The sequence below is a fragment of the Eptesicus fuscus genome, chromosome 7 (genome assembly GCF_027574615.1).
Source record: "Eptesicus fuscus isolate TK198812 chromosome 7, DD_ASM_mEF_20220401, whole genome shotgun sequence".
Lineage (NCBI taxonomy): Eukaryota > Metazoa > Chordata > Mammalia > Chiroptera > Vespertilionidae > Eptesicus > Eptesicus fuscus.
In genome coordinates this window covers 70435271-70505638 of record NC_072479.1, presented here as the reverse complement: position 1 = coordinate 70505638, position 70368 = coordinate 70435271, and the positions used below count along the sequence as shown (strand labels likewise).

Sequence of the window (70368 nt, the reverse complement as noted above, 5' to 3'; positions counted from 1 at the left end):
TTATAGGAAAATAAGCCTCACAGAGGTTAAATAATATCCCTATAGTCATACAGCTATTATGTGATGCCTATTGGTTTTGTTTTTTGTTTGTTTGGTGGTTGGTTTGGTTTTGGGAGGGGGGGTGTGTTTTTTTTTGTAAACATGGCTTTTAAAAAACATCTCATTCTGTCTTTGTAAATGCAACAGCTTTTTATCACTTTGAGACCACGAGTTATAGGTCTTCATTTTTCTGATTCCTCTGTCTCAGTTTCCTTCAAAGCCTCCTATCTCTGTTTTTTCCATGCCAAAGACTTTCCCCAAATGTCTGGCAAATCTTGCTTATTCATTTACATTTAAGAGTGAGGCACTGAAACCTAGTAAGAAGCCCTGCGTGTAGACTTGATTGCAGAATGATTGGGCAAGGCCCAGCCATTCATTCCCTAGGAGGCGCCTCCCACATCCCTAGGTCTGTTTTCCTGGGGTGGTCCTTTTCCCCCGGGGAGAGATCTGCCTCCCGTTCCTTGCCTGGGTGGGTGGCAACCTGGTTGCCAGCATTCTGTGAACCCCGTGAGGGAAAGCGTCTCAGGATCTCACTTGGCGAGATATCGACTTCCACTCAATCCCCCACTTTCCGCAGAGCTCCCTGCCTTCTCCCTGCGCCTGACCTCGGAGTCCCTCAATTCAACACCCTCCCATGATCTTCTGGAGTGGGTTCTTGCTGGCCTGCTGTGTGGAAAGCGATACAGGGCCCAACTTCTTCATTTACAGGGTTTCAACCCATCTTTCCGGTGTGGGGACGCCTTTAGCGATAGCTGGCACCGCAGTTCCTGAGATCTGCCAGGGCCCTAAAGCAGGGTTTCACTTCTTGGCTTCCCTCTCGGCAAGCAGCATGGTTTCAGCTTTCCCTGGTCCTCTCAATCAGTTAGCAACTGCCCATCTGCTATTTGGCTTCCAAAATTTGATTGACATCTCTCCACGGCTCTCGTACTCCCTACTGTTGTCTGCCCTCATGTTCTCTTCTTCCTCAGAGCTTTATGTTTAATCCCCGAATAAGACTCAGGGTGGAGATTCAAGAAAAAGCCGAGCTAAATGCAAGTATCCAGTCTGCCAGGTGGAGTGAGAAGCCTGTGCTTCGGCCTCGCTGCTGAGCTGCCTCTGCGCATAAGCCTGCATGCCTGTCCTCCACACATTATGATTTTCCCACGCCCCTAGGAAAATAAAAGTAAATTAAAAAGTTCCCACACTCCTCAGAAAAGATGAAATGTTCTGTAGTTATGGCAACAAGGAACCACCAGAACCAGTTCTAAACTGGTTTGATGGATCCATGACAGCTTGCCTAAGGGAACACACTTCTGAAAGTCAGCGGGAAACAGCCCCGTGCTTTCAAAAGTCAGGCAATGCACATCCTTCTCGTCTAAACAACCCGGTTTCCACAGCTGACCTCTACCCACTACTGCCTCTGAACGCCCACCAACCGCTCCCCTCAGCGCCGTACTTCCCAAACCCTAATTAATCAGCTCCTTGCTTTCCTGGGGGAGACTGTGCTCCGGCTAAGTATTAAATTCAGCTGTTTGTAGAAGTATTGAGTGCTGGTCTTTTCCTTTGACAGAGCTCAGCAACTACCACCTGTCTGGTGCATGGGAGAGACTCAGCGGGCAGATCAGGGGAGGTGCCAGGGCAACTGCGCCTGAAATAAAGGGGCCTGGGCTGTTTGCCCGAGTGAGCCTTGTGCCAAGGTGCAAAGCAGGTTCATACAACATTCACTCATCGGCCCAAATTTATGGGTACCTGAGAGATGAGGGATGTAAGTATCCGCTTGCAGAAGCATGTTCCCTGCCACTTTTGATTCTGCGTGGTTAACAGTATGTAACCTAAGCAATGACTAGGTTTTAGCCCTGGCCGGTTTGGCTCAGTGGATAGAGCGTCGGCCTAAGGACTGAAGGGTCCTGGGTTCGATTCTGGCCAGGGGGACATGCCCAGGTTGCAGGCTCAGTCCCCAGTGGGGGGCATGCAGGAGGCAGGCAATCAATGATTCTCTCTCATCATTGATGTTTCTAACTCTCTCTCCCTCTCCCTTCCTCTCTGAAATGAATAAAAATATTTTTAAGTAAAACACAAAAAACAGTGACTAGGTTTGGGGTTTTTTGTTTGTTTTACTACACTGTATTTTCAACCATATTTTCTTTATCCTAGATTAAAGAAGGAAGGGAGAATTCTCCCTCAACAGAGATCACATTTTCAGTAGCCAAACTGATTCTAACAAATGTTACACAAAGAATACCCTATGTGGAACTGAGTTTATTGCAGGTGGAAACAATCCAAATGCTCATCAATGGAAACATGCTGAAACATATTGTGGCACATACATATAATGGAATATTATCCTATCTAATAATAGAGTAACATGTAAATTACCATCACTCCGCTACGCCCACAATTGGGCGGCGGGAGGCTGGGGGGCGGGACTCGGGGTGGCCTATCCGGCCATTGAGAGGCACGAATCCACTGCCACTGAGGGGGGCTACCCTGCTGTTGAGAGGCACAGGGGGTGGGACTCCCGCCCCCTGTGCCTCTCAACGGCCAGATCCGTGGCCGCTGAGGGGGCCTGCCGCGGAGGCTTCTGAAAGGCCTGGTGCACCAGCGGACAGGCACCCAGCTCCACCACGAAAAGCAAAAGTGTGTAGGGGACCCTACACGTGCATGATTCAATCATGCACTGGGCCTCTAGTGTAATCATATTAAATCAGGGAGTACTGATGCATGCTACACCTTGGATGAAATTTGCAAACATTATGCTAAGAAAAAAGCAGACACAAAAGGTCTGCTAGAGTGAAGGATTCCTTTTTTTATGCTATATCCAGAATAGGCACACCCACAGAGGCAAAAAGCACAGTAGTGGTTATCAGGGGATGAGAGGAGGGGATGGTGAATAATTAATGATGGGTGTTTTCCTGAGGTGATAAACAAGCATTGAAGCTAGAGAGAAGTGGTAGTTAATACGACATTGTGAACACACGAAATGCCACTGACTTGTAGACTTTACAGTGATTAATTCTGTTATATGTGAATTATAAAGAATAAATACATAAAACAATACTACATATTGCCTTCTGTTTGGGAGATGAGTTGCTTTTGCAAACGTGTAAGCAGTTCGGATCTCATTTCCTTATCTTAGCAATGAAACAGGGGTTTGGGTGCAATTCACAGCCAAACTCATGGCATGAGCAAGTGTCTGTTTCAAAAGTGGAAAGGGTTCTAATTCTTTTAATGACCTCTCTTGGGGCAAAAATTATGGCTGTGGTAACACTGGGTTGTAATTCTAGTACTTGAGTTACACAGTAATAGGACTGATGGGAGGGTTTTCTTTGACAGCAACATGAAATAACAAAAAAGAATAATTTCCAGATAAAGAATGATTTCTCTTAGATTTTTGGCAAAATTTACTTTGTCCTTATCTCATTTTGCATATCTCAATATGCATGATTTGTCTTACAGAAGAATAGACCACGCACATCTCACTGGGTAAGATAACGTCAGGACTGATTTTCTGGGCTCAGTGACCTTTTTTTCCCCCAGGTGACTTTAGACCCAGCCACTGCCCTTCCGTTTCCAGCATTGCTCTTGTCTGGCACAGACACCCCCAAAGAAACCCTGCCGAAACCTTTGAGGAGAGGAAGTTGGAGATGTTTGCAGGGGTTTCCTGGTGTGTTCGTTAGCTTTTGCAGCATCCCAGACAACCCCAAAGCTCAGTGGCTTAAAATAACACCCCGTTATCCAGCTTACAATCTGTGGATCAGCAGTTTGGGCTCCGTGGGCAGTTCCTCTATGGCCCTACTCATGCATTGGCAGGCAGCTCCTGGATGTGCAGTCAGCTGGTCTGCAGGGGGGTTGGCTGGTCCTCAGTGGCCTCACTTGCATGTCTGATAGGTAGCAGCTGGCTGTGGGTTAGGGCACCTCGGTCCTTCTCCAAACGTTGCTCATCTTCCACCAGGCTAGCCCAGGCCTGCTCAGAGCTCACATGGCATCACTTCAATCACATCCTTTTCAGCAAAGAAACTCATAAGACCAGCCCATATTCAAGGGGTAGGGGAAGAGATACTACCTCTTCTTAGTGGGAGATGTGTTGTGACCATTTTTGCAACCTATTACAACTGAAGTCTCTGTTCCTGTCATAGTCCCCCAGTCCTCCCTATACTGTTGCCCCTGGGCCCTCTCCCTGCTTTGCCAGCCTCCAGGCATGAGGCCCACTTGGTTACTGGTTCTTTATGGTCACACACTTCCTTACATCAGTCATGTTCTGGGTTACTAGTTCCCTCTCCCATCAGATTCCACATGTGTTCAGTCTCAGAAAATCCTCAGTGTCTGATCCACTGAGAATTTCTTTCTTTTTCTTTTTCTTTTCTAGTTTTTTTTTAGCATGACACTGTGCACCTAGAGTAGTGTAACCATATGGTTTCTCATCTAAATTGGACCTCTGAGAATGAAATGGGGCACCATGAATAATTATGTTGGTACAGCAGCATAAACTGAGATGTCCCTATTCAAAGCCCCAGTGGTTAGAAGCACAGGCTCTTAGATCCGCCTTGCTTAGATTTGAATACCAGCTCTGACAATTATTTGTGTTACTCGCCTATTCAAAGGAGATGACAATACTACTTTATTGGGGTTTTGTGAGGTTTAAATTAGTTAACTTATATAAAATACTTAACTTATTATTATACTACTAGAGGCCCAGTACATGAAATTCGTGCACTGGTAGGGTCCCTAGCAGCTGGCAGCAGCCAGCCAGGGCCTCCCTCCCTTCCCCCGGCTGGCCCCACCCCCTGGTTGAACTCCCAGAAGAACTCCTGGTCGAGGGGACAATTTGCATACTACGCTTTTATTATATAGGATTTGTAACCTCTGCCATGGATAGAGGGATTGCCATCTTCATTTAATGTTATATTTTATGCATGTGTAATAAAATTATTTCAACATCTTTGTATCTTTCAGTGTGTGTTTTTAATTTTTCAATTGATTTTTTTTTTTAGAGAGAGAGAAACATCTATTCCTTGTTTCACTTAGTTGTGCATTCATTGGTTGATTCTTGTATGTGCCCTGACTGGGAATTGAACCAGTGACGTCTTGGTACATAACCACTGAACCACACTGGCTGGGTTGTATCTATCAGTTTTAATGGCTATAATTTCATTGATAAGTTTCTATAAGTTACCTAAAATGTCCTGTATTATTAAATATTTAGATAGTTTTTCATTTTCTGCTAATATAAATGATAAACTTTATTGTAGATAATTTGTGTAATAAATTATTTCCTTATATTAGTTCTAGAAGTAAAAATGTTATACTAAAGAATATGAGTATTTTAAGAATATATTGTCAAATTGCTTTACCAAAGAATTACATTAACACTTGCATAAGCGACATCAGGAAGTGTTCACTTTAATACAACCTTACTAACATTGAGATTGTCAGTAAAAAATAAAATCTGTAAATTTGTTGTATTTGTTATGAACATATTCTAACAACCTTGTTTTCAGTGTTCCCAGCCTTCCCAAATTAAAACAAAAAATTAGAAGCAAGGTAAGAATATTTTTTAAAAGATGCTTGGATATGTTTGAGGATAAGAGGAAAGACAAAAGTAAGTAAATACAAGAAAAAAATCCTAGACATCCCAGATTATTTATTTAATGGACAAACATGTCTTCAGACTTCAATAGTCCATGATATTATTATTTGTTGTAAGATATAACAGTTAATGTTCATTATAATAACACTAACTAATGAAGAAAAAAACAGAATGTGCTGAACAAAGTTTGTTTTTGGATTATTTCCATTAAAAAGTGAAACAAGCCCGGCCGGCAGAGCTCAGTGATTGAGCATTGACCTATGAACCAGGAGGTCAAGGTTCAATTACTGGTCAGGGTATATGGTATGCATGGGTTGTAGGCTTGATCCCCAGTGTGGGGTGTGCAGGAGGCAGCCGATCAATGATTGTCTCTCATCATTGATGCTTCTATCACTCTCTCCCTCTCCCTTCCTCTCTGAAATCAATAAAATTATATTTTAAAAAACAAAAACAGATTCCTGGGAGCCTCGTGCCAGAACCTACCAAGGAGAATCTTCAGAAGAGGAACCAAAGGAATCTGTTGGTTTATTTTATAAAACTCCCCCTGAGATCGCGGTGTTCAGCAGGTGTGCCGTCCACAGCCCCATATCACCCACAAACTTGCTGAGAACCAGTCAATGTTTCATAAGGCCTTAACTGGTAGACTGATTGAGGCCCAGAGAGCAATGTCCCCAGCTAAGTGAATCCTTTAGAATGCTGATTTTACTTGACTGGCGATGATGGTAATCTTTGGAGAATATCTGTGTTGGACCCTTAGCCACATAAAAATGAGCACTTTTGTTAAGCAAGTTTTTACAATTCTAATAGACAAATTTCTTAGATTTAGCCATGTAAATCACCAGAATATGTCCATGGCAGCAATTATGATGACATTTTTTTAATGGCCAAATGGAGCTATTGTGAGATTCTCTCAGATTTATCCCTTAGAAATAGTTGTGTGTCTGTTTTTTAATCAGAATATCCTAGCAGTTGTGGATGAAAAGAGTCCACATACTAACCCTGATAAGCTCAGGGAAGGCCTGCAAGGCGGCCTTACAAACTCGGAGACCTGAAATAGCCAGAAAGAATGGTCTGCAATAAAAACTTTTTAACTAAAAGCAGTTTATGGTGGGTAGTCACGTACTAGGCTAGAAACTTCCCTGACAAAGGTCAATTTTCACCTCACTTAAGCTTGTCTGTTATCTTTTTGCATCTAGGATAACATACCGTTGGAATGTCAAAGTAATTTCCTTCTTCCAGACCCCTCAAAACACAGGCACCACAACAGAGCAGAGACCACAAATCCTCTCATTGCTGACTGTTAACTATCCTGCACCCACCTATGTTAAAGGTGTATATGTCTATTGTTAAATCTGATCAAATAATTGGATCAGCACCCCCTCCCCTGGGAACTGACCTTTAGACCACTTCACAACCAACATTCCCTTTTGCTTAGACCACATTCCACTTGCTAAAACCACATTCCACTTGCTAAGACCATTATCTTTCCCTTCCAGACCTGCCCAGAGAACTCTCCACCCAGAAAAAGCCCACTTAGAGTCCTTTAAAATCTCTGACTCTCCACCCCGGTGCTGGTGCCATTTGGGGGCTCAGCCCATCTGGTATCCAGATGACCTAATAAATGTATCATTCCTTTTGGCCTCGTGTGTTCCTCCTTAGGTGACCCTACCATCTATCATTTTACTTTCTATCCAATCCCCATCTTTGCTTTCTCTCGCCTCCCTAATCTATCAATCTATCACCAATGGGTTTCCTGTAACCCACTTACATCTTCTCTTTTTATTGTAATGCATAAAATAAGGTGCAAAACTGCCATTTTCTGGAGCATTGGCTCAAATAAACTCACAAAAATTCTCTACAGGTTTGAATGTTTCTTACGTTGACACAGTATAACAAAATTGGTAGCTCATATTGGAATTAAAATCGTAATAGGTTAGATTTTCCCAGGTAGCTCTTTCTTCCTTGATATTCACCATAGGCTGGTTTTTACAAAATATTTTTCTTGGTAATAGTCTAAATATTCAGCAGAAAGCAGCACAATTATTTTCCCATTGCTTTTAAGTCTTTTATTAAGTAAAAAGCAGGGTTGCCACTTCAATTATCTCCAACTATAAATTGGAGATTGGATAATGTTGGTTTAAACTGGGCAATTTCACCCTAGCTGGTTTGGCTCAGTGGATAGAGCGTTGGCCTGCAGACCAAAGGGTCCCGGGTTCAATTCCGGTCAAGGGCACGGTCAAGGGCATGTACCTTGGTTGCAGGCTCCTCCCTGGCCCAGGCCAACCAATTGATGTGTTTTTTTCACATCTATGTTTCTCTCTGTCTTTCCCTCTCTTTTCCACTCTCTTTAAAAGATCAATGGAAAAATATCCTTGGGTGAGGATTAACAAAAAAGTAATAATCCTATATAATAAAAGCCTAACATGCTAAGTGTCTGGTCGTCTGGTTGGCCATTCAACCAATCAAAGCGTAATATGCTAATGATATGCTAAGGCCGCTCAACCACTCGCTATGATGTGCACTGATCACCAGGAAGCAGACAGACGATTGGTTGACCAGTCACTATGACATGCACTGACCACCAGGGGGCAGATGCTCTGACAGGTAGGTTAGCTTGCTGCTGGGGTCCAGCCAATCAGGACTGAGTGAGACATGCCCTGGAGCCCTCCCGAGGTCCCTCCCCAGCTGGCCAACTTCCCACGTCCCTCCCTGGCCCCCATCGTGTACCAGTGGGGTTCCTTGGCCTGGCCTGTGCTCTCTCGCAATCTGGGACTCCTCAGGGGATGTCAGAGAGCCGGTTTCAGCCTGATCCCTCAGGCTAGGCTGAGGGACCCCACTGATGCATGAATTCGTGCACCTGGCCTCTAGTAATAAAATAAAAATAAGCTGTGCAATTTCACCTCTTCTTCATTTCTGTGATGGCCTATCTTGGTTACGGGTCAAACTTCTTGCTAATGAGCTTCTAAATTCTGTCCAATCTATTTAGTTGAAGTTTTGGCTTGTTTGGGATTGCTACAAATGTAGAAAAATTGGCATGTGGGCTTTAACTCTGAATTGTGGTTGATTTGGAGAAGTTGGTTACTTTATAATTTGTAGATTGAGTATTGAACTCATTTCTGAAATTGGATAATAGTGAGCTATTAGTGACCTAAATGGAAAAGCACACCCCATATTCATTAATAATATGTAAAACAGAATCTTATCATTCTACACGCGATGACAAAGAACACAAAAGCAATGTGAAAATTAACTTAATTGGAAATATTGTAAAATTATTTTCAACATCATATGTTAAATTAAGGATTTGCTTAATAATAGAGGAAGCCAAAGTAGCAAGCCCAGTTAGAATCTGTGTAAGTGCTTTACAAATGGCTTATTTTCTAGTCCTGTCACAACACTTAATGATGCTACATTTCACAGGAAGACATTTCAAGTTGAAGTAGATGACAGTTCAGTTAGATGATTTCAGGAAAAACTACAGTTGTTTAAAAATGTCTCAAAATGATACATCTTTTGTATCCAGAGAGCTAAAAATATATTCTCCAGGATCTAGTACTTTCCCCAGCACACAGTTGGCAGTCAGAATTTATGGAAGGAGGGAAGGGAAGGAGGGAGGGAGAAAGGAAGGAAGGAAGGAAGGAAGGAAGGAAGGAAGGAAGGAAGGAAGGAAGGAAGGAAGGGAGGGAGGGAGGGAGGAAAGTAGGAAGGGAAGAAGGAAGGAAGGGAAGTAGGAAGGGAGGAAAGGAGAGAGGGAGAAAGATAAGGAGGGAGGGAGGGAGGGAGGAGTAACGGGAGAAAAGCTTTAAATCTATTTTTTCTTACCTCCTTGGCACTGGAGGAGTCTGGGTGCCAGAGAGAAAAAAACTGGAAATCAGATGCAATTCTTATTTTAGGATTAGTTCATTCATCTTTCCATCTCTTTGGCCAACCCAATCCTCCCCCAAGAAGTCTAGACTCCAGCTCATGACACCTCCACTTCAGACAGAGCCGACGAGTTAAGACAGATGCTGAAATCAGACAGCCTAGGTTCAAATCTCTGTCCCCGATTGACTTCAGCTGTGTGACCTCAGGCAACTCACTTTACTTACTGGCACCTCATCTGTGAAATGGAGACAATAATAGCATGTCTATCGTAAGGTGTGTTGTAAGGACTAAATTAAAACGTGCAGGGCATTTAGAATAGTACCTGTAGTAGGCAGCTTCTGACATAGCTCCCAGTGATCCCCAACTCTTGCTATTTAGGTCTGTGGTAATTCCTTCCCCTTGAGTGTGGGCTGGATCTAAAGACTTGTTTCTTGAAACAAATAAAATATGGCCAAAGTGGTTGACTATAACTTCTGTGATTAGGTTACAAAAGATGGACTCCTCTCTAGCCAGCACCCTCTAAAGCCAGCTCCTGTGCTGTGAGATGCTCCGTGGAGAGGCCCAGCGGCAGGGAACTGAGAGACACCTCTGGCTAAGAGTTTGTGAGGAAATAAAGCCCCAGTCAAACAACCTGCAAGAAAATGGATTTTGCCAGCAAGCACCAGAATCAGCTGGGAAGAGGATCCTTCCCCGGTGAGTCCTCAGACACCTGTAGCTGTGTGAGAGCCCCAGAGCTGGAGGGCTCAGCTAAGCAGCAACCAGATTCCTGACCTACAGATACTGTGAGAACATAAACATTCATTGTTTTAAGCCACCACGTGCGAGGATAATTTGTTATGCAGCAATAGCTAACGAATACAGCCCTCAAGCACTCTATTAATGTAAGCTAATAATAGACACCTCAAATCTCCTCTCTCCTCCCTCAGTCCACCCATCCAAGCTGATCAAACCAAAATCCTACCCCCAAAAAACCATCTTAATTCTTCTCTTTTTCTCAACTCCTCCTCCCTAAATAAACTAGCTTTATGAATATCTGAGTAAGAGTATCTTAGGAATAGAAAGTTCAAGGGTCTTAAGACAAAAATAAGCTTCTATTATTTTAAAACAAGGGAGTGGGAAGTGAGAAAACCTATATGGCTAGAGCTACCAAGCAAGGGAGAGAATGATATGAAATACAACTCGAGCAGAAAGCAAGGGGCCAGATCACTTAGGGAACTGAAGATAGAAAGAAGGTTGGGTTTTTCTTTCGAGTGTAATTGGAAGGAAATAAAAGGTAGTAGGCAGAGCTATGACAGTCTCACCGTTTAGTCCTAGTCTTAGTCCGGGTAAAACTCGTTGGTGGCTGTGTGGAATAACGATTGTGAGAAGGCAAAAGGGAAGCGCAAAGACAAATTAGCGAAATACTCTTGTATTCTAGGTGAAGGATGATGATAAACCTTTAGACAAGGTTGTGAAAGCACCGACGATGAAGAGCAGTAAAGGAACAGGGATACATTTGGGAGGTAGGGACTATAGAACTGACTGAATAATTGGATGAAGAAAACAGAGCTACCAAGGATGGCTCATAGTTGTTTAGCTTGACCCACTGAGGAAGACGGGAGGAGGAAAATGTCTAAGGTTAAACATCAAGATTTCTCTTTTGAAGAGTAAGCTTGAGATGAAATTAGACATCTAGGTGGAAATGTCAAGATATACCCAACTGGAGTTCTGGGGAGAAGTTTCCCCTGAAGATTGGGGGGGAAATCAACATAAAGATAATACTTAGCATTGCAGAGGAGGGCAAAATATTTTTCATTCTTCCCAAGTTCTCAGCTGTGGCCTCTGTAACAAAAGACAGATTAACAGAAGTTTAATCGAATGTATATCTCAGAAACAGGGAGACAAGTGAAGTAACTCAAAGAGGTAGCTTAGAACTCTGACTCACAGACATCTTCAACAAAGAGCAAACACTTTGTAGAGAAATGACAGGACAAAGGAGGGTGATTTTAGGCTTCCAAGGGCAGCGTACGGGAGGAAACTGATGGAGGAAGGTTTGCTTGCGATCCCTCTGCTGCTTCTCTGGCTGTGAGTCTAGACTAATCGTCTCCAATGAAGGAAAACGTACATCCTGCCTGTAGGCAGAGAGAAGGAGGATAGAGAGCTTTTCCTGCATTTGCCAATTCTTAATTGCCTTTACTTCAAAACAATTCTTATGTCAAAGAGGCATATTTTAAGGTGACATATTCTGGTTTCCTTCAGCATCCAAGAATTGCACGAGATTATCTAGGGAGAGAGCGTACATGGGGAAGAGAGCCCTGGGATAGGCCCAAAATGTAGGGTCCAGCAAAGGAAGCTGAGAAGCAGTGTCCAGAGAAACCAGATGGGTAACCCCCACCCTGGGAAATGAACTTGAACAAACCCCCATGGCGGTGGGAGCAGTAGCAAGGCCTGGAGATGACTGAAATTGAGCTTCAGACTTGGGCAGAATTAGAGCTTGAAGTCAGGAGTTTTCCTTTTATAGAAAAAAAAATTTTTTTTAACTTTTACTTCTTGTATACCTGAGCTTGGGGACTGAGATTCATACTCACTAATAATAATAATTACATACAGTTTTATATTGACATAATTAACTAGATTATTTACATGTGTTTACATAAATATGACAAAATAATTAGTGCTCTGAAGGCGAAGAAAAGACTGGGAAAGAGAAAGAGAAGGGGATCCCTGGAGATGGGCCTGCAGGCGGAGCCTCTGCAAAGAGAAGTTCCAAGAGTGGGTTCTAGTGATGGGAAAGGAAGGAACAATTTTTGCTGAAGGGTGAGAAAATAGAGATGAAAGCTACTGAAAGGATAACAGCCAGTTCAAAGCTTGAGAAACAGAAGGCATGTGAGAATGGCCAAAAGCCCCTTGGTGAATTCATCATTGTTTGAAACGGTGAAGAGACCCCAGCCCCTGCAAGCTCAGTTGGTTAGAGCATCATCCTGAGGTTTCAGGTTCAGTCTGTGGTAAGGGCACATACAAGAATCTCTCTCTCTCTCTCTCTCTCTCTCCTCTCTCTCTCCCTCTCTCTCTCTCTCTCATCAATCAATAAATTTAAAAAAAGAAAAGGTGAAAAAAAGTCAAAGGTATAGGTAGACTTCGGCTTTTCTCACCTGGAGTTCTTCTCCTGAACCTCAGAGCACATCACCTGATCTGAGGGGCTGCGCCTCAGTTCTCACCCGAAGGGTAACAGGCGTCCTCAAACTACGGCCCGCGGGCCACATGCGGGTGTTTTTGCCGTTTTGTTTTTTTACTTCAAAATAAGATATGTGCAGTGTGCATGGGAATTTGTTCATAGTTTTTTTTTAAACTATAGTCCGGCCCTCCAACGGTCTGAGGGACAGTGAACTGGCCCCCTGTTTAAAAAGTTTGAGGACCCCTGATAGAATCTGGAGTGGGTGGCGCTGTTCTGGATGCAGGGGTGGGGGTGCGGGGGGGTGGTGGGGGGAGAAGTTAGTGAGTTCCATAGGGCTCTGGACCTTAATTGCTCTTAGAATCCTGGTGGAGAAGGGCCTCCAACAGGTAAAGGCATGTGTTTGAAAGAAACCCAGTGACAGGAACAGAAAACAAGAATGAGAGCCTAACAGTTAAAAGTGGAGACATCCCTGAGCGGAACCTCAGGCCTCGCTGAGCCTACGAGCTGTCATTCTGCAGCCAGGTGTGAGAGCCGTTCCTCACCCTGTCCTTCTGTCCTGACAGCCAATGGGCTCTCAGCTGCTCCTTCCGATCATTGCACCCACCTTGCCTAGAGCAGTTGAGGTCAGCCACCCCGCCTCTGTTATTTCAGAACTCCCTGCTCCCGGTGACTCTCAGTCTGTAACAGCACCCCCCACCAGCAGCCCAGGCCTTCCGAGCTCCGGGCAGAAGCGGCCAGAGCGACACCGCCCCCTTCTCACAGGCCATAATGACCACCAGGGCACATGGAGAGCCCTCTGTGTTGCGTGGGTTTTCTGGCCTGCGGACGTGTTCACTCGGGCACGCCCCCTTCTCTGGACGTTTCCATTCCTTCTTTCACCGTTCGCCACGCAGTGTTTCCAGTTCTGCCTCTCTTTAAGGTGAGCTGATACGTCTTCCAAGCGTCTAGGAGGCCACGTCCCAGTGTACTGGCGTCATCGCCTGGGCTGTTTGCCAAGGTGTAAGTCCTGCACCATGAGATAATGCTCTCACCTGAACAAACTCTCCCTTCCCCCGTGTTATCTTCTGTGCCCCCTGACTCGGCACCCTCAGGATCCTGTCCCAAACACACCATACACTCGCAGCTCCTGACCGACTGGGTCCCACAATTGCCTCTTGGCATAGTCCCTTTCTGCCTCAGCCAGCCCAGCACATCTCTGGCCGGCTTATGTCATGACCTGACCCTAGTGGTGGGTCTGATGGCCCGGAGCGGAGGTGGGAATGCATCTGAGCAGGGCACGGGTTATCTTGCGTCAGCTGCAGATGAACAAGAGGCACTCACCTTTAACAGGGAGGGTGGGTCCCTTCCGCAGGCCCCGGGGGCCCTTGGGAATCTGAGATTCCAGACTCCTTAGTGCATCGACCAAGATGTCCCCATCCAAAGTCTTAGATTCTGGCTGCTTCCAAATCAGAGTCCTGACCTGGACACAAAGGACCAGCCAGAGTGGCTGAGCCAATGTTCTCTGGAACCCCGCTGTGGTGCAATGTATAGATCTCCAGCTTTACTGCCACCAGGCTCCAGGGGACGGGATCTATTTATACACAGCCCCGGGGAGCTCATTTCCCATCCTATCGGTGAGTAATCATCCTCAGCCTCTTATCGCCTCTCTCCAAAGCACCCAGGGCCGCAGCAGCAGCCAGCTCATTCCAAAAGTCTTACATTATTAGTGTCTCCCCAAACTCTCAGCCGCTGAGATGCTGCACCTGCCCATGCATTGCCTGCCATCAATAGCCCATCCCGGTTAGCCACCTGCGGAAGTTTTGACGGCGGCTCTGGCCCGGCATGCCTGGGGCTACCAGTGTTCCCTGCCACCAGCCAGAGGGTCTGCTTCCCATCAGCCAGGATGGGCAACAAAACCCCATTTCAGAGATGGTTCCTCGGGCCACCTGCCGGACCCGCTGTCGTCAGTTGGGGTCACCGGGAAACAGACCCTGAGACCCTGAGGTTTCCGTGCAGAGGTTCCTGGGGAATCCTTGCAGAAGGAGAACCTGCGAGTGGTGAAGGCAGGGAAGACAAGTGCAGGTGCAGGTCTCGGGAGATCGCTCGGGGAGCTCTGGCCGTGGGATGGCCCTTCCGAGATACCCCAAATGGAGTCTTTGTCCCTCAGACGAAGCAGTGCTTGGATACGCACTGTCCTGGGAAGGGAACATAACCTGGGCGAGGTTCTTCCTTTGGTGGAGGACAATTCCGAGGAGCAGCGCAGCCGAGGCCTCAGCCAACAGCTGCCCTGAGCTGGAGGGACAAGGAGCTCCTCAGTCCTGAGAGGGCCCCGGGCAGCACACCCCAGCACCCACATGCTCTCAGCTCTGGGCACGTCACTTGCTTTGCTGACACTGCTTCCTGACCCGCAACATAAAGGAATAGCACCTACCTCATGGGGCACCCAAAAGAGCAAATGAAAAAACAACAAAAGGAGTGCAAGCAGTTTGTGAACTGTTAACAAGGTTAATCTTTTCAGCCTGAATTCTGGAGCATCTCAGCACCATCTTTCATGCCCCACACCCACTTCCCACCTCAAGAACAATCAATATTTTACTTTTCTACCAAAATCTATCTTTAAATCCCTTTTTATTGTTTCTCCAAAATGTTGCAATGATGGTGTTGAGATAGGGCTAATTTGTGTCTGAATTTTTTTAAGTATATATATTTTTTATTTTGAAGAGGAAGGGAGAGGAAGAGAGAGAGAGAAACATCAATGGTGAGAGAGAATCATTGATTGCTGCCTTCTGCATGTCCCATACTGGGGACCAAGCTCGCAACCCGGGCACGTGCCCTGACCAAGAATTGAACCTCAGCCTCCGGTTTCATAGGTCAATGTGCAACCACTGAGGCATGCAGGCTGGGCTCTTTGAATTGTTTTTAATCATAAATTAATTTCTAAAATAAGCCCAATAACCAAAAAAAAATCCATCAGTCTCTAATCTGGGACTCTGTAAAGAATAAAATTCAAAGATTTGTGATTTTAAAATTAAAAATTGTTCTCAAAAATTTCTACTATGTCAGCCCAGCCAGCATGGTTCAGTGGTTGAGCATCAAACCTACCAACCAGGAGGTCATGGTTCAATTCCTGGTCAGGGCACATGCCTGGGTTGTGGGCTCTATCCCCAGTGGGGGACATGCAGAAAGCAGCCGATCAATGATTCTCTCTCATCATTGATGTTTCTCTCTCTCTCTCTTTTCCTCTCTGAAATCAATAATATATATATATATATTAATTTTTTTACCAGTGCAAAGGAGATTCAGAAATGAACCATGCAGTTTTAAATAATTTTCACTAGAGGGAGCTAGTTACAAATAAATACTTTTACACGACCTCAGACACTGTGTATACTAATTGTGTCTAAATCTGTCTGGTTGATATGAGCATATTTTTTAAACTCAGAAATACTTTCAATAGACGATTAGACAAACAAAACCTAAAGTGAGCTTAAGAATATCTTTCTTAGCTCTTTCCCAATATTTTCACATATATACATATATAGAGAGATTTTTAGGGAAAGGGAAAGAGAAAGAGAAACGTCTATGTGAGAGTGAAACATCAGTTGACTGCCTCCTGCATGCCCCCCACCAGGGACAGGACCCACAACCCGCACATGTGCCCTGATCGGGAATCAAACTGGCAACCTTTCCATGCACAGGACGACACCCAACCAACTGAGCCACACTGGCCAGGGCTAATCAAATAATATTAAATGCAGACAAAACTTGATGCATGAAGATATTCATCCAGATAATATTAATAATAGTAACACTTTGGAAACACAATAATCAGCAATGGAGCAGGTAAAGTGAATTATGGCATAGCTATACAATGGAATGTCCTCCATTGTGCTCAATTTTTCTGGTCATATGTTCATTAAGTGTTTTATATTATTTTGGAAGTGCTTATGCCCTGGTGTTATGTGATAAGTAAAAATCTATACTAATAAAAGGGTAATACGCTAATTAGAGTGGTTGTCTTCCGGACATCTTTCCAGACAAAGCCGCAGTGGCTACAAAGGCCAAGGCTCAGGCAGCCATAACCAGCTGCAGTGGCAGCAGCATTGGGGTTATGGGGGTGGTGCCTCCAGAGGGAGGCCAGACGGGGGGCCAAGGCACAGGCAGTTTGGGGTGATCAGGCTGATAGGGGAGGGCAAGGTAGGGGCAATCAGGCTGGCAGGAGATCAAGGTAGGGGCGAGCAGGCAGGCAGGCAGTGGGGTTAGGGACAATCAGGCAGGCAGGCAGGTGAGTGGTTAGGAGCCAGCGGTTCCGGATTGTGAGAGGGATGTCCGACTGCTGGAAGTTGGACATCCCCTGAGGGGTCCCAGATTGAAGAGGGTGCAGATTGGGCTGAGGGGCACACCCCCCCTACCACCCCGCCCACCAGTGCATGAATTTCGTGCACCGGGCCTCTAGTTATTTATAATTATAATATTGAACATTTATAATGCACTAGGAGCTGTTCTAAGTGCTTTATAATTATTAACTAACTTAATCCACAAAATAACCCTATAAAGTAGATCACTAATATTACTCCATACTACAGCTAAGGGAACTGAGTTACAGAGATAGGAAGCAAACTGCCCAGGTCACCACAATCAAGAAGTGGAGGAGCCAGGATTCAAATCTAAATTATCTGACATTGTTAAACACTATGCCATATGGCCTCTTACATGTTGTATCACAGTATCATGTAATATACATATATATAATTTTCATATTTCTGTATATATTTATATGTATGGAAAGAAGAGAATAAAGCAAACTAAAATATTAATGATGTTACCTCTGGATAATGGGATTATAAGTAATTATTTCTTTTTCATGCTTTTGTCTATTTTCAAATTTTCTAAAATGGGTATGTATATAAGTAGCACATCAGAAATAATCCTCTCCCCTGGCCAGTGTGGCTCAGTTGTTTGGAGCGTTGTTCCATACACCAGAAGGTGACAGGTTCGATTCCCAGTCATGGCACATAATCAGATTTCAGGTTCAATCCCCAATCGGGGCATGTGTGGGAGGCAACTGATCGATATTTCTCTCTTACATAAATGTTTCTCTCTCTCCCTCTCCCTCCCTTCCTCTCTCTTTAAAAAGAAGGAAGGAAAAAAAAAAAAAGAAGGAAAAAAAAAAGAAGGAAGGAAGGAAGGAAGGAAGGAAGGAAGGAAGGAAGGAAGGGAAGGGAAGAAAAGGGAAGGGAAGGGAAGGGAAGGGATAATTCTATCAAGGAACTATTGGGTCATGCTTCAATTCTAGTGGCAAGAAAGAAAAACATAAGAACTCATTGATCTTGGAAGAACATTATCAAAATTACTCCCTTTCAGTCTAAACACACTGCAAGATTATTTTGTGGAAGATAGAATATTCTAGCCTGGTGCATGCATTATATGCACAGTATAACAAGATATTCACTTAATAAGCCAGCGTATTTCTGCAATTAGCACCCTTCCCAGCTATTTAGATCACTCTTGAGACTTCTGAAAAATGCCCTTTGTTAACTGGAACTGAACACAAAGAAATCCTTCCCGGACATGTGGTTGTACAACATTCACTGAGGAAAGCGACCAACTGTGTGTGTGTGTGTGTGTGTGTGTGTGTGTGTGTGTGTGTGTGTACACCCCAGGCAGAACATGTTTAACAGAACTGAAATGTTTGAGTTGACTCTTTTCTCTCACTAGTAGTTATATAAACTGGGTTCTTTTCAAGCTTTATTACACAGCCATGAAAACACTGAGCTTAATAAACTACTATGGCTCACTCCACAGTTTACACACACACACACACACACACACACACACACACACACACACACACACACACATTTTAACACATCCCCTGTATTTACTTTCAGAAACTATAATATGCACATCACTAATGCTAAGTATTGTGGGAAATAAGACTACATAGACAGTAACTGCCCTCAAGTAGAGCACTGTGCCTTTCCTGTAGACTCATGGTCACTTTTACTCTGCCCATCACTGAGAAGTAAACTAGCTGACTTTCCTTTTCTGCCCAGGACCATTGTGGCAAGGAAAAAACCAGCATCTTACAGAAAAAAAAAACAAATGCAGCCAAGAGTAGAACACCTGATACTCTATCTAGATAGACTTGGTATTAGCCACAAAGACTCGAGGAGTCAAATTGTACCTGATGGTCCTGAGGGTTACATTTTTGGAGAGAATATTTGTGACAAAGTTGCATTTCTTACATTCCAACAAATACCAAGGATGTTCAAGGCAAAAACCTGCCTGACCAGCTTCTCTGGTGAATCTTAGTCATAAAGTGTGTCCCCCGTCTAAATGGGACATACTCCAGTGTACACACTCATGGTAAACAAGCAGCGGATATTTGCATTGCTTATTTTGTGTTGCATTTACCAAAAAGCATAAAAGATTTCTAAAATCTCTGCTGTCCAGCTGCACCCATCAATATCCAATAGGTGCTTCCAGTTAGGAAAATGGTGGGAATCACATCACAGAAAATATTTTTTAAATGACTTCAAATAAATGACCAATAAGCTTGGGAATGACAGAAAAAGTCTAGCCAATCTAATCTCTTAACAAACTATAAAAGCTGCCAGGCCGGTGTGCTCAGTGGTTGAGCATTGACCTATGAATCAGGAGGTCACAGTTTGATTCCCAGTCAGGGCACATGTCCAGGTTGCAGGTTCCATCCCCAGTGGTGGGCGTGCAGGAGGCAGCCGATCATGATTCTCTCTCCTCATTGATGTTTCTATCTCTCTCTCCCTCTCCCTTCCTCTCTGAAATCAATAGAAATGTATTTTTTTTTAAAAAATCAGAGGTGGATGCTAAAAGTGTTAACAGCCAAAGCACTCCTTAGAGCTGAAACAGCAAGTCCAGTTTCATAAAGGGCGATCTTTGTGGTGTACCTCACAGCTGCCACAATGAAGCGGGTTTTATTGTGATCCCGTTTTTCATAAAGAAAAACAAAGCACGGAGATTATGCATCTTCCAAAGTTATACAACTAGTCAAGGGCGAATAAATGTCTCCTAGTGTCCTTGCGGCTGATAGTAAACATTATTTTATAACTTACTGGAGTTTTTAGAAATGTTCAACTTTCATCAGTCATTTTAGAATGCTTTAAAAATGTTGTTTCACATTGTTCTTAAGCCTGCTAAATATACAAAAACGTTTCCCTTAAAAGCAAAGTGTGGGAGAATATAAAATATTTAGCCTTGTTTTTCTTTTCTCCCCAATCAAAAGGCACTGTTGTTGTTAATTAAATCTCTGGGCTGCAGTTGGAGGTGCGAAGTTTCAATGCGGAGGAAGAGTTTACAGCATCGTTTTAAACATCTGAAAACTGGAATTGCAGGAAAGCGCTCGGAGACCCATTATTACAGTAGCACTCCCAGGTGCGGCCATAACAATTTTATTGTCAACCCGCTGGTCTCTCTGACTTCCTTCACTAGGGAGGTATGAAGGGCCCGAGGACAGAGTCTAGCAGCAGGCGGTCTATCAGTTATACGTACCGTTTGCCTAATAACTATTTTTTGTACATCGATTTCTTTATTACCTGGAGACCCTTCTCTTTCCCCTTCAATGTTCATGTTTTCCTGACTCTGAGGGAAATAGGCCTTTGGCAAGCCAGTCCAAGAGGTGCAGCTCTTCAAAACTTCCTGACTCAGCCATTGGCCAGTTCCTGCACACAACTTAGTTCCGGGAACAAGACAGAGGAAGGGAGACCTCAGGAGGCAAATTTTAGAGCTAGAGTTAGAATCAGCTTTGCCATGAAGAGCAATCCTTCTGGCTCTTGACCTTTGTTTTTAACATAACTTAAAAAAAAAAAAAAAAACACATAAGTTTATTGTGGAAAAATCAGAGAATAATAGGAGGCAAAAAAAACAAACAAACAAAACTGGCTCCCAGAGCTATCTAAATTTTAGTGCATTCCCTTCCAGTCTCTCACTCTCTAGTGTATTTTGTTTATTAAAGAATGTTTTGTTTTGTTTTTAGAGAGAAAGGGAAAGAGAGAGAGAAACATCGATGTGAGAGAGAAATATCAATCGGCTCCTGGGTGGCCCCTACCCGGGGTTGAGCCCACAACCTGGGCATGTGCCCTGACTGGGAATTGAACTGGCCACCTTTTGGTGCATGGGATGACACCCAGACAACTGAGCCACACCGGCCAGGGTTGTTTTTGTTTTTGTTATATTTTTCCAACTATAAGATCATTCCTTAGCCGAAACCGGTTTGGCTCAGTGGATAGAGCGTCGGCCTGCAGACTCAAGGGTCCCAGGTTCGATTCCGGTCAAGGGCATGTACCTTGGTTGCGGGCACATCCCCAGTAGGGGGTGTGCAGGAGGCGGCTGATCGATGTTTCTAACTCTCTATCCCTCTCTCTTCCTCTCTGTAAAAAATCAATAAAATATATTTAAAAAAAAAAAAAGATCATTCCTTAAATATTATTTTGTAATTGTTTTTTCTTTACTCAGTATCATGAACGTCTTTTTAGATCAATAAACTAATTTCTACAAATTAACCATCATTGAACACTTACATTTTTTTCCTTTTTTTATATTAAAAATAGCAATTGATTGAACAAACTTTGCAGCTAATTTTTTTGTCAATTTTTGAGAGAAAGTTTACAAAACAATTTATCATTTTAAGCATGCTAGAATGTACAATTCAGAAGTTTTTAGCATTTCCACAAGGTTATGCAACCATTGCCAGTATCTAATTCCAGAATAGTTCCATCACCCCCCAAAAAAACCCCATATTATTAAAAGTCACTCACAATTTCCCCCTACTGCCAACCCCTGAGAACCACTAATCTTCCTGTCTCTATGAATTTACCTATCCTGGACATTTTACATGAATGGAATTACACTACATGTGTCCTTTTATGTCTGGCTTCTTTCACTTAGCAATGTGTTTTCAAGATTCATCCATGTTGCGGCATGTATCGGTGCTTCATTCCTTTGTTATGGCTGGAGAATATTCAGTTGCATAGGTATACCACTTTTGCTTATCCATTCATCAATTGAGGACACTTGGGTTATTTCTCTTTTCTACTATTGCGAATAGTGATGCTATGAACATTTTTGTTCCCATTTTTGTGTGGGCATGTGTTTTTAATTCTCTTGGGTACAGTGTATACCTGTAAGTGGAATTGCTGGGTTATGTGGTAACTCTTTAACTTTATGAGGAACCACCAAACTATTTTCACAGTGGTTGCACCATTTTACATTCCTACCAGCAATGTGCAAGGGTTCTAATTTCTCCATCCTCACCAACACTTGTTATTTTCCTTTTAAAAATTATTGTTATAGCTATCCTAGTAGGTGCCAAGTGGTATCTAATTGTGGTTTTGATTTACAATTTCCTAATGACTAACAAAGTTGAAGGTCTTCTCATGTGCTTACTGGTCATTTGTAGATCTTCTTCAAAGAAATGTCTCTTCAAATCCTTCGCCCATTTTTAATTGGGCTATCTGTCTTTTTATTGTCAGTTGTATAAGCTCTTTATATATTCTGGACACTATGCCCTTATCAGATATATTCTTTGCAAATATTTCTCCCATTCTATAGGTTGAGTTTTCACTTCCTTGACAGTGGCCTTTAATTTTTATGAAGTCCAATTTACCTATTATTTTCTTTCATTGCTTGTGCTTTTGGTGTCATATTTAAGAAACTGTTGCTAATCCAAGACCATGAAGATGTACACCTAGGCTTCCTTCTAAGAGTTTTAGCTCTTACATTTAGGTCTTTGATCTACTTTGAGATAATTTTTGTATATGATACTATTTGTTTCCTCCACTGCCTGTTAATGGAAAGCCTCCTGTTCCATATAAAGTCCATTTAACAGTATACCTATAATAAAGATTTCTTTAACAGGACATAAAAAACAAAACAAAACAAAACAAAAACAACATTACCCATAAAGAAAAAAGGTGATAAATTTGTCTGAGTAAGTTCAAGTACATCTTGCCAGGTCGGTGTGGCTCAGTGGTTGAGGTAGACCCATGAACCAGGAGGTCATGGTTAGATTCTCAGTCAGGGCACATGCCTGGATTGTAAGCTCGATCCCCAGTAGGGGGTCTACAGGAGGCAGCTAATCGATGATTCTCTCTCATTGATGTTTCTCTCTCTCTCTCCCTCTCCCATCCTCTCTCTGAAATCAATTTTAAAAAAACACACTTAAGCCAAAACCGGTTTGGCTCAGTGGATAGAGCGTCGGCCTGCGGACTGAAAGGTCCTGGGTTCGATTCCGGTCAAGGGCATGTACCTTGGTTGTGGGCACATCCCCAGTAGGGGGTGTGCAAGAGGCACCTGATCGATGTTTCTCTCTCGTTGATGTTTCTAGCTCTCTATCCCTCTCCTTTCCTCTCTGTAAAAAGTCAATAAAATATATTTAAAAAAAAAAAAAACACACTTAAAATCAAGAACATCTGTGTTAATTAACTTGATTCAGGAATCTTTTCATTATACATACAAGTATGTAGGTTTATCAAGCCATCACACTGTACACTTTAAATATTTTGCAATTTTATTTGTCAATTATCCTATATAATAAAGAGCTAATATGCTAATTAGACCAAACAGCAGACCGACCATCCAGACAACCTTCTGGACGAAGCCAGGGCTGCAAGGGGCTGCGAGGGGCTGCAAGGAATTTTGAGGGCTGCGAGGGGCTACAAGGGGCTGTGAGGGCCGAGCCCCTTGCACGAATTTTATGCATCGGGCCTCTAGTCTATAATAATAAAAGCATAATATGCTAATTAGACTGGACGTCTTTCCAGACATCCTTCTGGATTACCTTCTGGACAAAGCTGGGGCTGCAAGGGAAGCCCGGGTCCCAGGTGCCAGAGGGAAGCCAGTGCTGGCAGCCAGGGGAAGGAAGACCTACTCTTGCACGAATTTTGTGCATCAGGCCTCTAGTGTCAAGTAAAGCAAGAAAAAACAATAGCAATCCCCACCCCAGGTATGTGTTTGAAAGTGTTTGGAATTATATGAAAACTCAGCAGTTCTCAGTTCCTCAAAACCTAGGGTTGACCAAGCCAGACACACCTCTCTACACACCAGCAAAAATTATAATTAAGAAGATACTATTCAGAAGATACTATTAAGAAATCTAAAAGGCAGCCTACAGAGTGGAGAAAAATATTTGCCATTTATACACACACACACACACACACACACACACATCCCTCGAACGACTCATAGCCAGACTACATATTAAACTCTTACAAATCAATAAGACAATCTAATTTTTTAAAAAGACAAAAGACACTGCAAACATTTCATAACAAGATATACAAATGGCAATAATCATGAAAAGTTACCCAACCAATCAGTCATCAGGGATATTTGGATGAAAACTAAAATGTGACCAGGATGGCTAAAATAAAAAGATGCAAAATACCACATGCTAGCAAGGATGTGGCACAGTTGGACTCTCACTCACTGCTGGTGGAGTACAAAATGATACAGACACTTAGGAAAACCATTCCCAATAACTCCTAACACAGAACAAATGCATAGCCTATAATGCACTAAGTCCACTCCTGGTAGAGACCAAACAGAAATGCATCATATGATCACCAAAAGACACGTGCTACTATGTTTATCGAAGCTACCCAAACATCTAAGAAAAAGATATGGTACATTGACATGATAAAATAACATTGTAAGGAGAATGGTCTAAAACTACATGCCACAATATAGATGAATCTCACAAACAAGGGTTAGCCAAAAAAAAAAAAAAAGGCAGCCAGAAAGAAGACATGCTGTACAATTCCATATACATAAAGTACAAAGAGGCAAAATTAATCTACATTTTAATAATATTTTGATTTTTATTTATTGATTTATTTTAGAAAGAGAGGAAGGGGGAGAGAGAGAGAGAAACATTGTTGCTCCACTTATTTATGTATTAATTGGTTGATTCTTATATATGCCCTAACCGAGGACCAAACCCACACTCCACTGGCATATTAGGATGATGCTCTAACCAACTGAGCTACCGAGCCAGGGCGAATGTTTAAAAGTCAGGGGAAGTGCAGTGGTGCCTACAATTAATTGATCACAGCCAGTTACAGATTTCTTTGTTCCTTCTCCACTCCCACTGCTTCACTTGACTAGCCTAAAAAAAAAAAAATAAAATAAAATAAAAAAATAAATAAATAAATAAAAATAAAAGTCAGGGGAAGGAACAGAGGGAGCCTTCTGGCAAACTGGTGATGTTCCATTTCTTAAAATGGGAGTAAGTTAAATGTGTGCCCAGTTATTAAAATTCACTGCATTTATGATAGTGCCTTTCTCTTCATGTATTACACTCGGATAAAAAGTTTGAAAATAAATGTACCCAGGGAAGCTTACATTTTCAATGACTACATTGTTTCTTTTATCTATAAATACTTTTTAAATTAGTTTCTATTTTCTTAGATTTCTACTTACAGAAATTCTTGGTATTGGCATCAAAATTGTTTCTTACTAGTTGGCCTCTCTGGGCCTCTGTTTCCTCATCTGTAAAATGAGGACAACATTAGAGTTCATTAAAAACTTTAGTCTTAAAGTAGAGTCGTTTTGCCCAGCTGGCATGGCTCAGTGGTTGAGCATCCAATGAAACAGGAGGTCACGGTTCAATTCCGGTCAGGGCATGTGCCCGGGTTGCAGGCTCGATCCTGAGTATGAGGCGTGCAGGAGGCAGCGGGCCGATGATTCTCTCTCATCATTGATGTTTCTATCTCTCTCTCCCTCTCCCTTCCTCTCTGAAATCAATAAAAATATATTGAAATAATAATAATAATAAAGTAGAATAGTTTTTAAAAGCCTATGTCATTTTTAAAGTGCTTAGCACAGAGCCTGGAGCAAAAATACTCAGTAAATGTAACCTGACATCTCCCTCTAAACCAGTGGGACTTGTTTAGAAGCGCTTCCCATTGCTGACACAGCACCCTGTACTCACCCTGCTGAGCATTTCCTACTGGGCATTCCAAGACTGCACGGCACCTGAGAGCAGGGGTAGTGTGCAGTCCACCTGGTGTGGAATAAGAATTCAATATTTATTAAACAGATGATTGAATAAACAAATAACTTTGCAACATACCGCTATATTATGGAATCATATTCCTTTTCCCTGAAACAAGTTTTCTCAGTTTCTACTACCCACTAATAATTTTTCCCAAAATGTTCTGGCTTGATTGATTCTGCTCCAAGAGAACCTCTTTCCACCATTTCCTCATAGTCGCTGTTACTTGTCCTGTTAGGGCAGACAGACAACAGCTAAATCTAGGTAACTTAACCTTCCTTACAAAGCCCTGCAAGCAATTTTATCTGTCCCCACCCATTTCAGCACACTCAATCGTTTGGCCAGTTTGAGCATTCCTACTTATTTTCTACGGAGTTTCAACATGATTAAGAAAATACAATTTGGGGCTGAGAATCGTGGGTATCCAACTGAATGGGAGGAAAGGAAGAAGCTAGAAGTCCCCAGGTAACGCCAGGGTGTCTTTTTTCCCCCATCAATGACAAGGCACTCTTAATAACTTGACTCCCGAGGGAGGACAGCCCATTCTGAAAAGCACACCACTCCACGCGCTGAAGGGGAGAGGAAACATTACCCTGTGGGAGAGGAAACAGCCGCTTGATAAGCATGTAATACAAGACAGTTCTGGCAACTGTCATCCTCCTTCCCTTCAAACCTAGGAGAGGTCCGGAGACCCACTTTCTTTAATATTTCACCAAAATGAGCTCTTGAAAACATATAGCCCCCAGTACTAACCTTCCACCACTCTACAGTCTCTAGAGCAGCGATCTTCAGGTATTTTTAATGTAAACTTCTTATTGACATGCTATCCACATACAGAGCAGTATGCAACTGAGTATCAAAAATGAGTATCTACACTTAATTTTGAAAAGTATATTATGTGCATATAGCACTGTGCTAGTATTATTAAAGCATTAAAAATAAAAGAAAATAGATCTTAAAAGTTTGCATCACAAGAAAAATATTTTTTGTAACTATGTATGGTGACGAATGTTAACTAGATTTATTGTAATCATTTTGCAATATATGCAAATATCAAATTATTGCTGAACACCCCAAACTATAATATAATATTATGGGATGATTATACCTCAATTTTTTTAAATAGGAGAAAAAAGAAGAAAGATAAGCAGAAATAGGAGTTTTAATTTTTACTTGCTAATCCTCAGTAGACTAGCCTTGCTTACTACTTGGAAAATCACAGCGGTACAGACAGTAGCAACAGGCTACAGTCACAACCAGATCCATCAGGGTCTCTAGGGGAGGGGATGGGGGGCGCTTGGTAACTTCTGGCCTCGATTCTATGACATCAACTTAATCTCCAAAAATACAGAGGACAGACGTCCAGGCTGCTCCCAACCTTCAGGACTATGGCCACAGCATCTGTGATCTCCAAGAACTGAGTCCCACAGGAGCATGTGTTTACCCACGATGGCAGTCTTCTGGAGTAAGGGCATTTCAAGGGGTACACACGCATTTTCTTTCTGTTTTGTGATCATTTAAAATTAACTGTGGAAAGCGGTTAAGGGTTCGCTTTAAGTTCGTATGAAAAATTAAAATTATCTTGGTGAAAAGGAAATAGAAATGGGTTCTCCAAACATTTTAAATGTTTCTAAGGCTTATATTTAAGTGAAAATAACTACGTAGCTGACTGTGGATAAAGCAATGGATTAACCTTTTGCACTCGGATATCGAGATTAAAATTACTCTTTGAATGTATCAATAATTTGAAATATATAAAAATCCAAATAAATAAGTTTGTATGAAAAGAAACTCCAGTTTTTTATTCTACTGCCGTGCTTTGTAAAATCTGGGGTATTTAAAAAATTAAATCCCGAGTAGAATAAAGGAATCGAGAAAAAAAGCAAGCAAGTGCAAAGGGTTAGCTTCAGTTTTAGCTCCACAGCTAACCGGGTAGGTAAAATGAGGGTGCTAAACTGGATGATCACATTCTCAGAGCATCATGTGTGAGTAGCGCCCCCTCGTGGACATTCATATCCTGATATGTATGTGATAAGGGAAGCTACACAGAAAAGTCCATGTTCATTTAAATAGTAGCAAAGGGCTTAGTTCTTCTGACACTTTATATGGCAGACCTCCTCAACAATTCAGTTTACTGGGAATATATGAAGTGGTTTGAGTTCAGAAGAAAATGGAAATTATGTTGAACTATAACAGATTTCTTCGTTTTAACAACTGACAGATTGGCATCCCCAGGAGGTTCTCTATACAGCCAGATATCCCTGCTGCATCCTCATCACTGGCTTATTGGGAAAAGAAAATGTTCAGAGACCTGACGTCTGTCTAATGGAGAGTTTAAAAAGCAGAGTCTCAAACTACTCGAGCCAACAGCCCCCTGCAATTGTGCACCCCAGCAGCACAGTCTTTGGCGCCAGCCTCACTGGAGGACCGGGCAGCATTCCTGTTACAATGGGACTGGTGCTCCCTTGGAGTTGATCCAGGAGGCTAGGCTGGCCGGGTTTAAACTCACTGGAGATTGGGGCCTTGAAGCTAAGAGGTATGTTGTGCTATTTCAGCATGCTTTATGAATTGGCTTCACAGTGCTGTTACAGCACAGCCCAATTTCACCCTTCAGAGATCATCCTGAGGGCCTATGTGGGCCACTCCCTGGATTTCTGCACACTTTTGTGTAGCTTAATTATACCTGGCATGACTTCATGCCCTCTCTCCAAGTTCCCATTCCTGGGATTCATGTGCTGCCAAAACATAGTAATCCTATAGTGAATACATTTTCTCCTTTAAACACTGACGCTTAAGAAAGCTTTAGGGCCGAAACCAGTTTGGCTCAGTGGATAGAGCGTCGGCCTGAGGACTGAAGGGTCCCAGGTTCGATTCCGGTCAAGGGCATGTACCTTGGTTGCGGGCACATCCCCAGTGGGGGGTGTGCAGGAGGCAGCTGATCGATGTTTCTCTCTCATCGATGTTTCTAGCTCTCTATCCCTCTCCCTTCCTCTCTGTAAAAAATCAATAAAATATATTTTAAAAATAAAATAAATAAAATTAAAAAAAGAAAGCTTTAGGGAATTTTTTTTCGCGGGTACGTATCTTATGTGAACTGTATGAGATCTCTCCTGTGTCCGCCATAACTATAGATAATAAAAAGTTTTCATTCCTACTATGCCAATTAGACCTCAATGCTAGATTAAAAGAACAAATGTAACACAAATGTATCACTGGGTACCCATCATGGGCCAGGTCCTTTATGATACATTTTCTCATTTTATTCTTACTACAACTCTATTAATTTCCCCCAGTTTACAGGGAAAGAAATGAGCTCAGAGAAAAGGTATCATCAGAGATCATAAAGCCACAAAGTACCAGAGCCAAGATCTGAACTCAAGTCTTCTGACTCAAATTCATTGTCTTTTTCACCTATGCCTTGGTGATATTAACAAGCTCATGTGTGCCATAACCCCTACCCTCTATTCACCACATCTTTACTTCTGAATGGGAGCCACAGAGAAATCAAGAAAATGCAAGTCAAATGCAATGAAGTGGCAAGAATAAGCACAACCACCTCAGTGAGCTAGGATTCTCAAAGGACTTAAGGATTACAGTTCTCAAGTATCAAGGGACTATTTAGACACTTAGTAGGGCCTTGGACATAGGTGCTCAATGAATACTTGAATACAAGGTTATTTTAAAAGTCTCACAATATCACCCCACAGACTATTGATTAAAAAAAAAAAAAAAGTACTCTGGAATAAAGGACCTAGCAGTCACCATCTCAACCAAGGGACCAATCTTAGCATCACCAAGAGTGGAGCAACTCAACATTGTGAGGCTCTTGATGTGATGCAAGAGATACACCACACAACCTGTGTTTCATTCTTGCCAAAAAGTGTTATCCACATCTACTAAGAAAACAACCATAAAAAGTCCAGGATATGGGACGCTATACAACTGAATCAGGATACTTCAAAATGTTCAAGGTCATGGGGTAAAAAGGGAAGGGGAAAACAACTATTCCAAATTAAGAGGAGAGACATAACCCAAAGCATGCATGAATGAGAGAAAAGTTTCAAAAGACATTTTCAAACCATAGGGACACATGATCATCTATATATATAAAAGGCTAATATGCAAAGTGTCCCCTTGGGAGTTCAACTGGGAGACCAGGAGTTCGATCACTCACTATGACATGCACTGACCACCAGGGGATGGCGCAGAATGAAGGAAGGCCCAGGCCGGCAGCCAGAAGGCCCCAATCGGCCCTGATTGCCGGCCAGGCCTAGGGACCCCACCCATGCATGAATTTTGTGCACCAGGCCTCTAGTATTGAATATTACTGAGTTATGGTGGGCATTGTGGGTTTATATAGAATACCCTTATTCTAAGGAGATGAATGCTTAAGTATTCAGGGAGGAAGTGTCATACTGTCAAACAAATAGATCAAGTACATGTTGTAAAATGCTTCAAGTTAGTGACCTAGGGAAAGGTTAGACTATTGTACCCTTTCATTGTTTTATATATGTAAAAAAATGTTCAAATATAAAACTTAAAAAAAAATTTTAAATGCAATAAGCCATTAGCATAAATCCAACTCTTCTATGAACATGACATCTGAGAATACAAAATTGTAATCAATCAGTGAGTTAATATTTATTATGCTCCTACTTACATACTAATAACCACTGGGCTGGACTCTGGGAGCAATAATGGTGAAAAAAGAAATGGTCCTGATTTCATGGAACCTACTCAGCTCCTGATTTCATGGAACCTACTCAGCATAAAGTTTTATTTGGGGGGAGAAGGGGGCGTGGTGGTTGTTCTGAAGCCTTCCCGAGACACCTACACTGAAACCTGAAAAATAATAGGAGTTGCCAAGCTATAGGGTGGAGTTGGCCAATCTGGAGACAGGAATATTTATCCCTGGTGTTTCCCCCAATCTCCCACCCTTCTTCTTTTTTTTTTTTTTTAAAAAATATATTTTATTGATTTTTCACAGAGAGAAAGGGAGAGGGATAGAGAGCTAGAAAAATCGATGTGAGAGATACATCGACCAGCTGCCTCCTGCACACCCCGCACCGGGGATGTGCCCGCAACCAATGTACATGCCCTTGACCGGAATCGAACCTGGGACCTTTCAGTCCGCAGACCGACGCTCTATCCACTGAGCCAAACCGGTTTCGGCATCCCACCCTTCTTATGTAGCATGACTCCTGGCTCCATTAACCATTCCCTCCCCTCCACGCTCCAAACCTAATAGTACCTTGTATTACTAGCCCCAATGTTACACTCCTGGGAACGGCACTCCCCTTGGGTTTCCCTGCACCCTTTGCACAGCCTTGTGAAGTCCCCACATTAAACTTCCCTCCAATGATCCAATCTCAGCAAGGCATCCACTTCTGCCAGCACCCTGCTGGACAAAAAGCCCTGGAGATAGACTTGGGAGACAGATGCGTGTTTAGATGGTACGTGGGACAGTGGGAAGGGAGATGGTCGGGGAAGGGGGCTAAGAGGAATCCTTCCTGGGCCAGGGGCATCTGAGGAAGGAAAACCTGGAAACTGCAATGCTATCAGTCAAGAATATTTCAAGAAAGAAACTGTCAGTGGTATCGAGTGCTGCTAAGAGGCTGGGGGAGTAAAATGAGGGCTTCGGATGTCCCCGTGAGAAAGCCATCAGCCATCCTTGGAGCGGTAGGGGCAGAATCAACATTGGAAGGGATTGTACTAGTAAAAGTGGTTGGAGGCAAAGAATACACTTGTTACCTTAAAAAAGAAAAGAAAAAAAGACATAATTGTTCAGGTTCCTATTTTAACTCTTCTAGTGACTTGCTACAGAATCTTCAGATTTTTGAGTCTTCATTTTATTTTATTTTTTGGGGGGGATTTGTTTTTAATTGATTTTTATAGAGGAAGGGAAGGGGAGAGAGAAACCATACGAGAGCAAAACACTGATTGGCCGCCTCCTGCCCGCTCCCTACCGGGGATTGAGCCTGAAATCTGGGCTTGTGCCCTGACCAGAAATCGAACCGGCAACTCTTTGGTGCACAGGACGACGCCCAACCAACTGAGCCACACCAGCCAGGGCTTGAGCCTTTCACTTTTGAAAGTATAAACATTAAAAAACCACTCTTCCTTGCAGTTAGAAAAAACCAATAGCCGGACAGTATTACACTAATGTAAGTTATAGCCGTGTGGAGAATGTAGTTCTAAACAGTCAATTACACCCCCTCCCTTTCAGACCCTGAGACCAAGGGCAGGCTTTGCCAACATCTGTTGTCTCTCTAAACGGAAAGATTAAGCTCTTTTACACCGAAGCCTGCAACTAAGTATGTCCAAGACCCCCCTACGCCACATGCAATAAGCAGTTTCTACCCAGGATGCAAGACATCTGAAACCTGAAGCATTCTCTCCATCACAATGCGTAACCAAACTCCACCCTCGAGAAACTGTTAGAACCCTTAGATCCTGTCTTTTCTTTGAGAACATGAGCCTGTCAAATTATCTATCTTTGATCCAATGTGGCTTTCTCCTCCCTTCCCATTCACGGAACATCACACAGGATGCTTGCCGGGGCACAATGCTAGATGGGAAACATTAGGAAACTGTCCTAGGGACTCTGCAACGAGCGGCTTCCCGGGGCCTTACTATTAGACTACCTGCCGTCCACTTACTATTAGACTCCCCAGGTGTTTCACTAAGCCCCCTGGAGACTATTTCCTCCACAAAGACAGTCTCTAATGTGTCCTTTCAGCATCAAAATTAAGAAACAAAATTTGATTAACTGACTTAGAGTCAAGGTCGACCTCTCGGCAAGGGTAAAGCTTGCTTCTCATTTTCAGCCTTCAGAAGAGACCCAGGTAACCACCCCCAAGGGCAGGTAAGACGGCACCCACGGGCCTCCACCGCAGGGACAGGGTTCAGTTTGCAGCCAAAGCTTTGGGAAAGCAGACTTTATTTCAGTTGCATGACCTCCTTGCACCGACACCCACCTGCAAACAGGTTTTGTTTTACTTTGCAAGGTTATTCAAACGATGTTTAAACTTGCCTGCCCGTAGTAGGTGTTTGGTCATAGGGATGTTCTTTTTACTTGCTACACACAGCACTTATCTTTCAAGTCATTCCGTTTAAAAACACGAGGGGCTGTGGTGGACACAGCTCTAAGTTGTTCCTTGTGATGCCCACATCCCACCTCTCGGCGTTCACTGTGTAGTTCCCTCCACTTGAGCGTGGTCTGCACCCGAGAAGACCGTCTCCCTAGCAGACGAGCTCTGGAGACCTGCTAGCTCCGTGCAGAAAATGGCTTTGTTGGGAGATGGAGGGTGTCAAGTGAGTGTGGAAGTGGACGATTCCCAAGTCACCTAATGGGAGGGCAACCAGGCTGACACCTTGTTGCAGCCTTGTGAGACCCCAAGGAAAGGATCCAGCTACACGGTGCCTGGACAGAAACTGAGATCCATGTCCTTGGAACCACTGAACGTGTGGTAATTTATTACACAGCAATAGGTAATATAGGCAGTCATCTTTCCACTACCCTAGGTTAACTTAGTAACTTCACAGTAACTAGATCCATAGCTGGCAAAACCACCTGACTATCCTAAAGCAAATTTAAACCCTGACTGGAGTATAGAAAGTTTGGCCCACAGGATCTACTTTTCCCAGGTCATAGACGATGTGTGCAAAACTTTGATATGGGATGCACCAATTTGGATCCCTCAGAATTCAGTGACTCAAATGGCTAATAAGGGCTGGGGCCGGGAACCAGAGAACCCAGGTCTGACCCCAATGCCAACATCCACCTTTCCCTATATCCAATTTTATAGTTTTTCTAGGTCAACAATGCTTCCCATTATGCCCATAGACAATAAAGTCACATCAAAAACATCAAAACAGTGGATGGATGGATGAAGGTGTGAAATATCACCCAGCAATAAAAAAAGGTTAAATCTTGCCATATGCGCCCTAGCTGGTTTAGCTCAGTGGGTAGAGCGTTGGCCTGCAGACTGAAGGGTCCCAGGTTCGATTCCAGTCAAGGGCACATGCCTGGGTTATGGGTTCGATCCCCAGTAGGGGGTGTGCAGGAGGCAGCCGATCAGTGATTCTCTCCTCATTGAAGTTTCTCTCTCTTTCTCCCTCTCCCTCTCCTCTTAATAAAAAAAAATTTTTAAATCTTGCCATATGCAACAACGTGGATGGACCTAGAGGGTATTATGCTAAGTGAGGCAAGTCAGAGAAAAGACAAATACCATATGGTTTTACTTACATGTGTAATCTAAAATAAATCAGCCAAACACACAAACAAAACAACAATTAAGTTATAGAAGTGTGAATAATGTAAGTTCTGAAACCTGGGCATGTGCCCTGACCAGGACTCTAACCGGCAACCCTTAGAAATAGAGACCACAAGGCTGGCTACCAGAGGGGAGGGTGGGGAGATGGGTGGGAAAGGTGAGGGTAATATAGTCAGTAACATTGTGTCAAGTTTGCAGTAACAGATGATTATTAGAATTAATGGGGTGATCACACTGTAAGGTATAACAATGTCAAATCACTATACTGTCTACTTGGAACTAACATAACTAACGATTATATACCAACTATACAAAAACAAAACAACACTGGAAACATTTTGCTCTTCATTGCTACAATATCATCTTATCCACTAGGTTAATTATTGTGTACATCAGTTAAAACGTGTCCTAAAGTCCTTATTTCTCAGTAAAGAGGACTTTTTTCCTTCCTGGCTAGTTATATTAAGGGTTTACACTGTTATCTGTGAAGGCCACAAACGTTACTTATTCTTACCTAAGAACACCTTTCAAACAAAGCCACAAAACAGCTGCTTTTATTTTCTAATAAGACTAAATTTATTCAACAACCTAGTAAAAGTTTTGAGTATAAGTATTCAACAGTATAAAAAGTACAAAACAGATTTGTAGATTTCTAATATATTAATACAAAGTGCATGACTACATACAGTACATCCTACAGGCAAAGAGAGGTGGAAGGGGAAAAGAAGACTGTGGTTGACTGTGGTCTAGTAATAAATAAATAAATACAGAAGTAGAGATGATCCATATTATAGTATATTCTACCACCGATACTGTAGCCAAAATGTACAAAATAAAAGAAAAAAAAGACCATTTCAAAGTAACTCGGGAGGAAGAGGACAATGGCCGAGACTCTTGCAGTACACCTCCGAGGCTGTGGGAGAGCCGCCCCAAACCACTGTGTTGTCTGCACAGATGGTGGCTTGTAGTTTCTTCCAAAGGAATATAAAACTTTAAGTTTAGAATAAGAACTATAAAACTACAGGGTGCTCATAAAAAGTAGCTCACTCATTGTTATTCATACTACCCAATTTTTAAAATCCGGCTTTAAAAATAAGCACCGAGTCATTTTATTATAAGGTCGGCAAATGGTCCTCCCTCGCTCTGAAAAGTGTGAACTGGTAATATTCTTCCTGAACTGATAGCAAAGAGGCAATGAGACTACTTGGGTTTGGGTTCAAGTAACAGGCTTTTCATAAAAATTTTAGAACCGAAGGGCCCCACGTTCAGGATTTAGCATCTAACATCTCAATGTTCAGAAAGCCTGACTACAAAAAGCCAAACCCAAACCAACCCACTCAGCATTCACACACCTCTTTCCTTTTACTAGAATTTTACTTTAATATAGTGGGGGGTGGGGGAGGGGGGACCCTAAAACCCTCATACATTAAAACAAGTTGAACAAACACTCTACACAGATAAAACCTTCACAAAGGTCAACCGAAGTAATCCAGAGCTAAAACTGAATTGTGTAGATTTCCAATGAAGTCACCGGTAATGCAACACGAGCAAAAGTCAATTACTTACACACTCGGCGAGCCCTCTGAGAAACGTGCCCCCAGAACCGCCAACCTTTGTTATTTTTACGCTATCCTGAAAGCTTGCACGTTTTTTTCAGATAACTGAACATGTTTCATAGAGTGTGTTCTCTACCATGTGGTAAAATAAAGCTTTGGTACTATTTATATAAGATTGCTTATCCTGAAGACTTGACATTTCCCCAAGAGGAGCTTTGATTCTGCTTTAGAAGTTTCATATAAATTAAAATCTTCATCAAATAGCAATATGAAGGAGGTGACACAGGATACAACATATACAGTCCAGTTACCTCTTTGTATTATTTAAAAATGACTCCTTCAAGGTATTTGCACCAGAGAGCTTATTCTGTCCTGCTTAATAGTCAGTAGTACAGGTTTGAATCCTCACAACCTTGGCAAGACCTTAATATTTTAAAATTATTAACAACTACCTCGAGGGGCAAGTCCAGGTTACTGGTTTTATGACAAATTTATTATCATGAAGGAAAACAAGTGTAGTCAGCCATCTTTAAAAATGCCCCAACCACTGCTTCTCAATATAGAAAGACTAAAACTACGTATGTTTATCATACAACAAATCCCATCTCTGTCCCCTGAAGTCCCCCTAGTTTCATTCATGAGAAGGGGATTTAAAAGAAAAAGACTTAAAGAGCACTTTACAGCAGCATTCAGCTTTCCTATGAAATACTCAGCATCTTAAATATTATGTACACGTCTGGTTTTCCTTTTAGTAAGCTAGACACTGGCTTCAGAGTTGGTGGAGCTTGTGGAAGAGGAGGGAAAAATAACCCATTCGGAACTATTCTAGAAATTGTCTTTTGGCAGAATAGCAGGTATCCAAGTGAAAAACAGGAAGGTCGTTTTGTTGCTGTGTTTTGGGTGTTTTTTTTTGTTTTTGTGATTTTTTTCTAAAATTTCAATCGTTTCCTGTTCCCCTTCTACATACACCTCAGTCACCACTCCTGGGTGGAGATGGGCAGAGGCTCTGGGCCGGCCTCCTCCGGCTTCTCGGCAGCCGCCTTCTTGTTGCTGCAGCAAGGCTTGAAGAGGTGCGTGTCAATGAGGACTTCCCCAAAGCGGCCTTTATAGATAATCCCACAACATATTTTCTGTCTAAAAGAAAAATGGAGAGAACAAAATATATTAATAAGGCAGAAGAATAGGGATACAAAACAAAACAAAACAAAAAACCCCCACCTCATCATAATAGCTAGTACAACATTGATCCAAAGGGTCTATTTCCACATTCCAAAAAAGGGCTCCTAAAGCCCGGCCAGTGTGGTTCAGTGGTTGAGCGTCGACCTATGAACCAGGAGGTCACGGTTTGATTCCCCTGTCAGGACCCATGCCCGGGTTGTGGGATCCATCCCCAATGTGGGGCGTGCAGGAAGCAGACGATCAATGATTCTCCCTCATCATTTATGTTTCTATCTCTCTCTCCCTCTCCCTTCCTCTCTGAAATCAATAAAAATACATTTAAAAAAAAAGGGGGGGGGGGGGGGGGACTCCTAGAGAAACCCCACTGGCTAGGTAATGGGAAGTACCAGGTCCTGTACATCCCACACTGGAATCTTACCCGATATTAAGGGGAAAGAAGGCATTCTGGGAGACAGCAGTCAGTTTCAAAGGCTGCTCCCAAACTTGTAAACTGTTTCCTCCAAAAATCACCAACTCTTGAAGAAAAATAGCCACCATAACCAGGCTGACACAGCTGGTAGTTCTATTATATTTAAATATTTAGTAGATATAAAATATATACATAACAGCACTCAAAAAATGAGAACACAAAACACCCATACCTCACATACTATAATGACAAAAATATCATCACTTCCTGTGAAGCCCCCAGTTTGCCTGTCTCTAATCCCTACCCACCCTACCTCATTCTTTCCTCCTTAATTTTAGGTTTAGCACTCCTTTGTTCTTTTATACTTCCTGGTTTTACCGCGTTTGCATCTCTAAATATATTGCTTAGTTATCTCATTTAAAACATAATTATCTCATATATAAAATCAGATATATATAGGGTGGGACAAGTAAGTTTACAGTTGTTATGGAAAATAATACAATAATGCATCCTCTCAACTATAAACCTACTTTTGCCACACCCTGTATATAAAATCAGATCACACTGACTTTATGCATAGTATTTACAGAATATAGAAATATGGGATCACACGGCATGCTATAATTTTTTTGCTCAGCATTAACTGAGGTTCATACATAGTAGGTAAAGCTTTATTTCATTTTAACTTGTGTACAGTATTCCACCATGTGAATATACCACAATTTATCCATTCTCCTTTTGATGGGACTGATTTTTGTTATTACAAACATGCTGTACATTATCAGTGCATATATCTAAAGGTTTTTTCTAGGTTATGTTGTCAGGATCTAGGAATGGGAATATGCTCAGTTTTGCTTGGAAATGTCAATGTGGTTCCCTTCTATTTCTATTTTGCTAAGTTTTATTTTAAACAATGAAGGAATGTTCAAATTTATCAAAGACCTTCAACGTATCACTAAGATGACAGGCATTTTTTCTGCTCATTTAGAAACTGTTGGTGTGGCAAATTATATTAGTTGACTTTCTAATGTTTAAAACAATCTTACATCTCTAGGATAATCTAATCTGATTATGACGTACTGTTTTGATATCAAAGTTTATGTTAGCTCCATAGAATGTTTGGGGCCTATGCCCCCTTTTATCCATAATCTGGAAAAGCCAATGCAAGATCAGAGTCATTTGTTCCTGATGTGTTTGGGAGAACTTGCGTATATGGGCATGGGATTGTTTGAGGGAAAACTTGTAACCACCGAATCAATTTCTTTATTATGAGCTAATCAGGTTTTTTATTTTTCCTTGAGACAGCTTTGGTAAGCTGTCTTTTTCTACTAATGTATATACTTCACATAAATGTTCAAATTTGTTGGCATGCAGTTGTTTATAATATCTTATTGTCTTTTAAATTTCTGCTTTAGCTATATAGCTAAATCTCCCTTTTCTTAGCTAAAATAAATATGTACTGTCTCTTTTTCTTGATCTGCATTATCTCTAGTAATTTTTTTGGCCAGGTTGTTTTCAGGAACCAGTTCTTAGACTTATTGATCCTATCCACTGCATACTGGTTTTCTTCTCCATTTATTTTTACTTGTTATCTTTAGGATTCCCTTGCTTTTACTTTTTCTTATATTGGGTTTCATTAACCTTTAAACTGGTATATGTCACTTCATTTGCTTTTAGTCTTTCATTTATAAAAAGCATTAGGAGGATAACTTTTCCTCTTTTTACCTCCTTTTTAAAAAAATATTTTTTCATTGATTTCAGAGAGGAAGGGAGAGGGAGAGAGAGAGAGATAGAAACATCAATGATGAGAGAGAATCATTGATCGGCTGCCTCCTGCATGCCCCCTTTGGGGAATCGAGCCCGCAACCCAGGCATGTGCCCTAGACCGGCAATCGCACCTGGGGCCCTTCAGTCCGCAGGCCAACGCTCTATCCACTGAGCCAAACCAAACCAGCTAGGGCGCTCTTTTTACCTCTTTAATGTCATACCACCTGTTTTGATTTGTAGTATTTTTCATCTATTTTTTAGCTATGAAGATTTTTTATTTTATATTATACTTTCTTCTTGAAACCATGGTTTTTTAATTTACAACTATATGTAGGCTTTGTATTTTTGTTTTGCAATCATTAAATTCTCTGCCCTTCCCTTCTGCTCTGGAGATTTTGTACTTATTTTTATTATTTTTTTAGTGGTTACATACTTAATTACTCACGTTCTAAAGGTATTCACTATGTTTATTCTCAGCAATGCAAAGGACACTTATATACACTTTAACTTCTGCTATCACTTCTGTTACCTTGACTTATATGTTAGTGCTGTCATGTAATTCTTTTTCTTTAGTCGCCCAACTATTGTCATTTTAAGTAATCAGCATTTGTTTAAATTTACCTAAGTATTTGCTACTTCCTTTTTTTTTAAAGAGAGGAAGGGAGAGAGAGGGAAAAGAAAACATCAATTTGTTGTTCCACTTTTTTTTTTTTTAAATCCTCACCCAAGAAGTATATTTTTTCCATTGGTTTTTTAGGAGTGGGAGGGAGGAAGGGAGAGAAAGAGAGAGAAACATGATGTGACAGAGACACATCAACTGGTTGGGGAGCCCACATACCCGGACTGGGAGAGAGGGGCCAGGATCAGAAATGCCGGGGAATCGAACCCGTGACCCTCTGATGCGAAGGCTGCTGCTTTAGACACGGAGCCACGCTGGCCAGGGCTGTTGTTCCACTATTGGGACAATGCTCTAACCAAATGACCTGCCCAGCCAGGACTATTTGCTATCTTTAATTTTCCTTCTCAGAATTTCAATACGGGGTCTCTTTATTCTGCCTGCTCTGCTGCAGAATGTTCATTATTGAGGATCAACTTGGCATCCACTCTCAATCTTTTTCCTAGTCAAAAAGTCTTATGTCCTTTTTTACAAAGATATTTTTGATACATGTATACAATTCTAGTTTGAGAGTCTTTAACTCTTGGGCCACTGAAGAAAATAACCTATTGTTTTCCGGCTTCCTTCATTCACGTGGAGAGCTCAGCTTTGTGTTTGTTGTTCGTCTGAAAGTAATACCTGTTTTCTCTCTGCTTAAAGGTCTGTTTTGTCTTTCGTGTTCTATAGTTTCACTATGATGTGTCTATGGGTAAATTTTCTTTACTCATAAGACAATTGCTTTTAATTTGTTAGTCTTCCTGAATCTGTGAACTAGAAAATCCTTAACCACTTTCTCTTTGAATATTTTTCTCTTTTCTAACCTATCATCTTCTTGACTTAGGAGTTCCACATTTACTTAATAGTGACCTGTTTATTCCTTATTAACTTGCCCACCTAGCAATGCCATTTATAAAGAATTTAAAAATATGTATTTCAAGCCCTTTTACTTTTTCCAGTGAATGAGTTGGTCAGAACGAATACCTAAGTCTACTCCATTACAGGGAAAATTCAGATTCCCTAACATGATTTTCATTTTAAATAGGAAAAAACACAAAATCCCAACCCTCAGCTCAATTCTTGCTTAATCCACCTCCAAGCATGTGTGCTAACAGCCACTTGCCGAATGTCGTTTGATTGCTAAGGAAGGGGGGACCCGCTGCCTGTAATTAAGAAGGCTTGTTGGTTAGAGAGGTATTTTCTATCGCATTTACCTTTTCCAGTATGTGAGATCTAAAAAGGAAAACACTGGCGTTCTGCTGGAGCCTGAAGCCACCTCTGTATCTGAGCCATCATCTGACTGGTTACTGTAACAAGGAGACTGAGCTGGGGAGGCACTTGAGGTGGTACTGTGAGCATCAGAATCTGCAAGAAAGAGAAAACAAATATAATTTCATTATATGCGATTGCAACTAAACCTCAGCAAAAAAAAAAAAAAAAAATTTCTAATCACTACTGATACTTGAAGATATTTCTACTGAAGTGTTTCTGAAAGAACATGAGAACTTAAGCTTCCAGGAAGGTAAGCATAGACATACTTTGCCCTGTTCCTCCAGTTTCAATCAGCACAACTAAAAGCCCCGAACGTTACATAAAAAAATGAACCTAAAGACTCTGCAAGTTGGCAACAGCTAGAAAAACTTGAGACCCAAGGAAGGTCATGATAGCAAGTTCCCTAGTTTTTATGAGCTTTCTTGTTGCCTCATAAATAGCCAACCCAGAATACCTATGGATGCAGACAATTTTTTTTAAAGCCAACAAAAGCCTGCTCTCGCTATAGCCAGAAGACCAGGAAAGGGGAAGCCTAGCAGGCAGGAAACTTTTGTTAGATAATAACTGCTCCACTCCTGGCACACCACAGAAGAAACGGGCCCAACCCCTCCCACCTCGGCCAAGGCCAAGGCCAAGTGGGGAGCCTAGGTTTCCATCCGCACGAGACTGTTACGGGGCAGTCCAACATCTCCGCCAGGGTGTGTCAGAGGAAGCCCACTGAAGAGTCAGGACTTTCGCTATGGCCCAGCAGAAATAGGGTCCTCCCACCATGTGGGAGCCTCAGCTCCCCGCCACCTAGCAGCAATGGGGAGCTCCCACCGCAAACGTCAATGGAGACGGAGTGGAGAACTTGTAACACCACCTGGCAGTAACAAGGTGGCATCCCTCCCCCACGTCCCCTGTTGGAGGAGTATGAAAAAAAAAAAAAAGCCAGTTAAAACAGAACGTTTTAAATAAGATCCAATCTCAAAACGTAATTCTTAAATTCCAGGTTTCTATCAAAAATCATATCATATCCCGTACCTGGAAGATCTCAAACTGAATGAAAAGGCAAGTAGATGTTAACACCAAAATGACAGAGATGACAAAATTATCTGATGAAAATTTTAAAGTAAACCATGACAAAAATGCTTCAACAAGCCATTAGGAACATGCTTGAAACAAATGAAAACAGAGCCTCAGCAAATACCAGGTCTCAGTTTAAAAGATGACAGCAATAAAGAAAAACCAAGTGGAACTGAAATTTGAACAGAAAAAAATACAATAAATGAAATAAAAAGCTAATTGGATGGGCTCAACAGCAGAATGTAGAGGACAGAGAAAACAATCAGTGAACTGGAAGAACAAACAACAGAAATTACCCAACCTGAACAACACAGAGAAAACAAACGAACAGAGCCTTAGAGACCTGTGGGACTCTAACAAAAAACCCAACATTCATGTCAGTGTGGTCCTGGAAGGAAGGAGAAAGAGGGCGGAGGTGAAAAAATACTCAAAGAAATATAATGGCTGAAAACTTGCCAAACTTGGCAACAGACATAAACCTATAGGTTCAAGAAGTTGAGCACACCCTAAACAGGATATACCCAGAGAAATCAAAGCCAAGACACATAATTAGCCTTCTGAAAACTAGACACAGAAAAATGACGTTACAATAGATCCCGATTTAATAAGTAATAAAGGCAATTCATCAGATATAAACTAAATATGATTTAGTATTTTTGCCCTCAGATTCATATAAATTTCCAAACTGGAAAGCAAATTGATAGTCACTGTGCTATAAGGCATTATGCTGCTACTAGTAGCCCGTTTGCACGAAGATTCATGCAATAGACCTTCATTCACCTGGCTGCCTGCACCAGTTTTCTGCCAGCACCGGGGACCCAGGCCTTGGCTGTGGCCACCGCCTTCTGCCTTCTTTCAGGGTCAGGGCTTGGCCCCGGGCGGTGGCCTTGGGCTCGGCCGAATCCAGCGTCCCTGCTACCGATCGCAGGAGCAGACCCCCAGTGGTTTCCTGCGATCTGTGCAGGCTCCCTGCTGGTGCCCAAGGCCAGAAAAGCCTCGGGCGGCTTTCCTGGCCTTGGGCTCAGCTGCACCCAGCATCCCTGCTAAGGATCCCAGGAGCCGACCCCCTGGTCGTTGCCTGATCCGTGCAGACTCCCTGCTGGTGCCCAAGGCCGGGAAAGCCTCCGCCCGAGGCTTTCCCGGCCTTGGGCTCCGCCACACCCCAACGTCCCTGCAATGGTTTCCTGGTGGGCGTGGTTGGTGGGTGTGGCATGGTTGGTGGGCGTGGCTTGGGTGTAGCGAAGGTGCGGTCAATTTGCATAGTTGTCTATTATAAGGTAAGATTCCACAGCAGAGCAATGTCACAAATAGGGTTGAGCCTACCACACATCTTACTTACCTTTGAAGACTATCCCCCTCGAAGGAAGGGGGAGAGTGAAGGGTGAGTGGGTGGGAGGTAATCAACCAAAGACCTTGTATGCATATATGGACACAGACAGTGGGGTGGTGAGAGCCTGGGGCGGGGGGTGGAGGGGTTGAGGGGAGAAAAAAGGGGGCATATGTAATACTTTCAACAATAAAGATTTTATTAAATAAATAAAGGCTATCCCCCTCCCACAGGTGGGTAGAGCAGTTCTTCAATTCAGAGAACCAATCAAATATTTATTAAGTATCTACTAGCCACCCAGCAAAGTTATCATTCAGAATTGAAGGTCAGATAAAGAGCTTCACAGATAAGAAAAAGCTAAAGGAGTTCATCACCACCAAACCAGTATTATATGAAATGCTGAAGGGTATTCTTTAAAAAGAGGAAAAAGATGAAAAAAGTAAAGATAAAAATTATGAACAACAAATACATATCTATCAACAAGTGATCCTAAAAATCAAGTGAATTAAAAATCTGAGGAATAGAATAAACTGGTGAACATAATAGAAGCAGAGGCATAGAATGGGAGTGGATTGAGAATTCTCAGGGGGAAAGGGGTGTCTGTGTGGGGGATACGGGAAGAGACTGGACAAAAATCATACACCTATGGATAAGGGCAAAGGGGGGGGGGTGGGAACCGGATGGTGGGGAGGTGGGGGGGAAAAAAGGAGAGAACAATTGTAATAATCTAAACAATAAAGATTTTTAAAAAAAGGATCTACTAGCCATCCAACCCTGTGTCATATTCTGCATGGAAAGAAATAGACTAAAGAAAACGTTTTCGAATAGAGCTCAAAAGTGTTTTGTATTAACAAAAGTTTACATAAAATTAGGTAACTAGCCGAAACCGGTTTGGCTCAGTGGATAGAGCATCGGCCTGCGGGCTCAAGGGCCCCAGGTTCGATTCCGGTCAAGGGCATGTACCTTGGTTGCGGGCACATCCCCAGTAGTGGGTGTGCAAGAGGCAGCTGATGGATGTTTCTCTCTCTTCGATGTTTCTAACTCTCTATCCCTCTCTCCTCCTCTCTGTAAAAAATCAATAAAATATTATTTTTTTTAAAAATTAGGTAACTAAAACAAAGAAAGTACCGTCGGTGCTCTAATATGCTCATTCACTTCTAATATGTGGTTTTAACTTCCTAAAAAAAAAAATCCTCACCCTGCCTGGCCAGTGTGGCTCAGTGGTTGAGCATTGACCTATGAATCAGGTCAGAATTGGATTCCTGGTCAAGGCATATGCCCAGGTTGCAGGCTTGATCCCCAGTGTGGGGCGTGCAGGAGGCAGCCGATTAATGATTCCCTCTCATCATTGATGTTTCTATCTCTCTCTTCCTCTCTGAAATCAGTAAAAAGATATATTTAAATAAAAATACAAAAAAATAAAACTCACTATACTAGGAAGTGCTTAGTATCTATGAACCATTTGAAAGTGCAAATTATTTGACCATTTTCTATCTAAAAAAATGGCAATTTCATATGGTTTACTCTAATACTTGTGGATAGTAGGATACAACTTAATTATATACGAACACATTTTGTAAGAACAACTGTCTTCTAGAAATTCTTCAAAGAACTGCAATTTCTGAAAATTCTTAAACAGGGTTTGGAAAGGCACAAAGGAGTAATTGGATAGCATGGCATGGCACAGGTAGGTGCCATGAGCAAAACTGTGGAAGCAGAACGCACTGTGCACGTGAAGGCATCTACTCAGTCCAAACATTCTTCTGAAATAGAAACTTCAAGGAGTGCTAGGGATTTTCAACTGTATTCTGTAGCAACCAGAAATCATTGCAGATTTTAGGAAGAAGGATGACAAAAAATAGCTAACATTTAGAGAGGAATTCGTTGCATTTTTTAAAACCCTTTTCATTATCCCCTTTTCTCTAATTAGGAAATTGTGGTTAAATCAATGTTAAGTGACACCGGGGTCACATATTTGTAGGTGTCAAGAACTATAACTCAAATCCAGAGTTTCCAGCTTCAGGTCCAATGCCTTTGGAAAGAATGTCTCAGGAAGAGGAACGCAGGTCAGGTACAGGCAGGATGCACGGAAGCAAAAATATAACCTGAGGCAAGGAAACCAGTTAGAGGGTGTATAAAAACTCAGATATGTCAAAACTGTTTGGTATGCTGCATACAGGTGCTAGCAGTTCACAATGCACCTGGGAAACCCTGTTTAAGTCTGAACCTCCAAAACCCACACACCTTTCCTTTTCAAAGGGACTTATTTTTCAGTTTCCAGCCCCAATCTAAAAATAACTGCGCATATTCTCTAAGTAAGGTAAAAGTTAGTCACATATCACTTTCTCTATAATTAAACAAAGGAGCTAAGAATATATGTATGAATATAATCAATTTCTCTAACCACTGTCAAGTGGTATAATAAAATTACTATTTCACAAATGTTTATTAAAACATCTACTGATGGTGGGAGTAGGTTAGAAGGGATCAATGGGGGGGAGCAGGAGACATCTTTAATACTTTCAACAATAAAGATTTTTTTAAAATAAGTGGAGAGATTTTAAACAAGCAAACAAAAACATCTAGTGAGAATGGAGGGTAGAGCTAAAGTTAGTGTTTTTTTCCTCTTGGAGATAGCTGGTGAAGAAGGGAATATATATATTTAAAACATACATACTTAAATATTACCAAAATATTTTACTAAAATATTTTAGCCAAAGATTAAATACAGAGTAGGGCAAAATTAGGTCTACAGTTGTTCTTATGGAAAATAATACAATATTAAACTGTAAAAATATCCAATGTCCCAAAAAGCAGTTATTTGTGTGATAATTTGGTATGCCCAAAGCCCTCCTCAGCAATGAAAATCCCATACACAGTAATTGAGTTAACATGAATTTTGAGTATCTGGACCATTGCTTACATGTTAATATTTTCTTGCATTTTTAACCCCACATGTCCGGGAGCTTGATTATTGGCTCTCTGGTTTTCCTTCTTCAATGAAGCATAGAGAACAAGCTGGGAAGTGAGGTGTTTGGGAAATCGTATGTGGAAGAGGTGGTGGGAAGAAGACAGATGAGCTTTTTCCCACTGAGAAACTGCATTTTCTATCTTCCCAGGCAAAACAAATGGGTATTCTTTTCATACCATTTTCAACGGTACCTTAGGAAAGTCTTGTCATTTAACAAATATGTCATACACTTAGATTAACAGGAAAGGTTTTATAAAATAGTGTGACTAAAGAAAATGACTGTACCAAACCCAGCAAATTGTTGAAAATGTTAAGTGCCAGCATGTTCTAATTGGGACTCTTAATATAGCTCTTATTTCCTACGGGCTTAGAGTACTTGATGTAAAGAATGGAGTGCAATGATAATGATATATTCCCACTTGGTCATATAGGACCAGCTTCATACTCAATATATTCACTAATGACTAAAACATCTGGCTATTAACATACGCTAGTTGCCCCTCCCCCCCCCCCCCCCCCGCTTTTTTGATTAACTGCCATGGGTCAAATGTCTCTTCTATACAATTGATTCATTTATTTTAATGGCTGCCTTTTAATTTTAGTCTTTTCTTGCTTGCCGCCACCCATCTATATATGTAATCAGTAGAAAACAAAATGTGACCATACTTTCTGGTGGAAAGACTTCATCTTAAAAGTGAAAATTTTGAAAGTTTGATTGTTGAAAGAAATAGCTTAGAATAATGCCACCAAAGGCTGGAAATTGCTCCTTTCAAAGGTGCCATTTTTATGAGATAAGAATTTAGTGTTTAACAGTTCCTTTGGAAAGAATAACGTGTTGTATAAAGGTGTATAGTAACCTTATGAAGAAGAGCATTATTACTGATACAAACCATTGTGAATGGGTGAAATTGTTAAAGGGATAACGTTGATAAAGTTTTCATGCACAGGCAAAATGTATTCACCAGGTTTCTAGGTGGTAGTCTGCTTTTACTTTGTAATTTGTAGTCCTCAAAAGACTTAAAGTCCATCCTTATACTTAGGTTATATAGGTCAGTCCTCTTTATTTTTTCTAAATTCCATCTTAATGTCCAGCGGTAATATATACATACATATATGTTATATATTGAGGCATCTCTACTATGTAAGCATGAAATAATTGCTCTTTTCGTCCTTCTAGCTCCCAAACTGTGAACACCTACACAGAATTCTGATGTAGCAGAAACTAAATAAACATTTCTATAACCAAATCATTGCATGTTACTGCCATTCAAAGTGTACCCTGTTCTGTTATATACTGTTTTTAGTGAAAGAATGTGTAGTCTTCTAGAACTACATTATGATCTTTGTCTGATCATAGTTTTTTTTTCTTCATAATAACAAGGTAGTGTTTACTTACCACAATATTATTATAACTCAGTAAGTCACCTGTGACAGTATAAAGAAAGGAAATGCTTTCTGAAAAGACTGGAGATGTTCATTTAGAATTTTAAGTGGTAATTTTGGAATTCATTTGCCAATGCCAACCTATGGTCTCAAATATATAATTTTTTAAATTGATTTTTAGAGAGAGAGGGATAGGGAGAGAGAAACATCAATATGAGAGCAGAACACCCCATATAGGCCCCCACCGGAAGGGATCATCAAGCGGCATCCTGGGCATGTGCCCTGACCAGGAATCAAACCAGCAACTCTTCAGTGCACAGGACAACTCCCAACCAACTGAGCCACACCGGCCAGCACTATGTAATTCTTAATATAGATGTTAAAACTGTATTTGTATGATTGGATAAATGTTGATTTCCCTAACTTGGTGCCAGTTTCAAAGGATAAGTCTCTTAGATACCATAATTAAATTTGCGTTTAAACCTGATCCTAAGTTTCTTAATCTTAATTATTCTGGAGTATTGACTTAGAGACATTTATTATCCTGTTCTTACGAAAACTCCAACAGGACATTTTGACATAGCATAATGATGGTGATGACAGGAAATGCATGTGAATGAAAGATTTACTTCTAATTTCGGTGTTTTTCAAAGCTCATTGTCACCCTTCCCTAGGCAGCCTCTTCAGACTTCTCTAACAGCACCCTAATACATATTATTATAGATTGGAAAAAGAAAATACAAAATTAATAAATACTAATACAAGAATAAACTGTTTCGCATCTCACATCTGTAAACCTAATTATGCCCAACTCTGTAAACCATCAGAATAACTAAGGACTGGTAACACCTATTTACCCAAGAGCACAAAGTTAGCAGCAGATCTGGAAAGACTTTGGAGTTCTGGGATATTGGTTATAGTGCCCCAGACAGCAGGATGGTATAGAAAGAGCATGAGGCTTTAAAGTTAGACAAACAAGAGGTCAAATTCATCTCTACCACTTACTAAGTTACCTGGGTCAAGGTTAAATTACCACTCCGATGCTCATCTCTAAAACAGAAATCATGGCGATAACTATGTATGTGATGTGCTGGGTAGATATACCATAGTGCTCATGAGATGGTAACTATCCTTCCTTTCTCAGTCTACCTGGATCAGTAGATTTAACTGTGTTTTTCCATTGTTTCAAAATAAGCATTGATTGATAAATATTTTGTCTATAGATTTTTTTTAATCCTGAAAACTCCAATACTGACCCACAACCCATATCTACAATTCTGAAAAAGCTTTGAAAACGGAGAGTGTATTCCTAACCCATGTGGTCACTATATCTGGCTTGACGCAAACTATAATTAAGGAGCCAAATCTGACTAGCCTATTTATAGTACAGTTTATTGATTCCACTTACGTGAACACTGTGTGAATATCTATTCCATCTACGTGAATACCATTTCACTGCAGAAACACAAATGTGTTTGATTTAACAGCACTGCCTCAGACCTTCCCCCACTAGGGGAGGTGATTCAAACGTCACATAATAGCATTATATGCCCTGCATTTCCTTTTCAAAATCTTAAATCTAAATTCCTACATACAGAAGTACCACTACAGGTACCCTACATGCAACAATGACTTCCTATACGAGTTTCTGAACTGGGTATTAATTTGTCATCCCTTTGCCCTTCCATCACTCCACACAATACACACACACTCCTAAATTCCAAAGTACTGAGGCCGACGTCACCGCATTAGGTGAGTTATGATTTCTACTATTACTTCCCTGGGCTTTATTCTCAGATCATCCACTAATTATTTATGTACCCTTCTGCACATATTCAGGCCTCAATATCCTTATGCATAAAATATCAGGTAAACAAGCTTGAAAAATGTATCTTCTAGAAAATTAAGATGTCAGTCAAGACAGCAAAGTGGCCTCAGCACAATATGAAGAAGTGGCTGATTTGTGAAAGAATTTCCATGACATCAAAATCAAGGACAGTGTTCCATGATTCCAGAGAAATGATCTCTCTACCAAGTCAACAATCCCCTTCCAACACTCTTTTTTTTAAAAAGCAATAAAAGAAAAAAAATGATTCATGCAAGGGTCCTCAAACTTTTTAAACAGGGGGGCCAGTTCACTGTCCCTCAGACCATTGGAGGGCCGGACTATAGTTTAAAAAAAACTATGAACAAATTCCTATGCACACTGCACATATCTTATTTTGAAGTAAAAAAACAAAATGGCAAAAACACCCGCATGTGGCCCGCGGGCCGTAGTTTGAGGATGCCTGGTATATAGCATATGCCACCTCTGGGCAAAAATAAAAACAAAACAATTATTCTTGAGTACTTGTGTTTCAGTTTCAAACTTACTATGACGTTTAAATTCCTTCTGTAGTTTGCTGATCTGGTTGCTTTTTATCCTGTTTCCAGATAGAGTTTTCACTTTCTTTGGTTTCAGTGTAGTCTTCAGACTGGGTCCTGCCCTTGCATCTACCACCTGGAAGAAAATACTGAATATTTAATACCATTTTAAAAATGACACCTCTGTATTCCTTTGGTTCAGACAAATGCCTATTTGAAGGAGCCCAATTTCAGAACCACAGTTTTCTGTTAGAGTGTTTGAGAGTCCGTATAAACCTTTTTTTTTGGTCATTACATGAAATTTAAAAATAGTTTACTTCTAACCATTATGCTGTACACCTGAAATTAATATAAAATAATATTGAATGAAAACTGTAATTGAAAAGTAACATTTTAAAAATAAACAAAAATTACAGCGTATCAAGGAAAAATAAAGAATAGTTTATATAGTGGGGGTTTGTTTTGTTTTTTTAAAGTAGGTAATAGTAGGAGTCTGCTGGACAAAGACTTTAAATAGATTTATATATGGTGAGAATGGCCCATGTAGGTTAAGAAAAATTAAATTTAACAACTATCATTTCTATAGGATGTTTTGTAGTTTATAAAAAGCTTTCATATACTTTTGATTTCACCTTCACCACAAAGCAGTAAGGGGGATATTTTTGTTACTCCAATTTTAGAGTGAAGGAAAATAAGAGAAATTAAATTATTTACTTCACCTAGGCTAGTGAAAAGGGCAGGGTGAGTGGGAGGGGGACAAGGCTCAAATCAAGGTGTTCAGACCTATGCTGTAAACTCTTTCCACCACCCACCCCTAACCCCTGAGGTCACTTAAACAACGGCAATGGCATGTTCTCCGCCATCTAGCATGGACATGGGTTCAGCCAGTGTGGCCCCAATTCTCATGCACTCACTCCTATTTACTAGTTGCAGATTTCTACCCTTATGATGAAAGGTTGCCATCACCTTCGAAATCAAAATCTGGATCTCCTCCAGATGAGGCATTGAAGAAAAACTAGTTTTTTTCATAAGTTAACAGACCCTCAGAAACCTACCATAGTAATGTAAGTCACCAAAGGCTAGTGTAAAGCAAGTATAGGGAAAAAGGTAAAGAATAAATGACTGCCTGCTTAAAAACAATTAAGTTGTATAAATGTCATAAATCTTCTGAAAGCTAGCAAACAGAAGCGTTAACTAAGACTCAGTGCTGTTCTGGTCATCAAATATATTTTATGAAGAATTCTAGTGAAATTACAAAATGAAAGGTCAGAAGAACACACATTTATACACCAGTTTGATCTCAACTAGATTTAAACATAAAGGGTAACAACAGTTTTCATCTAATTGAGTGATTACTATGTTATACTTTGTCTCATTCAGTTCTCACAACCGCTGAGACAGCTATTATCTTTATGCTCTACAAATAAATGTAACTTGCCCAAAATTCACAACTAGGAGGTGATAAATCCAGGCCTGATTAAATACCGACAGGCTCATTAGTACCAACAGGAGTTAGGATAAATGTCATCCTGAGAGATGAAAAAAAGGCTCATCTGATTAACTCTAGGAATTTCTGCGTTAAACCTAAAAATATGTGAAATGTATATTGTGAATTTCTGGGGGAAGTGGATACAGCCTTAGGGACATGCCACACCAAGGTATTTTGCTCCCAGGCAGGACAAAATGTAAAACAATTGTATCTAAGTGGCAACTGTTTTTCTTTATTCTTTTCATACTTTTCCATCCTAGGAACATTATTACTTCCTACATAGGGGGGAAACTAATGTTACTTTAAATATAACAGGTATAATTGAGAAAGATGACAGATGCACTAACGTGATTCCAGTTTTTTTTGGATCCTGCTGGCAATTTCTTCCATCTTTTCACAAGCAGGACACAGGCATTACAGATGTCTCCTGAACGTGTCTCATGCAACCTGATAAGAAAACAACCAAGCCTTTATTGGTCTCCTCTACATTAAAGAATTCAAGCAAGTACATTCCTTTAAGAAAAGAAGTTCCTAGATGCTATTTCTAATCACCTGGGATGATCCAGTTCCACTGTTTCTGTAATATATTTAAGAAATATAATTAACTTTCAGATTCAATAAACCACATTTTTATACGTTGCAAAAATGTTTTAAAATTTAACAACAGTAAAATTTAGACCTAGAAGAGATCCTGGTCACCCACCAGGGTTTTAAATAATATTGTCCAATTGATCTTTCTTGAAATATGTATAGATGCTTCGGAAGCAACAAAATGCCGTCCTTTAAAATAACGTGCGATGACCCTGGCTGGGTGGTTCAGTTGGTTGAAGCGTTGTCCCATGCACCAGGAGGTTGCAGGCTGAATTCCAGTCAGGGCACGTGCCTACGTTTCAGTTCGCATGTGGGTTGGGGCGAGTGCAGAAAGCAACCGATAGATGTTTCTCTTTCTCTTTCTCTCTCTCTCTCTCTCCCTCTCTCTCTCTCTCTCAAAATCAATAAAAACATGTCCTTGGGAGAGAATTAAAGGAAGAAAAAAAAAGTAATAACAATAAAGAAAAAAAAAAAGTGTGATGGTATTCTAGTTTCACAACAAACAAAACCAGAGGCTCTGTAATTTTTAAAAAGTTATTATGTCTGCTAAGGGAGAAAAATCTATGAAACTAGTCACCAAGTTGTTATATCTCTGAGGAACTTCCATTTATTACATTTGTCCACGTCAGAAAAATACTGATAATATTTATTATGTACACAATTGGAAATGAAGACATTAGGAGGAAAATATAATTTAAAAAGGCAAGGTCAGTGAACCCTTTTTGACAACCCTGAAGTCTAGGATTAAGAATAAATAATCAACAAATGTTTTGATAAGAAAAACAAAGTGGTGAAATTAATTTCTAACATGGGAACTAGTTCAACATTATGTATTTTATTTCATCCAAGGGTTTGTTGGGAAGTAAATTCCACTTCATTAAGCAGTGGATTATTATCAAAAGATAATGAAGAAAATTTATATAAAATAAATGCTAACATACCCTGACAGGTTTCAGGGCAGAACATTAAGTCTTATTACTATCCTCAGCAGGTTAGGTTAAACTATATTCCTATAATTTAGAAAAACAATATAAATGACAGAAAACTACTAGAGGATAGCTAGTATAAGAGAAAATAAGGGTAATTTTTAAAATCTCTTTATACATACTGAAATTAATGAACAGAAAATGTTTGTTTGGTTACAACTTTGAAGTGGATTCCAATTAATTCAGTAGTTCCTCATAAACTGGAAACAGGTAGGCTGTCAGTATGTTAGATTGGTTTTAAGAGCAAGGGCCTTAAAACAGCCTAGATTAGAACACAAGTGATTTTAAATATTAGCCACATTGCTCCAATCGCCTTGCTGGGAAATATTTCTGCATGCTGTGACCTATTTCACGCTAAGAATGATACAAACATCAGATGATCTTACCCAAAACAGCTCTGGAAATCCTTCTCATAGCGTTTACTGTCCGTGAATCGAGAACTGGAGGACTTAGCTCTGCAAATACAGCAGCCTTCTATACTTCGGTACATCTTTGGCTTGTGAAAACCAAACATCTTTTCTTCTAGGCAAGTCTGTAAAGCCAAGGGAATTGACACAGCTTGGTTGAGGGCTATTAACAAGAAACCACTAAAGGAGAGAGCTCTCTGCTCCACCCCACCCCCAGCAACTTGGTATTACACAGCCAAGCCAGAAAGCAGGGCTCTGGGGAAGACCTCTCGCATCTTCCTCCATTCTTGGCACTAGCATGACAAGGGTGTAAAACACACAGAACAGCTCAGCTATTTAACAAGGCCTCTACCATCTCCTCCTACCTTCCTGGCAAAGACTCATTCTAAAAATAGGGGATGGGAGGCATTTTTAAAAAAATCAAGTTTTAAGTAGAAAATACAACTCTGTCCGCAATCCTATAAAAGGATGGAATCAGACGCAATGAAGGGTGTGTCTTAACATTTAAGCTAAGGCACTACCCTTTATTTTGCTCCTCTGCATTCGTGTGATTCCCCTCTGGGGAAGTTTTGAGCATTTACCATGACCACTAATTATTTGATACTAAGCATACAAGTAATGCATCAACGCACACAACTTCTGCCCTATGGGAAACGAGGGGATTTCTTCTATGATAAATGGGAAGTCCTAAACAGGCAAGTTGGCCCTGAATTGAAACTACAGAAAGGAGGATGTAAAATTCACAAAAAATCCAGTTAGACTGTAAGAGCAATAATTTCATAAATCATGAAGATGAATTAAGAATAAGCTCATTGGTCTGCCTCTCAGTTGTTACAGAGGTTTTTGGAGCTTTTACCAGGTTCTGTGTCTGAGCACAGTAATGGTGGGACTGGGAAGGTGTTCAAGAAATGCAGAGTCATATAAACTGTGACTCCGATGATCAAAAGATCTTAACATCAAGCAAGGAAGGAAGAAATAGTTCTAGGGCTAGATGCAGCAAAAATGTAGCGGACAGTACATGTGCACCTTAGAAGTAATTTAAAATATCCAAACCAAGGGGCCAGCTTTACCAGAACATCTGGACAAAAAGAGGTGATGAAAAGGCAATGAATATAGGAACTAAACCCCAATGGACAAGTCTAGCGGGTGTGAGTGTGTGTAAGAGACCAATTACAAATTATCACAAAAGCACCATAGAAAGTATCAGTAATAGAGATTGTTAATACCAATTAGATTTGTGCCCATAGTTTTGGGACTTATAACCACAGAACACCATCCTCCTTTCAAAGTTCTTTAAAAAATATATGTGTAAAACAAAAACTTCAGTATTTGTCTTTGAATATTCTCTTGCCTGACCTCATTCCATTCCAATTCTGGTTACTATACTAGACAAATATTTAAGGAAGTGATTCAGAGAAATAACCAAATATCCAGGCATTTTGTTTGTGTGTGCATGAAATTGAGGGGTTCTGAAATACAGACAGAGGCTAAGAAAATATTTTACTAGCAATTCATCAGCTAAACACTGGAGCTTTCCTTTTAAGCAGAGACTACTGTTCATCAGAAGTTCATTAATGTTTTTGTTGGTGAGGGACACAGGGAGAGAAGGGAGATGGGATGGGGCAGAAGGCCCCTGAGTCATTTCAATAAGTCTAAACAGTTACTTCAATTTAAGAATTGTTAAAACAAGAAAACAAAATATTCTTAGCTGATTAAATAAATAGTTGTTAAATGAAATAATTTGGAATTTTATTGTTTTTAGAGGGAAAAAAATGAGGAAGGTGCTCTATACATAGCAGGAAAAAGGTATAGTGAGGCCTGTGAAATAAGGCAGATATTTTTCTTCAAACTAACAACCAGGCTTCATGATAAATGAAAACAAAATGCCCTCCTGGAGAAACCATTGCTTTGGAAAAAACAATGTCAAACGACACAGGATCATAGAATGTTTTAAAAAGAAGTGCTAAGCAAGTGTAAGTTATTGCTTTAACTTTCATATTCCTGATTTGCTGCAAAAATGAAACACAACTCTCTGATCCTCACACCAACCTGTGGGCTCTCAAAGTCCCCTAACCCTGCATTACCACCAAGAAGGTCAAAAGTCCACAAGTTCCTCTTACCGTTGCCAGCTCCATCAATAGCCCTAGGAAACTTCAGCCTCCCTTCTCAGCAAGGACAAAGGAAGTCCAGCAGAAAGGCCAGTTCATTCCATTAACACACAGACCAAATCCTATTACAAAAGACAGATTCCTATCGCTACCCTCACAATCCCGTCCTCCCACAAATAAACATGCCATCAAAACTGTACAGCATTCTGACCATCTCCAATGTATGAACTACCTTCACCCAGGCTGGATCTGACCGAGAAGCCAGTCATCAGGCTGAGAAGCTATTAAGGAAGGCGAGGGCTCTAGCCTTCTGTACTGAGCAAACACTGCTGTTTCCTCTTCAACAGCTGCTCCGGTGAATCCGTGTGTTCATTTCCAATGATTCCTTTTGTCAGGGGGATCTCCACCAAACGTGCCCAGCGGTTCCCCCTGCAAGGTATTTCATTCTTCAGTTTGAAGAATCTTTTTCTTAAGACATCCGGGAACATAAAATAGCTTGATGTGTTCTGATTGGTAAACCTTTATGCAGCTCTGTGACCTTATGTTTTTACTGACAAAAATTCTTCTGTCTAAACATCTGAGGGGGATCTAAATCCTAGGGTTCACCCTCTTCTAGCAAGTGCTAAATTCAGTAAAAGTGCAGGACACGTGTCCTACTACAACAGACAAGTAGTGCAAGGACCTTTTAAAGGATGATTATTTAATAAACCCCTTAAAACTTTTCCGAGCTTATTTCAGTACTTGAGAGGCACCTGGGAATCTGCAGCGAATACACAGGGGTTTCACTTCGGGCTTTGTTTACAGCAACCCCATTAAGTAATGGTTGGCTTTAACCACTATGAGCTTTAGGGAGCCCAGAGATTAAATGAAAATTTTTTCACAAAATCTATAGATGCACTAAAGCTTTTTTAAAAATTAAAAAAAAAAAAAAAACACCTACCTGATCTGTGGAAGGAAACCAAGCACACAAAATGGCTCTGAAACCAAGTTACTTTGTGTGTGTCTGTGTATGTATGCACACACCCGACAGATAGATGATAGATAGATAGATAGATAGATAGATAGATAGATAGATAGATAGATAGATAGATACAGAGAGAGATGAGTGTGGCACAACTTGATTGTAAACTTGGGATGTCTGTTATTTCAACGAACCTATAGTTCTTTAGAATACTTCTTTCCTAGTCCTGCATTTATGCAATATTAAATGATTCCTCCAGAACAATCTATTTTATTTGTTCAAATGGTACTGTCAGCTATTAAACTACTCATGACTTTTGCATCTTTCTCATAGCATCACGTCACTCAGCACTATGTTTTAATAGAAGGAAGCTAACACCATCTGCTTCCTAATTAATGAACAGTTACACATGAGAGTGGACCCCATACAATCTCACCCTTATGTGTGTGCGTAGGGAAAGCAGAAGAAAATTAAGCTTTGAGATAAAGCCAAAAATAAGGTAAGTCTTAAAAATGCTAATTAAAAAACTGTCATTTGTCTTCTAAAATTCAGATAGTGATGATGGGAGCAAAACTCTGTAAACATACTGAAATCCACTGAATTGTACTATTTTAGAGTAAATTTTATGTTATGGTATGTGAATTATTTCTCAATAAGCTTGTGTTTAAAAATAAAAATAGACCGGGCTAGGAATTCTTCTGTCTTTATTCATCTTTGTAAACTCAGCATCTAGAGGAGTGCCAGTCAGTAGATACGCAATTTTTTTTGAAAAGCTGTCATTTGTATAACACATCATGTTTTTTGAAGAACTTTCATTGACATTATTATTATTAATTTGGGGGGGGGGGGAGCTACTGTCATCCAACGAGCCACAGAATTTTACTATACTATAACAGTTAAAGACAAATCAGCCACACTAAAACTGCTGTTCTGTCCAATTTAGTTCAATCTCCCAAAGTTAAAAAGATTACATTTAATAGCTAAGTCAGAAAACACCTTATACTGACAACTAAAAGTGAATTTTTTAAATGTAACAATTAATTTGAAACATTTGTTTTGATTGATTTGTTGAGATTTCTTCCACTTTAAAGCTGTAATTTCATAAACATCTAATGACCAACTTAATGAAATGATGGGGAATGTATCCTTCGTGTTGAGACAGGAAAAGGTATGGTGACCACTTGTATATCGAAGATACAAAAGAGACAATTTGAAACTAATCTAATGAGATTATGAAGCCAAAGATCAGGGTCAATGTCATAAGGTGAGTTTGCTGAGCTTAATATAACATAAATGGTAAAGAAAAGGAATCTTCACAGCAATAGCCAATACTGAAGGGATATTATTCAAGGAAAAGTCTTGCGATAAATAACTCAAAGCTCAAAGATGATCGCTTATAAATTTTCAGCCTTAAAAAGAATGCAGCACACATCTACAACATGGGCAGGGAGGGAACTAGCCAAGATATTTTGTCCTGTGCAATAAGCAAGCCGAACAATAGTTACAAAGTATAATCCCATGGCATGTTTTTAAAATGAGATCTCAAACTTTAAAAACCTGACATTTAAAAATGGATTTTTAAAAACTGATAGCTAGTGGTTGCCTCTGAGGGGTGGCAAGAATGAAGGAAGTTTACTTTCACTTTACTCCCTTCTATATTGCTGCTTTTTTTTTTTTTAATACTGCCTTTTTTAAATTCAAGAGTACCATGCCCCAAAACCTTAAGTTACCATCACACCTTGACTTAACTAAAGAGGAACCTGAAAAGGCTTAAACCAACTTCCTCAAAGACCCACAGATGAAGAGATACACATTAGGAAGTATATTAGGCAGGAGAGAATACAGAATAGACCAGTAAGATCAGACTAGACGGAGAGCAAAATGGGAAGGAAACTGCTGAGAAGAGACAAGCGAACCATTTGTCAAGTGGGAAGGAAGCAGCGGTGAAAAAAAAGACAAAAGGAACCAAGCAACCAAAGACAACTTAGAAGTGAAAGAGACTCATTAGAGTCGAACTTTAAATGACAGGATGATGGGAAAGGAAGAGAAATAAATATGGTAAAACACTGATCAAAAGCCGTGAGAACCTTGAGTTGCTGTAATTGACAATGCTACCCTTGACATCATTTTAGTCAATGGTATGCTCTCCTTAATCACATATACTGTAAGTACAAGACCCAGTAAACACTAACAGTGTAACTGGAGCAACACTTCACAAAGGGTCAAACAGGACTGCCCCGTTGTGTTCTCAGGCTGCTAGGCCACTTGGTTGCTGTATTCAACAATGAGACATGTTTTGTCAGAGCTTAAGGAAAGCCATGGGGCAATCAAACACTATTGTTCCCTCTTACCTGCGCCTAGATACCGACCCACATGCCAGCATCAGTGGTTCACAATTTATTTATTCTCTTTTGAGGGACAAATTTAAGTTTCCCTGGAGGCAAACTTAGACAGGGTGGTGAACCTTACTGGTTACCAACAGCCTCTCCAAACATGTACCCAGTCTTTGAAAAATCATGTGGTAAAATATGTATAACTGTGGCCGCCTATGGAACCCACACTTTGCAGAAGAGCCCAGAACTCATCGTACAGGAAAAGGGTCAAACTCAGAAATAAGTCTTCAGCTGAAACAGCATAAGTTTCAAAACTTTCTTTAAAGATCAGTTTATTGTTTTTTGGGGTTGTTTTTTGTGTTTTTTTTTTTTAAAGAGAGGAAGGGAAGAGAGAAATATTGATGGGCTGAATCCTGCCTACCCCACAATGGGACGGAGCCCTGACTAGGAATCAAATCAGCAACCTCTCAGTGCAAGGAACCACAGTGCCCAACCAACTGAGCCACTGGCCAGGGCTCGATATAAAAAATTGTTTTAAAAAAATTACAAATGCACTCTGGCCAGTGTGGCTGTTGGTTGGAATGTGGTCCCATACACCAAAAGGTAGTGGGTTTGATCCCTGGCCTGGGCGCATGTGGGAGACAACCAATGGATGTTTCTCACATCAATGTTTCTCCCTCACATCAATGTTCCTCTCTATATATCTATCTCTATCTCCTTCCCTCTCTAAAATTTTTATGTTTTAAATCACAACTCCAAGTCTGTAAGTTTTAGATAGGATACCTATCTAATAAAAAGAGTAATATGCAAATTGACCATCATTCCAACACAAGATGGCTGTCCCCATGTAGTCAAAGATGGCTGCCCCCATGTGGACACAAGATGGCTGACACAAGATGGCCGCCACAAGATGGCCAGCAGGGGAGGGCAGTTGGGAGGGACCAGACCTGCAAGGGAGGGCAGTTGGGGGTGATCAAGCCTGCAGGGGAGGGCAGTTAGGGGTGACCAGGCCGGTAGAGGAGGGAAGTTGGGGGCAACCGGGCCTGCAGGGAAGAGCAGTTGGGGGGGACCCAGGCATGCAGGAGAGAGCAGTTGAGGGGACCAGGCCTGCAGGGGAGGGCAGTTAGGGGTGACAAGGCCTGCAGGGGAGCAGTTAGGCATCAATCAGGCTGGCAGGGGAGTGGTTAGGGGGTGATCAGGCTGGCAGGCAGAAGCAGTTAGGGGGAATCAGGAAGGCAGGCAGGCGAGCAGTTGGGAGCCAGCAGTCCTGGATTGTGAGAGGGATGTCCGACTGCCCATTTAGGCCCAATCCTACTGGGATCGGGCCTAAACGGGCAGTCAGACATCCCTCGAGGGTCCCAGGTTGGAGAGGGTGCAGGCTGGGCTGAGGGACACACACCCTGTACACAAATTTCATGCACCAGGCCTCTAGTAATACTACGTCCTCCCATTTTGGTAGTGCAAAGAAATACTGGGCCTCCAGTTCTAGATTAAGAGTGATTCCAGTGGATAAGAAAGTTGTAATGGTTGAAGAGATGGTATTTATTTGCTCTTAAAATATATATATTATATATGTATATATATGTATACTAGTAGCCCTGTGCACAAATCCGTGTGCCAGTAGCTCGCCTGCCGCCCTCCAGTAGCTCTCCGCCTCCTGTAGCTCCCTCCACCCCCGCCCCGCTCTCATAGCTTGCTGCCCTGCCCCCTCCTGTAGGCTCTCCACACCCGCTTGTAGCTCACTGCCCCACCCTCCTGCTGGTCCGTGATCACGTCATTACGCGGTCAGTCGTTATGCTTCATGGCGTAACGACCATTTGCATATTACATCTTTATTATATAGATTTTTATTGAAGGCAAAGTAGATATAGAAACATCAATGATAAAAGAGAATCACTGATCGGCTGCCTCCTGCACACCCCCCAACCCGGGCATGTGCCCTTGACTGGATTCGAGCCCGGGACCCTTCAGTCTGCAGGCCAACACTCTATCCACTAAGCCAAACCAGCAAGGATACTTTTTTTTTTTATTCTTTACCAGAGGATGCTTGTGTTTTTTAAATATACTTTTTATTGATTTTTTTACAGAGAAGAAGGGAGAGGGATAGAGTTAGAAACATCAATGAGAAACATCGATCAGCTGCCTCCTGCACACCCCCTACTAGGGATGTGACCGAAGCCAAGGTACATGCCCTTGACCGGAGTTGAACCTGGGACCCTTGAGTCCGCAGGCCGATGCTCTATCCACTGAGCCAAACCGGTTAGGACGGATGTTTTTATTGAGAGAGAAACATGGATTGGTTGTCTCCCATACATGTCCCGACTGGGGACTGAACCCACCTAGGTATGTGCCCTGACTGGAATTGAACCCAAAACCTTTCGGTGTACAGGAAGATGCTCCAACCAACTGAGCCACCTGACCAGGGTAGTATTTATTTGTTTTTAAGGGATCACTTAGGAAATGTAACTATCGTGAATCAGATGAAAAGAGCACTGTAATTAGTTAATTTGGAGTTTATTTCTGCTTTTATCTTTACAACTGAATAGAAAGTCACTTCTAATTTCATTTATCCCTTTGCAATACTAGGGTGAAATCTCACTTATACTTTCCAGGGATGCTGTGAAGCAAGCGTATGAAAATATCAGTCTATGTATACCACGTATTTTCTTGAATTGGGGACTTGCACATTATAGAAATGTGAACTCTATCTGTCCCAGGACCTGCACAACAAATTAAACTGAGGGTAGAACATGATTTCTGAAGGCTTTCTTTTAAGCCACGGTCATGAAACTGGACCATACTCCTTACTGTGAAGCTGTGCTCCCATTATTAAGACTGACAAAAATGTTAAGAAAGGGGGTATGGTAGTACACATCTGGTCTAACCTCAAGAAGTTCCTTAAGCTCTCTGACCTTTCCATTTCTCTTTATAAAATAAGGATAAATCCCTACTCTTTGGGATAATATCTGTAACAAAGCACCAACACAAGGACTGGCGACCCTAACCTTTAAATGCCCTAAATTGATTACACATAATCTTGTCTTCCAGGAATGCTCTTCCTGTGTTCACCTGTCTCAGTTAGCATCCATATTGTCACACAAAAACTATGAACTCTTATATTACAACTGGACTCTCCCTTAGCATCCTGGGCATGGCCCCCCCCATATCCACTGTGTATGAAGTCCTTACAGATTCTGCTTCTTCACTTCTCTGGTTTCATGCCCCTCCCACCCCTGTTTGTCCCTCATCATGGTGCTTGAACTGTCAGAGCCTCATAACTAATTTCCCTGCATTCTTCAAACAGGTGGTATCTTACTCAAGTTCAAATATTAATCATCTCTTCCAAGGTACTAAACACTGGCTTCAAGATAATATCTAAAATCCTTGGCAAGAAATTCAAAGCTTTGCAGGATCTGGTCCTGCCTTCCAGCTGCTCCCAATTTGGAATTCTGATATTCCAGGAGTGTCAAACCAACTTTACTAACTAGCCACACATCTCAGGCTGTTCTTTCTGTTTGAGATAGTTTCTCCTCCATCCCCTTAACCTGGGAAAAAAAATATTTTTGGGGGGGGGTGTGGGGAGGGGAGGCTTCTTTAAGAATTATTTCTTTTTACAAAATCTTTCCAGTCCTTTATTAGAATACTTAACACACAGGATTTCACATATTTATTTACTGTATTATCTCCTCTACTCAGTGATTAACTGTTGCAGGGCAGGAACTAAGTCTTACGGTGCTGACTATACACAGCACACAGAAACAAGTGAAACTTACTAACTGACCTTGGAATGGTGGAGCCAAAATGGATCTGAACAGTGTATTTAAGGGCATGAATAAGAAAATGTGTCCACAATAAAGAAGTGTATTAAGGGCGATGTTCTTTTCGGTTGTACATTTGAAACCTGTATGGTTTTAAGAACCAATGTCAACCCAATAAATTCAATTAAAATTTAAAAAGATGTGTATTTAAAAACGGATGTCTTTTTTTAAAATACACTTTTATTTATTTTAGAGGAAGGAAAAGGGAGGGAGAGAGAGATAGAAACATCAATGATAAGTCATTGATCCTCTGCCTCCTGCACACCCCCTCCTGGGATCAAGCCCACAACCCAGGCATGTGCCCTGACCGGGAATCAAACTGTGACCTCCTGATTCATAGGTCGATGCTCAAGCACTGAGCCACGCCGGCTGGACTAAAAACGGATGTTTTGAATGGAGTCATTTTTAACGTTTAGTCTATAGATTTTTTTGGTAAGAAAAAATTGTTTTGAGGCTTACAGACTTCCAGAAAATGTAAACCAAATCAATTACTTTAATTACAGAAGATTAACAGTAAAGAATTCAATGCTTTCCTAACAATTGGTAGAAAAGTTATTTCTTGCTTATTTCAAGTAAGCATATGGGGAGGAAGAGGAGGCTAGGAAAATAATATGGGAGAAATTAATCTCAAAATGAGAGCTATCTAAACTCAGCATACGTTAGCATCAACCAAATTAAAATAACATTAAGCCAGATCAAACTTATAATAGGTGGAAACAACTAAATACAAGCTAGCAGTAAGTTGTTTTAGTTCAATGGAAACTTAGGTCTTGAATATGTAACAGTAAATTGTGCCTGTGACTCCTGTATTTCTAGTGCAAAAAGGAAATCTCCCTCCCTTCTTTTGGACGAGGTGCACTTCCAGATGATTTCCATAATACAGAAAACCTTCGCTGCTGATTCAATTAGAGGAGAAACTGGAGAATCAAAGAAAATATTTTCAATTTATAACCCTGAGTCAAAACTAAGTGTGGGAATTCCAGGACACTCTTGTGAACAAGAGAAAGCAGGAAGAAGTAAAACAGTTGAATCAGAACTTCATAAGGAACCAGGAGCTGGAGGTAGTGTCTTCCCAGAATCAGTTCCTGAAGGTGGGGGAGGGGGCCAAAGACTCATTCTTTCCACTCATCATTTACTGAGTATTTCCTCAGTTTGGTCTTCTGTAAAATGTCTACTTCCCGAAGTTGTGAGAATAGCAACAGCCAATATTTACCAAGCACCTTCCTTGCTTAATGATTTACAACCCCATGAACCCCATCACTGCTACTTTGCAGACGAGATTACTAGACCACAATGGGACTTATTTAGGATGACCAGGGCTTTGAAATTTAGGAATTTTAACCCCCGAGACTTCTAAACAACTAACCGAGTGCCTCAACAAATGTGCTCCCTTCCTTCTCAACCAATTATATTCCTAGCTTCTATTAAGGAAAAAAGGAAATGCCCTATTTTGAAAGCAACCTACTGTGTGCCTGGCATGGTGAATTAATGTCCTCATAACAGTTTAGAAAGTTGGTTTATACTTCAAATAAAAGCAAGCTTTCCCCAGTGAAAAATTTATTTTACATAGAAAATCATTCTCAAATGGCTTTCCTGACATAAATCTTCCTGAGTTTGAGCCCCATGAGCCAGGTTTTCCCAGGGTGCGATTCCCACTCTGGGGAAAAAGTGACTGACTATCCAGGGTCCAGATCTACAGAATTGAGAATACTGAGCAACAGCAGCTTTGAGGTTCTAGAATAAGCCACCAATTAAACTTTTCATCTCCAACCTCCCGCAAAAGTAACGAAAAAAGGGAAGGCAGCAGAGACCTTGTCTGTGTGTCTTGCCCACTCAGCTCATTCACCTTGATAAACCAAATCTCTGTTGCACATATCCCTGATATTGAAAATATCTGCAACTTAATAGTTTTATTAAGGTCTATATATTGTATTTGAAACGTCTCAGGATATTGAAATCCTCGCCGGAACTTGACTATAAAATACTAACTAAGAAAAAACAAACAAAGTATCTCAGTGTATTTGCAAAGTCCTTCATATGCATTTTAAACACATGACCCCGAGAAATGACTGCCCAAAGGAAGCCATAAAGTTATTAAATCCAAAGCTTTTCATTTTCTTCACATGCTCTTTGTATTCCCTTCAGAAGTTTACTGTTACTGATACTGTTTGCCTTTGGGTATCTGCAATTTGGTGAACCAAAACTTGGGGGAGAAATGTGATTATTTAATAACAAAACAATGAAAAGCAGAAAAAGGATTTCATTTGTACAGGTGTGGGGGCGTGGCCTCTGAGGATATTCTCTTTTCCCGTGATGATTACTTTTGGATTCTAACCCTCACACGTGATCTAAAATGCAGGCAAAAATCAGCAAAGAAGCAACAGATACGGCGGCTGCTTATTGGATGTCTAGACGGCAGGCAAACCCCAAATACCAAAGAAGCATCCATGTGTCAAACCAGCATAATTTTTGAGCTATGCCTGGGGTCACATACCAAAAAAAAAGAAAAGGAAAGAAAATCTAAGAGGGGTAACCAGAAGGTCAACCACAATTCCCAGGAACTGGGAAGAGGCCAGCAGGGATAGCACAGCTAGCCATAGTCATTCCCTGCAGCTTCCTCCCCAGCCCCCACATAAAATCTCCAAGGCCCAACTCCCTGTGTGCAGGCTTCTTCAAGGTCATCCTGAGATAACACAGCGAACAATCGCCAGACATTGAGCCAAGCGTACCTTTAGGGCCAAGAATTATATCCCCCTTTCCCCAAATCACTATATGAATACTTCAAATGCCACCACCAGGCTTTCTCCAACTTCACCAGAAACAAACTCCCATGCTTTAATTATTTAGGCTGAGCAATTAATAAACGTGTTCGGTTTTGCAACATACATTATTAAAAGGCTTCTCAAGTCTGGAGAACTGCAGTTCAAAAACAGGTGCTTACTGACAAGGTCAAATCCTCTTTTTTTTTTTTTTAACTATTCAAAGAAAAAGGGGAGAAAAAAGTTTTATTAACCTTCTTTTTTACGACAAGGTGAGGAGTTGGGGGGAAAGGATCTCGGGGGTAAACCTGTCTCCCCACAGGGACCATGCTTGGCTAAACAGTAATTCTTAAGTCTAGCAATCGGACGTTAGAGGAAGAAAATAAAAAAACAAAGAAATCGACGAGGGTCCTAGTTACCAGGACAAACTCTGCAGCGTCCTGCACCACCCAGAGAAACCACCACCACCATCCCAACCCAAACAAGCCTCGCCCCTCCCACACGCAAACACAAAAGAAGAGAGCAGCACGCACCCGGAGCCCCGGAACTTCCCCTCGGTGTTTTGTTTTTTTTTTTTTTTTTTTGCGTGTCGTCGGGGCTTGGGTCCCCGGAACGTGCGGGCCGGGGCTCAGCTGCTGGGAATGGGGGTGCTGGCCACACTCGCCGGTTTCCCAGAAAGCAGCCAATTGTCTCCCCTGCCCCCCCCCCCCCCACACACACACACACACACGGCAATCGGGTCCCCCACGGCCCTCGTGTGTCCCCAAACTGCGCCTCCCCCTTGGGCACGCGGTGACCCCCCCAAGAAAGAGGCACCGAGGTAGCCAAGAGCAAAGCTCCCCCACTGGATCTGTCGGTAAAAAAAACAGCTCGGGTCGGGAAGAAAGTTGCACGGGCGAGCTGCTGGCCGGGGCGAGGGCAGCCGGGGGGACACGGCGTCCCTCCTCCCTCACCTGCGCCGGAACAACGGGCCCCTCGCCGCCGGCGCCCGCCCGCCCGCCCAGCCCGGCCCGGCGCCTCCCGCAGGCCGCGCCTCCCTCCCGCACGCCGAGCTGCTGGGGCTTGTTCCTCCTCATGGCTTTGCCCTGACGTAATTCAAACATGGCAACAGTTCGACTTCAAAGGCGAAGCCCCAGACCTCCCAGACGCAGGCTCCAGGCCGCGGGTAACGGAGCGAGAACTCGGGGCCACGCTCTCCCCGGCCCCTTGGCCGTCGCCGCACCGGGACCCCGAGATGCCGCCTCCCTCGGCCGCCGCCCGGAGCGCGGAAGCCCGCCGCCTCCCCGCGCACCAGCATGGCACCTCACCCGAGTAGCGCCGCCAAAGTTTCCCCGCGAGGGGCACAGGGACAAAAGCCCCTCCCGAAAGTCGCCCGAACTTCAGGGGGGGGTCCCGGCCCGGACGGCCCTCCGCCCGCAGCCGCCCCGAGCGCCGGCGGGGCCCGCATGGGCAACACGCAGCTCTTTGTTTTCCGTCCAGCCCGGCGCTGCCTACGTGCAGCATCGGGATGTCGGATGGTTTCCCTGGGGCGAGACCCTTGGCGATCACCCCGGGGGAGGCTCGGCACCCCGCGCCCCGCGAGTCCGGAGCCCTCGTCCTCCCGACCTCCCCTCGGCTGCAGGCCCGTTTCGTCCCCAAGTTTTGCCCGGTCCTGGAGGAGAAACGCCCGGGTCCCCCGCCCCGCACCGGCCGAGAGTTGGTGACTTTCACTCTGCTTTTTAAACTGGCAAGACGCCATCATCAGCAAATCACATTGTCCTGCCGGGCGGCCGGACGCCACAGCGCCCGCATCTCCCTGCTGACCCGCAGCCGGACACTCCGACGAAAACCAGGTCGCAGCTCCAAGCACGTGGTCTGTCATGTTCGGCACAAAAAAAAAAAAAAAAAAAAAAAAAAAAAAGCAGTGCCCCGCGGACTGCTCTCACCCCTTGGGCGCCGACCACGCCGCTGCCTCCATCCCCAGGTCAGTGGGCGCGCACTGGCCATCTTAAGCCCCACACACGCGCCGGCCCTAGAAAAAAGCCCTCGCCGCGGCGCCCACCGCTACGCTACAGGTGAATACATGGCGAACGAAACTTGGGGCTCCCCAGACACCTCGGGCGCAGGCAGCGCTGCTTTGGGCGCGGTCCGGAGGCGACGAGGCGCGGGGGAGCCCGGGCTGCTGCCGAGCGGCCGCGTGTTGCTCTCATTGTCGCATCCCGTGTCCCTCCGGAGTTCGCCAAACAACGCCCCGCCGCGTGCACTTGGCAACCCCGGCACCGACCCAAAGGCCGATTTAAACCCCCCCTCCTGCCCCGCCAGCTCGCGAGCACACGCGGCAACTTAAGTTTTCCAGCCGAGGGGCGTCTACGGTCCACCTTCCTCAAAACACGCGCAAGGGGGGGGGGCTGCCATGGACTAAGCCACGAGGTCCAGCCGCGGAGCCCGACCACTCCCGGGCGCGCGCCCACACCGTGCACCGACCCGGGGGCCCCCTCCGCAATGGCCAGCGAGTCGTTTTTCCTCTCGGGCCTTTCACAGCCCCTGGGCTCCTCCGCGCCCGAGAACGCTGCGGCTGACAAAAAGAAAAAAAAAGTCATTGTCACCTTTAACGCGGATGCCCCAACTCCAGCGAATTCCGCACTCGTTCCCAGGCTCCACTCCACTTCCCCCACCGCAAGACTTTCGGTTTGCCTGCCGTCCCCTCCCCAAGGAGGAGAGACACACTTAAACGTGCGCGTACAAAAGAATCTGGGGTCTGGGGGGATCACGAAAACAGCGCTCCCCGCAATGCCATCTCCAAGACAAAACTTCCTGCGTGTGTGCGTGCGTGTTTGTGTGTGTGTATATGGAAGGACTGGGGGAGGTGGGGGAGATGAAATGAGAGGAGGGGGGGAAAAAAAGAAGCCACTCTGAAATCAAAGCCTAGGGAGAGTTTTGCACCAGAGGAATGGTTAAGAGTCACTCACCTCCCCAAAAGAGCCGTTCCACGCGCAGTAACGTCCCCGAGGTGCGGAGTGCACGCCAGGCCAACACCCCCCCGCGCCTACCGCTCCCTCCTCCTCCTCAACTGCCTTGTCTAGAAAGATTGTCTCCTGCAGTTCTGCAGTTGCTACCGCTGGCCGGGAAGGTGTAGATTCCGCTTTCCCTCTGCGCACGCGCGACTCCCGGTACAAAATTCTACTGAATCGAGCTCATTTGCATGCGGGCGCGCGCGCGTCGAGGGCGGTGAGGCGAGGAGGCCCGGCGGCCGCGCGCGCTCCCGGCGCCTCTATTGTCCTTTTAAGGGGAGAAGCGCCGCGGCGCGGGAAACGCGGCGGCCGGAGGCACACAGGGGCGGGGACTGCTTACTACAGGTGACGTCACATAAACAAACGCCTCCTGGGTGGAGGCGGCGGCGAAGGGGGCGTGGCGGGGTGGGAAAGGCGGAAAGGTTAGCCACCCGGGGCGGACGCTAGCCTGCGGGACGTGCTTGCCACCCTGAAGTTCTCAGGTAGCGCGCGGAGGTATTTCGCGTTGAAAAAAAAATCGTTCTGAAAGCTGTTTTGCAAAATGTTCACACCTGTGCCCCGTTTCTAGCCTGAGGTGGTCTTGCAAGCACCCAGACTGCATTTATAGGTCTCCTACGTTTCCTAAATTTTGTTGGACGTTAGATTTTTGAAGCTTTTTTTTTTTTTTTTTAGTCCTCTGGAGTCAGCAGAGGTTTATTTTTCGTGCAGTTTTAATGAGTCGTTTAATAAAGCCCCATTTGATAGTCTGTCCATTCACTAACTCCCACCTGCCCTCCTCCAACAGTAACCCAACCCAGAAGGATCCAGTTTTTTATCTCCACTTCGGCCTTCAGATGTCAAGCCTGTCCGAGTTCAAGGGTTGTTAATTTCCGTGGGACCAGTGTCACTTTCCTGAAAGACTCGTCAGTGGAAAGCCAGTAACCGAGGGCTGTGCACTCCTCCCCCAGCTGCTTGCAAAGGGTGTGTCACTCATCCAGAAGTAATACCCCTAACTGGTGGTCTTGGGAATTGGAAAAGTAGCCAGTGGAGTGCAGACTTTCCCTTATGGAACAGATAAATAAACCAGCAATCTAAACGCGTCTTGCCCCTGGGAGGGGAAAAAATAAAAAATAAAAATAAAAATGGAAGTAACTCTTCTCAGATTGGTAAGCGAAAAATGAAAAATAGAATTATTGTGAAATACCTTTATTCTGAGAACACAACGCCAACAGGCTGAGGAGCTGGTTTAGTGATAAATGGAGGGTGGGGAGAGAGGAAGGACGATTTGCCCAGAAACTTGATATTGGTCCCAAGCTACGAAAGTGTGCACATCAACCGTAAAACTTAATCATCTGCTGACAAGTTCCACTGCTTTCACTGTAGTGTCAACAATATGGATTTAAATAGACACTTCTGAAAACGCTACTTTAATTCAGCAGCCAATCCCTCGTATATACAACACAAACCCACTTCTGAAACCTTCAGTTAATGCTTCTTTTCTTTGGGTTCTGTAACATGCCACTTCTATAACTGTATGTGAAAACTCTATGTTTAATACCTGCAAAGGAGAAAGAAAACCGGACACCTCTCACTAAAATACCAGCTCCCGAAGGGCAAAAATTTTATATTGTATTCCTTTTTGTGTATTCCAGTGCCTAACAGAGTGCACCTCAAATAATAAACTCTAAGTAATTGCTTGCAAAATAAATAATTCAATGGACATTTTCAAATATATTATAGATTTATCTCAGTTCAAAACAACTTTAGTTTAGAATGTTTGCACTTACCCTAAAGTGAGTTTGGAAGTTACAGTGATCACCTCGATTGATATGAACCCTGTCCTTATAATAAATAGAACAGAACAGGCTTCATAACGTTCTGGGCTTTCGTTGGGGGCAAACTGGCCCCTGAGCATAAACTCCTAATTTCTTTTTGAAGAGAATTTTTTAAAGTTTCCTGGATTGTCTCAAGTATTTATTTGGTTTATGACAGATCCTCCAAAAGTAGTTTGAAATTAGTATATACAGTATTTTTGAAAGTATGAAAACTGCAAGTATTATAATTTTTTAAAACTTCAATTATTGCTTACAGGAT

General features: G+C 42.1%; 1 protein-coding gene across 3 annotated transcripts; it reads right to left on the bottom strand.

The window, feature by feature from the left end:
* Window positions 1-34467: 34467 nt before the first annotated feature.
* Window positions 34468-68384, bottom strand: SINHCAF (SIN3-HDAC complex associated factor). 3 transcript variants are annotated; one of them, XM_054719182.1, is made up of 6 exons: window positions 68254-68384; window positions 53306-53451; window positions 51690-51789; window positions 49863-49989; window positions 40686-40836; window positions 34468-36598 (listed from the first exon to the last, which is right to left on the bottom strand). In XM_054719182.1, the coding sequence occupies exons 2-6, from the start codon at window positions 53431-53433 to the stop codon at window positions 36439-36441; spliced, it is 666 nt and encodes a 221-aa protein (XP_054575157.1). In that variant the 5' UTR covers window positions 53434-53451; window positions 68254-68384; the 3' UTR covers window positions 34468-36438. The 3 variants fall into 3 exon arrangements, with proteins under 3 accessions (XP_054575157.1, XP_054575155.1, XP_054575156.1); XM_054719180.1 differs by lacking the exon at window positions 68254-68384 and adding an exon at window positions 65839-65848; XM_054719181.1 differs by lacking the exon at window positions 68254-68384 and adding an exon at window positions 51895-51919 and having other exon boundaries at window positions 53306-53401.
* Between the last annotated feature and the right edge of the window lie 1984 nt (window positions 68385-70368).

Coding starts and splice junctions, on each gene's coding strand:
- SINHCAF (XM_054719182.1), bottom strand. CDS start 53,433: ATGTTTGGTTTTCACAAGCCAAAGATGTACCGAAGTATAGAAGGCTGC. Junction 51,790..53,305: donor GATTTCCAGAGCTGTTTTGG/GTAAGATCATCT, acceptor TTTTCTTATCAG/GTTGCATGAGACACGTTCAG. Junction 49,990..51,689: donor CCAAAAAAAACTGGAATCAC/GTTAGTGCATCT, acceptor ATTTTCTTCCAG/GTGGTAGATGCAAGGGCAGG.